Raw genomic sequence first — 72089 nt, 5'->3', positions numbered from 1 at the left:
ACGTTCAAAGTCGTTGCCATACAATTCCTGGTGCATGGAAATATGGTACGGTTGCAATTGATGTTTTTTATATGCCCGATTCTCGCGCAATTTGTTTGCTACTGATGTGCAGATTAGCCGCGACAGCAGCTAAAGCACCTACTTGGGCATCATCATTTGTTGCAGGTCGTGGTTGACGTCTCACATGTGGCTGAACACTTCCTGTTTCCTTAAATAACGTAAGCATCCGGCGAACGGTCCGGACACTTGGATGATGTCGTCCAGGATACCGAGCAGTATACATAGCACACGCCCGTTGGGCATTTTGATCACAATAACCATAGGTCAACACGATATCGACCTTTTCCGCAATTGGTATACGGCCCATTTCAACACGGGTAATGTATCAAGAAGCAAATACCGTCCACACTGGTGGAATGTTACGTACTACCACGTACTTATACGTTTGTGACTATTACAGCGCCATCTATCACAAAACGAAGAAAGTGGTCCAACTAAAACATTCATATTTCTTTATGTACTACTCGAATATGTAATAAAAAATGGGGGTTCCTACTTTTAAAAAAATGCAGTTCTATCCGCTTGACCTATGGCAGCGCTATGTAGCGGGCCAACCATAGCGCCATCTGGTCTCGCGCTTGAAGCTAGTCGAGTTTCGTTGTGCGTAGTTTTTTCGTTTGATGCTTATTTCGTGAGATATTTGGCCCGGTCACTATCAATGGACAATATATATATATATATATATATATATATATATATATATATATATATATGTGTGTGTGTGTGTGTGTGTGTGTGTGTGTATGTGTGTGTGTGTGTGTGTGTGTGTGTTTGTTTGATTTAAGATTTGAAACGAGAGGCAAATTTTTCGTATAAAATTATGCATTATTCAAAGTAATGGCAAAGTTCAATTGTGGTCAAATGAGCAAACATCTTTTTAGTCCCAGAAAAGATTAACTAGTGATAGAAGAGGGATACAGCAAAATACAATGTTTGATACAAATTGGAAGGGGCTATTTGTTTGTGGTATGGAGGACGTTCTTTGGTCCAGTGGCTGTTTCCACAAAGGAGGCAGTCTAGCGATCCATCGTCGGAATCCTTTAAAAATGGTGGGAATGACAGAAGAGAGGGATGAGAATTCTCAATTCGCATATTTCACACATCTGCGAACCGTGGCCTAGTGGTTAGCGTTGCTGCCTCTGCATCACGGGTGAGAGCCGCGACTCTGTGACTCCAGCCAACGCCCTCTTTTAGGAGGCGTTGCTCCAGCGCGACCCCCCGGAATGGCCTACCTAATGTACTGTTAGTGTTGCCAACGTCCCGTATTTCCGACATAGTTCTACATGTCCCGCCGAGACAGGCTCTGTATCGTATTTCAACCTTGTTCGATTAATATTGTGAAATCTTTCGCGCTACAGCCGGCAAGCACCTATTACGTACTCACGTTCCACACGAAGATACTAGCTAGCTATCAGTCTGACAGTGCCGAGCGGGGCCGATATTCACCGACTCCCTCCCTCTCGGGCGACGCGTCTGTTTTACATTATTCTGTTTGTTTATTATCCATCTCGCTTTCTTCCTACAATTTCGTGTTTAACATTTTAGCTTGTAAGCTAACTTGTTTAAATGCTATGTCAACGCACGTTAACAATACTGAAAGGATTTTTTACGAGGGTCACTCCAAAATAAATGCACACTATTTTTGTAAAAACACAGTTTTCATTCTGCGTGTGTGAAAGTTTTACAGTGTGTAGATACATCCTTCCCGCTTGTTTTCAAACTTAGTTCAACCTGTTCCCGTGAGTGGCGCCGTCACAGCATGTCTTCAAGATGGCTGCTACACTTGACATTCGTCAAAAGTAACGTGCTGTCATACAATTCCCGTGCTGTGGAAACGAGACAGTGGGAAACATCCACAAGAGGTTGAAACAGATGTATGGAGATGCTGCTGTCGATCGCAGTACAGTTAGTTGGTGGGCAAGCAGGTTACGTGATGAAAGCGGGCACGGCAATATTGAGGATTGTCCTCTCAGCGGCAGGCCTCGTACTGCACACACTCCAGACAATGTGCAGAGAGTTAACGAATTGGTGACTGCTGACAGACGCATCACAGTGAACGAATTGTCACGCTACGTTGGGATACGGGAAGGAAGTGTTTGCAGAATACTGAAAGCGTTGGCGTTAAAAAAGGTTTCTGCCAGGTGGGTTCCCAGGATGTTGACAGTAGCTCACAAAGAAACAAGAAAAACGGTATGCAGTGGGCTTTTGGAACAGTACGAGAAAACTCAACTGAGTCGTGTTCGACCACATCGGCAAAAGCAGGATGTTTTACTGTTGCACGACAATGCACGGCCACATGTCAGTCAAAAAACCGTGGAAGCGATCACAAAACTCAGATGTACAACACTGAAACACCTGCCTTACAGTCCTGACCTGGCTCCATTTGACTATCATCTCTTTGGGAAACTGAAAGACTCTCTTCGTGGAACAAGGTTTGTAGATGATGACTCCCTTGTGCACGCTGCCAGTGCCTCCAACAGATTGGTCCAGAATTTTACCGTTCGGGTATACAGGTGCTGGTTCCAAGATGGCGTAAGGCAGTTGAGAGGGATGGCAATTATGTGGAGAAATGAAAATATTGTTCCTGAAGGATGTATCTTCACACTTTCAAAAATGTAGAATAAAAGATGGATTTAAAAAAATAGTGTGCATTTCTTTTTGAGTGACTCTCGTAATTTCATTCTTGATTGCTATTCTAGTTTAAAGCCACGTTCATTGATTTGCAAGAACTGCTGAGTGTTTAACGTGTCACGCTTGTGAAGTATTTCTAAATCTACAGACAAAATGATTGATTTAAGTGACACTGACACAGATAATTCATCCAGAAGTGGTGGAATACCTTCTAAGAAAGCCAAAAGGCTTACGAACTTTAATCTGAGCTGGGAAAATAATTATTCCTGATTAAGACAAGTAAAAGACAATTCGTAGAAGGTGTACTGTCGCCTGTGCACTAAAGATTTATCTTGTGCTTATGGAGGCGTTGCTGATGTAAAACAACATGGATCTACTAAATCTCACAGGGCTGTAGTTAGCAAGAGTATCAAGTACCTTATCCAAATACTTCTCGAAGTGTGAACCATCTGTCTCGGAGACGAACAGGATTATTGCTGGAGAACTCGCATCTCTTTATCACACTGTAAAGCATTCTCTTAGTTACAATAGTGTGGTTTGTTCACAGAAATTATTGCCATGTATCTGCAGTGATTCAAAAATCACACTGTGGAAGAACAAAAACAGAAGCTATTGTATGAGAAGTATTGGCCAAAGAATCTGTTAAAAATATTTTAAAGTGCATCCAAGAAAAAATCTATACTTTTCTAGAGCGACAGATGCAGGTAGCAAAAAAAAAAAAAAAAAAAAAAAAAAAAAAAAACAATTTGCTTACGATTCTTTGATTATATTGCTAGGATTGTAAGCCGTCTACTGGAATTTGTAGAATGTAGCTGTGAATGTGCATATCAAGTTTCAGTTATTAATAGACACATTGGAGAAGAATGTACTAGCTTCTAGTTAAGTTTCTGCATTCGCCGCTTACAACACTAATGTAAACTTCACCAGTAACCACTCCATTCGTACACTTCTTTTAGCGGAAAAAGACAAAATTGTCAAAGCTGATTGCCTCGTCCGTACTCTCCACAATGCTACAAAATAAAGAACGGATAAACTGGAAGTTTATGTAGAAAGTTTGATAGTGAAAATATAACGTCACTTAAGTACAGCTGCGAAACGAAGAGCGAACTTGCTGCTCCTATTTGAAGCAAATGAGATGCATTGGGAAGAAATAATAAAACACATTGCCTCGAAACTTAAACAGTATCTCATGGTCCTGCTGTCGAAAAAGTGTTAAAAATATGGTGCACTAAAATCTCATATTTGAAGTTCCGCAATGAATATTCTTGTCTAGTAGAAAAGATAATTACACGTCAAAAAGATGAAGAGGAAAAAATCTTTGGCGTATTTGTCGTTTCTGCATAACTTAATGTTTTCGGTAGAAGCAACAATGAAGAAGATGAGACAAATTCTCCGTCAGTTGTTGACATGCGTGCTGAAATGCATGGGATTCGAGAAAAGATTGAGCAAAGAACAAAAGCCAAATTTTTTCGGAAGTAAGACGAAAGAAATAATGGGTGGATTAAAAACTGACGAAAAAGTATCTATTCGGAACGATTTTCTACAGTTCTGCACCTATTTTGTAGGGTATTTGTTACCATGAAATGATTTCTCAGAAAACAACATCCTTTACAAGACGCTGTTTTTAAACTTAAAATCACCAATAAATTACGATCATTTTGAAAAAAGTGCGGAACTTTTATGGATTGATCAACTGAACATGGATTCCTTACATAAATAATTTCTAATAATTAAAAAAGGCCTGGACATGACATATTCTTTTGACGACAAAAATAAGGGTGTGATTGAGAAGTGGAAGAAATGGAAGTGTTTTCCAAGACTGAAATCCCTAACATTTTGCACGTCTTATAGTTCATCTTTAGGATCCCTAGAGCCAATTGCTTCGTAGAAAGTGTTTTCCACAGGTGGCATTACAATGGATTGATGTTCGACATGAATGTAATCAGAATTTGATAAAAAGTGAATTAATGACCGTTTTCAAATATGATTATAACTGCATTAATTTTTTTAATATGTAAAATCAAACAAATTCATGTTACAATTTATACATCCTTCGTTAAAATATAATACAGACCAATAAATCACAAAAATGTTTTTTCTGTTGACCCAGGTAAAAAAAATGAAATACCGTTTTTCCTATCAACTAACCTTTTGTGCCTTACAGGGTACAAAAAATCTTGCAACATTAACCTGATTGTTTCTAGTTACCTTGCGCTCATCCCCCCCCCCCCCCCCCCCCTCCAAGGATCCCTTCGGAGACAGGAGGATGAAGATGTTCGCCAGCCCAGCACAATGGTATCACACGCCTCCCCTCTGCAGGCCCCGAAAATTGGTTCTAGCCCCCTACTATTGACAGCTTGCGGAGAGAGTAGCCACACAATAGTACGTTCCGTTAGATTGACGTCCTAACTTCTGAGGAAAGCTACAGCTCATGAGCCATATCTTTTACTCACCCTACACTGCCTTTATGACAAGTAAATTGGTAGATTTATTATTTAATATTGGGTGGGCTAACCTACCCCACAGAATTCCGTATTAACCCAACCGTAATTCTTTGCCAATCACGGAAAGGTGCAAATATCTCTAATGCAAAACCCTTAAACAGCCGGGTTCCTACTAATAGAAAGGTATGAGGTAGTTATAACTAATTTGAGCTACTCACGTATGTCCAGTAACTATCGTATGACAGCGAAACTTATTGCAAATCCGTTCATGCGGAACCAATGTATACTGGAAGAAATTAGTTCCAGTTGTGGCCACCAGGTGCAAATCTGGTGCTGTTCACGGTTTTTATGGCAGTATGACGTCCACGTTGTCGTTCGAAAAGCCATGACGTGAGTGAACAGTATGGCTATCGAGAACAGATGCTGTGTGCTGTTAGTGAAACTGTTTTATGTGAACAGCAGCAATTACAGTATTGTTTTGAAAGAGTATCGCCGACTGAAAGGTTCGAGGAGAGACCCAGTGTACTGGGTGCAGTGATCGTACAGAAGTGCTGTATATGGGGTTCTGTTAAACCACGTTTTGTACACGAAGAGCCATTTCACTCGTCGTAAGTGACTGTAGTGTTGATTAAAAAGCACCTTTACACTTGGTTCGTACTTCTTAGAGGAGAATACACCCAGAGGGACTGCCAGGAGTACTGTGAAGTCTGCTTAATATTCCGCATTGGAAGAGCGCAACTATGAGGAAACCACCGTTTTCTACATCTACATCTATACTCCGCGAGCCACCTTACGGTGTGTGGCGGAGGGTTTTCGTGGAGAATGGGAAAATACCTCACTTCGCTCGTTCAGAGAAATATTTGCGTAACGCAACATTCCAGGAACGTGTTATTCCAGTATTTTCCGGATGCATGGCCTCCGAGATCGCCTCATCTGAATACACGTTATTTTTGGCTCCGGGGATATCTAAAAGAAAACGTTTGTCAGGGACACGTTCGGTCTCTACCTGACGCGAACGACCAGTATACATGAACAAGTTGCAAAGATTCTACCGGAACTGCTGCCACCAACTGTTGATCACAACGTTTTCCGGATGCAACATATTGCGCTCATATTGAACAAGTTGTTTAAGCATTGGTTCAAAACCAATATTATGCCTTTCTCACTTCCTTGACATTTTCTGACCACGTCTTGTTCCTAATCCATTACACATGGAAACATTGCTATATATATTTCTTGCATTTACAGTGCCAGATTTGCACCCGGTGGCCTAAATTGTAAAAATTTTTTTAACCCAAATCGCTTCCACATTAATGAATTAGCCTGTCTACAAAGCCCACACTGGACCTTTGCGAGCAGCTCCACTTAAATTATAACCATCTAGTATGCAAAATTCTGCAAAATGTACTCTGGTATACTCGTGTCATAGAGGATAATATATATATATTTGTGTGTGTCGGTACTGCCATCAAACTAGGGGAGCCACACGCTTAGAACAACTAGCAGCTTTCGTTTCTTTACACTTTTTACTGTCTACATTATGAACGGCACACAAAGCTCATACTCTTGCATCATTAGTCACTTTATTAAAGTCATGTGAACAATAGACTAGAGAACTCAGGAAGATTCTTGTATTTCACAACCTTGGAGTAAGTCTCAAAATCAACGGTGTCCTGCTCTTATATGAACCGTCAAGTGCACCTCATTTCGCAGAAGGAGACCTCGATAAAGAGATATTAATTTACACAGCGTTGTACAGGGTGAGTCACTAACTATTGCCACCAAGAATTACTTCGAAAGTATGATAGGAGCTGAAAAGTTTATGGGAAAACAGCTGCATAGGACAACGGGGGCCATAATATGACGGTTTTTTGTCGCGTCAGAGATATGAAGGTCAGCTTTGCTTTTTTAAATGGGGTGCTATAGCTTGGCACTTATTTTCTGATAGCAGCTATCGCGACGAATCCAATGATGTGTAACAGTAAGGTCTTTGAAGGTCAACGAAGGTCACAAAGGTGGCATGAACGTCCATTTACAGAAGGTGTTCGAAGTGTATTGGTATCAATTTGCAGAGTAGATAGTTCAAAGAGGAGAAACAAATGGACTGAGTGATACATCCGGCTTCTTGTTGAAGGACTGCTCCAATGACAAAGTCAATGGCGTCTATAGTTACGTATAGGTACCTGAGTACTAAAAGAAATCAGCTAAATTTCGATTACGCGTAAGTCAGACAAATCTGAAGGCTGTAAATTCAGCTAAATACTTAAGGATTACAATTACATATAACCTAAATTGGAACGATCATATAGATAATGTTGTGAGTAGAGAAAACCAAAGACTGCGATTCATTGGCAGAACACTTAGAAGGTGCAACAGGTCTACTAAAGAGACTGCTTACACCACGCTTGTCCGCCCTATTCTGGAGTATTGCTGTGCGGTATGGGATACGCATCAGATGGTACTGACGGATGACATCGAGAAAGTACAAAGAAGGGCAACTCGTTTTGTATTATCGATCGGGAAATAGGGGAGATAGTGTCACAGACATGATACGTGAATTGGAGTGGCAATCATTAAAACAAAGACGTTTTTCGTTGTGACGGGATCTTCTCATGAAATTTCAATCACCAGTTTTCTCCTCCGATTGCGAAAACGTACTGTTGCTACCCACCTACATAGGGAGAAATGAACATCACCGTTAAATTAGAGAAATCTGAGCCCGCACAGAAAAATTTAAGTGCTCGTTTTTCCCGCGTGCCGTTCGAGAGTGGAATGGTAGAGAGGCAGCTTGAAGGTGGTTCATTGAACCGTCTGCCAGGCACTTTATTGTGAGTAGCAGAGTAATCACGTAGATGTAGATGTAGGTGGGCATTCGGAGAGCGGTGAGCAAGGGTACTTGCTTTTGTGAGCATATCTTTGATGTTATCAAATGCCTGTTGCTTCTCTGCGACCCACTGAAGGCGGCGTTTACTGGTGTGTTTTTGACTGATAAGGCGTCCATCAATGGTTGGGGGTCACTGCTGTGTGAGGGAGCTGACAGCGATAAAAATTTATCATTCCTAGAAATCTGAATAATTTGTGATAGTCAACAGGAGGAGATAAGAGTCTGTTGTAATCTGTTTTTTCAGGAATAGGACTGATGCCAATAGCGTCAATGTGGTGGCTAACAAAGGTCATGAGGTGTTAGCGTAATTGGCACTTAGTGTCGTTAATGATTACACAATGGCTTGCAAGCTTGTTGAAAATGATTTTGACATGCGCCTCATGTTCTGATGGTGAGGCAGAAAATATTATGACGTCGTACAACTTACGCATAATAGAACGGAGGATTGAAAAGGATGCCTCCCATGAAATTCTGCGAGGTTCGTGCTGCGTTTTTCAAACTGTACGGCATGAAAAGAAACTAAAAGAGGCCAAATGGCGTTATAATGGCTGTCTTATGTATATATTTTTCACACATGGGAATTTGAATATAGGCTTTTTTATGGCCGTTGACTCTGAAGATAGATGTGTCTTTGAGAGAACGAGTGATGTCTTGTAGATTGGCTATCGGGTAGCTGTCTATGATCATCCGTGAGTTTAGGTTCAAATGGCTCTGAGCACTATGGGACTTAACATCTGTGGTCATCAGTCCCCTAGAACTTAGAACTACATAAACATAACTAACCTAAGGACATCACACACATCCATGCCCGAGGCAGGATTCGAACCTGCGACCGCAGCAGCCGCGCGGTTCCGGACTGCGCGCCTAGAACCACTAGACCACCGCGGCCGGCCGTGAGTTTAGGGCATGATAATTCCCACACTAGCGCCAGTTGCTGTCTTTCTCTAAAACGAGTTTCACGGGGAGGCCCCAGCACTGTCTGAGGAGCAGATGATACCTGCTTGAAGAAGTTCGTCCACTGCAGCCTTTGCGGCTGATAGTTTGTGAGGAGGGAGGTGTTATAGTCGTTGTCACACATAAGAGCCTGTGGTGGTGACGATGTGACGTACTGTACTGTTGGGTATGGTGCTGTGGGAAAGGTGCATAGCATACGGAGAAACCACAGTAAAATCACTGTTGGGAGCATACACTGTATCTGGGAAAGACACTGCACTGACTTTGTATTTGTCCTTGTTCGAGGTGGGGGAGCCCCTCTGAGAGACATGCCTTGCCACAATCGTTGGACTCTCGGGTGGCGGCGGAGGAGTAGGCAGGGCTCTGTGACTTCACTGGAGCTCGGCGAGGTCGCGCCATGCTGTGTGAAGTGAATGGTGATAACTTGATGAACTTTTGGAGGGAATTGTTCTCCTCACCCACCCAAGCAATTGCAATATGAGCAATGAAGAATTCATCCATTAGGGCATGGATCTTCCTGAGGATCGCAAAACACCAAATAAGGGTTTCTAGTGAGTTGGCATCAAAGGGAAAGCAGAAGATTATATGACACTGCGATCATGTGAAAGAGGTGTGTCACCAATGAAGCCTATGATAGTGTGGCAGCAGTAGTGGAACAACAAGGACGCAGCTCCAGGCTGCATTGTTGCCAAATTTATTCAAGAGGGTGGATCCAAGATGGCGGCGAAAGATGTGGCAACGTCGCAATGACGTCATGGCCTGAAGTACAAATTTTGTTGGCAAGATAGGTCAACTGGGCTACCTCCACTAACCTAATGCCCTCCCCTCGCCCCTCCCCTTCCCTCCCCCAGAAAATGTCCGGAAGTTCAGATTCCAGTAGGACAATGCAACACATTGTATCCTACACGATACAAAATCACCCATTTTACATCACATGGTTTACATAATATTATACCATTTACGCGATACTTCTAGATATCAAACACATAGCAGTGTCCTACCGATCGCTCGAGCAACATTATTCTGAAGATATAGACTGGGAATTATTTCTCTACAAACCTGAAACCTTAGCGACATGGAGCGAGCTGTAAACCTTTCAGAAAATAGAAACTTATCCTGTCTCGAAGACCTTTATGTGAGAACTCAAAAAAAAAAAAAGAGGAAACTGATATTTCCACTCGCGAATACCGATGTCGGTGATACAACAGATTCCAAATCATCCCTATAATTTACAAAGCCAACTAAGGTGTTTCTCATGTCTACAGAACCAGCAACGTGTCTTCCACCTGTCTTTCACCTGCCTGATGCACACACCACAATCGATGCTCCTTCAACTAAATAAAGGTGTGAAATGTGCAGAAGCAGTCAACCGGACAATTTACATGGGATGCCAAAACGATCTAGTGCAAACACATGTCCATATTGCAACTTCTCAAATTTCCATGCGATCACGAAAGCTGTCCAACACATACTAAGTATTAGTTAGCTATTAGCCCGTCTAGAGGATGACACATTTAAATCAGCTACATTCCTACATCCCAACAAGCCTCTCCATTTGGGCAGCTCCTACCATTAGCCAGAAATGTGAATCATTCATGCCTCGGGTCACTGGAGCTGCACGCCAAGCTCGCATAGACAGAATCGTCCTAGGAAAAAAACCAGCCTCATATATATTTTATCCCTGCACTTACAGTTAAATATTATGACCATAGTCTCAATTGGTCGACATTTGGCAATGCGCGAAGTATAGGAAATACACCCTGCAGACGACAGTGGCTCTGGAAATAGAAATACCTGTACCATTCTTATGACTTATCGTACTTTTCCCTTTGCTATCACAGTATTCCACATCAAATCCATACTTCCTTACGACTGGACATAGTCACTTCCTTTCCACATGTCGGAATACCAGCGCATACTTTATAAGCCTGATGCTCAATGTGAACATATCACACATCCCCTGCTACTAAGTATAATACATCGTCAATAACTGATTGCTGGCGACACGAAATAATATTGACCGAAAATCAGCGATGGGTGGACGTGTCTCATAAGTTTTCTTGCGAGTAGTACCACTGTGTCTTAAAAAGAGAGGGGTGTTAAAAAACACCGCCTTATTACCATCACAATCGGTATTGATTCTATAGGTGCATACAAGTATCCATGTTGAAACCTATACTGGCTTTATAAATCTACGTAAGGCACTACCTGTGAATGAAGCAGTTTCTTCCAGACAAATCCCGTGACACTGAATAGAGGTGGCGATCGCTGGAGTGTGTAGTATCAGAACAACAGTGCAGCTACAAGTCGCCAACAGTGTAACCTCATAATAAAATTACCGAATTTAGAAAGTGATTCGGCTAAGGAGCATGGTATGAAACCGGTATTTGCAACTTCCTCACGCCGCCACCGCTAGATATTTCTCCAGTATTTGTCACACATTATGTCTCAATGCCATGTCAGAGGTTTGGTGATATATTGACTGGGTTATAGGCGATGGTTGATTGAGAAACATCACAAACAGCAGTAGATGGTGTGCTGAGTGAGGTCATAAGAAATGTACACTAGCTTTTCAGATCTCTAGCGCTACGCTTTCGGTAGAAATGCTGTCTGGGATTTGGAATCTTTTGATTCAACCAAATACCTGCGTTGGAGCGTATGGAGAAGTCGTTTAATGATTACAGCCACTGGTGAATCATATTTCTGGCACTTTCATATCTCGAATCGAGTCACCTTTCTCGAACCAGTTCTCTTGCTGGTGGACTCAACTTCGAACATGGAACACGTCTTCGGATGTAGCGTGTGGTTGGTCCACCTGCGAGCCTCATCCCAGATATGACGTGTGGTGGATCCGTTTCCGAAGATTGGTCTGGATATATAATGCGTGGCAGATCCACAGTCAAACGCTAACTCGGATGTGGTATATTGTTTATCTGCATTCCAACATCCCTCCATGCATTGTGTGTAGTGGATCCACCTCCAAACCCTATCCTGGAAGTTCCATATTGTGGATCCACATCCCAACATCGCTCTGGATATAACGCAGGGCGTATCCACACTTGAACGCTATCTCAAGTCTACTGCAGGTCATGGGAGCCATCTGCGACATATGCACATACACATACATACAGAAAACGAGGCAATCACACTGCAAATGTGGAGTATGTGGGTGGAGGTGACTGGATGCAATCGAGTACAGTGCTATACTTTGCCTCCCAGTCAGAAAGTTAGTGAATTTGCCCTAGGTGTTGGCAGCTGTACTCCATTTGCAAGCAGTTTTAGAACACGGAGCGAGAGGTTATGTCATGATCACATGGGTAGAAGTGACATGAAAAATCGATAGAATTGCGAAAAATAATGGAAAATAGGTATAAATTGAGAGGAAATACGCTGAAATGTGGGGAAACTGAGGAAGTAATTGCGTGTTCTCTATTAGGCGCAGAACAATTCTTGTACGTGAGGACAAGTATGCGACAGCAAGAGGAATCCGAGAAAACGTCGACGTGGAAGGAAAGGGAACCAGTGAAACAGATACTTTTTTCCATCGAGGCAGCATTCTACTGTTTGTCCATTGAGGTAACAATAATACATGCCATTTGACTACTGCATTTGACGCTTTTAAGGAAAGCAGAGAACCATCTGCCTCTAAACTTACATGAATCTGCGTTAAAGGACAACAGAGAATGGATGGGGTGATCGATTGAGATGGAGCTGTGACGAGGTACGATTTAATAGAAGACTGATGATGCATTCTAGAGAGGGAGGGAGATGTCGGTGCAGATCATTCGACCATTTTTTCCGCTGTTCTGTCACTATGCATCAGTCGCGTGACATAGCCTGCGTTTGACTCGTATACATCCACATGTTCTGTATTTGACTTACAGCATGTCTACTTGCAATTATTAACAGCAAGCCTCTCGCTCATCAGAGGACTTCCACCTCATGTGCGATGAAACATGACCATTCTGTTTCGACACATTCCTCTAAACGAACGAAGATTTATGCGATGTACTCCATTCCCTTGTCGGGTCTTGGGTACAAAATCGAGACTTCAGTTTCAAAACTAAGATGATTCTAAGTTAGCGACAGGTGTTTGTGAGACACTGCAATCCCCATGTATACATCTGCTTGACAGATGTCCTGTTTACGGAGTTAGTAGCGGCATCACTTGTAATTTCACATGTCAGATGCCGCTGCTACGCGTTTATCTGTTTCCTTGTAAGAGGTGTTGTCCGTTGCTAACGATCATTTTATATAGGACTGATGCGAGCGTAGTATAATTTCTGAACCATGATCGGATGTGAATAGTGGACGCTATACATCTTTGGGAAGCTACATTGTGCATGTATCAAACAGAATCGATATTTTAAGGAAGTAGTTTTTTCATTTTACAATCTATTACCACAGTTTATCGTAGAAAAACCTGCAAGAAGGATGTATGTCATGTGCTGGAAATACATATCTTACATTGGAATATTATCACTGTTGCATTCCACATGTCTGATAGGTCGTAAACTGAAACGATCTAACATTATAGCCTGTTTTAAGTGCAGAACCATATAGCCTTCACAATGACACTCGCAAAGTAGAGAAGGGGTTCAGCTATGATACTGAAATTTGTAAACATGCTGTCGTATCATTGGTTGGTGTTGAAATTACTCTAAAATTGCCTAAATTATTCGCACTATCAACTGTGATGCTTATTATTACAGTACATCGATGGTGCCTTTTCCATCTCATCCATCTACTGGTATACTGTTGGTTACCGTATAATGACTGACTGATATCGCTTGTTTGAGATGGAGAAAGAGTTTTGGTGGAGAGGCAACACCTTCTAGGGTTTGGCTAGCACTGAAACAGTAATCGCATACATGATTACAATATGAGGAATCAGTCGAAACGGAACACAGAGCCCTCAGCTATTCCATCACTGTGACAGATGAGTTTAAATGTAGAGGTCGTCAATCACCTTCAGACAGCAGTTTGTAAACGCTCCACAATGTTGCCAAATTCTTCCAATTTCCTTAAGTTGCAACTGTCTTTTATTTAAAATCATCCAGTGTGTGTGGTGTGTGTGGTAGCAGCAGTAACAAAATGACTTATACCATGGGACGTCTAGTTTTCTGCAAGAAGCAATGCATCAGAACGTGTTAATGTCAGTTTAGAACCTGATATGGACCTGGAAGTCGTGGCAGAAAAAACAAAATATATGGCAGTGTAAAAAGCGTGTTACAGCGGAAAAAGCAATGTTTCAAACAATCACACAGGGTCACAGGGAGCGTCTCTAGCGATTTATTGTATAGTTTTTGGGATACGGTCATCCTCCTACAGTAAAAGTGATGCAACTTTACACTGGTCCGTGCAATGGAACAATAGCTACATATTTAATAGGATTGTCACATGTGCTCGATACTGGCACGCAGACGGTATTTGTTTTCGATATATGGGAGAAGACAGATGTGTTAAATATCTTATTGAGTTCTGTATTGTATGAAGTTAGTGGAGCTTTTATACTTTGATGGATGGTACAGAACCACGAAGATAGCATGTTGGGGTGATAGACATGAACGGTCCCATAGAGACGCGGATCTGTAGTACTTGTATCTACTTTGGGGGCACACCATAGTGCAGCAGCAAAATCCTCATCCTTCTCCCAGTTTCCGTCTCCATCAAATGGTCAAAACACAGTCCTGTTGCACTAACACAGCTCAGCCTGTTTCTACATGGGTTGCAGAACGTGGTAGATATAGCTTTCTCCTACTTCTACTCATTTCCGACTTAACGTTGGAACGATCACATGCGCAAAGCTGCAGGGACGGTAGTGCAGAGTCTGAGGGGAGGTTGAGAGATGCATAGGGACTATCTAAAACTATGTGGGGATTTTATTATACCAGGTAGGTTCGAGGAATGTGACTTGTTTCGAAATATGAGAGTGTCAGATACATGATTCACTAGTGGCTGTAATCGTAAAGGACTTCTCCATACGATCCAACACAGGTATGTGGTTGGTTTTGAAGACTTGATTCCAAATCCCAGACAGCATTTCTACCGAAGGTGAGGCACTATAAATCTGAAAAGTTAGTGTACATTTCTTATGACCTCACTCAGCACACCATCTACTACTGTTTGTGATGTTTCTCAATCAATCAACGCCTATAACCCAGTCAATATATCACCAAACCTCTGACATGGCATTGAGACATAATGTGTGACAAATACTGGAGAAATATCTAGCGGTGGCGGCGTGAGGGAGTTGCAAATACCGGTTTCGTACCATGCTCCTTAGCCGAATCACTTTCTAAATTCGGTAATTTTATTACGAGGTTGCACTGTTGGCGACGTGTAACTGCACTGTTGGTCTGATACTACACACTCCAGCGATCACCACCTCTATTTAGTGTCATGGAATTTGTCTGGAAGAAACCACTTCATTCACAGGTAGCGCCATACGTAGATTTATAAAGCCAGTATAGGTTTTAACATGGATACTTGTATGCACCTATAGAATCAATGCCGATTGTGATGGTAATATGGTGGTGTTTTTTAACATCTGGTGGTTTGTAAGACGATTACGCCTCTCTTTCTAAGACACAGTGGTACAACTCGCAAGAAAACTTATGAGACACGTCCACCCATCGCTGATTTTCGGTCAATATTATTTCGTGTCGCCAGCAATCAGTTATTGACGATGTATTATACTTAGTAGCAGGGGATGTGTGATATGTTCACATTGAGCATCAGGCTTATAAAGTATGCGTTGGTATTCCGACATGTGGAAAGGAAGTGACTATGTCCAGTCGTAAGGAATGTATGGATTTGACGTGGAATACTGTGATAGCAAAGGGAAAAGTATGGTAAGTCATTAGAATGGTACAGATATTTCTATTTCCAGAGTCACCGCCGTCATCAAGGAGTATTTCCTATACTTTGCTCATTGTCGAATGTCATCCAATTGAGACCATGGTCATAATATTTAGTTGTAAGTACAGGGATAAAATATATATGAGGCCAGTTTTTTTCCTAGGACGATTCTGTCTATGCGAGCTTGGTGTGCAGCTCCAGTGACCTGAGGAGGGAATGATTCACATTTGCGGCTAACGGTAGGAGCCGCCTGAATGGAGAGGCCTGTTGGGGTGTAGGAATGTAGCTGATTTAACCGTGTCGTCCTCTAAAAGGCCTGATAGCGAACTAATACTTAGTATGTGTTGGACAGCCTTCATGGTCGTGTGGAAAATTGAGAAGATTCAATATGGATGTGTGTTGGCACTGGATTGTTATTACATACCATGTAAATTGTCCAGTTGACTGCTTCTGCCTTTGCCACACGGGATTAGCTGAGCGGTCCAAGATGCCGCAGTCATGGACTGTGCGGCTGGTCCCGGCGGAGGTTCGAGTCCTCTCTTGGGCATGGGAGTGTGTGTTTGCCCTTAGGATAATTTAGTTGAAGTAGTATGTAAGCTTAGGGACTGATGACCTTAGCAGTTAAGTCCCATAAGATTTCACACACACATTCACACATTCATTCACTGCTTCTGCACATTTCGCGTCTTTATCTAGTTGAGGGAACATCGATTGTGGTGTGCGCATCTAGCAGGTGAAAGACAGGTGGAAGACACGTTTGCTGGTCTTCTAGACATGAGAAACACCTTAGTTGACTTTGTAAATTATAGGGATGATTTGGAATCTGTTATATCTCCAAAATCAGTATTCACAGGTGGAAATATCAGTTTCCTCTATTTTTGTTCGAGTTCTCATGTAGAGGTCTTCGAGACGAGATAAGTTTCTAGTTACTCAATGGTTTACAGTACACTCCACCTTGCTAAAGTTTTAAGTTTTTAGAGAAATATTTTCTAGTTTATATCTTCGGAATTTGTTGCATGATCGATCGGTAGAATACTGCTATGTGCTTGATATCTAGAAGTATCGGGTAAATGGTATAATATTATGCAAACCATGTGAAAATACACATGTTCTTGTAATCCCAGTCTGGAGATGTGTCTATAAAAGCAAACAAGCAATCAGGTCGGGTGCAGAAACAGTAACACATTTGTGCCGAGGGGAGCCGACCCCGAATTTGTGGAACTGTTCCGAGAGTTACTTCAGGCCACTAAGGGCGCTCTGGTCACGTCAGTAGTGGATGACCTGTGACTGTTGGCTGCTAGAAAATATCTAGTGTTGCAAGGAGTATATGCCGTGCTGTCTGTCTTTGTGGTATATGTACGAGTGTCTGGTGGTCGATTGCTATACGAAAGATTTAAAAGGGACGATTTTGTGTGGTACAGGATACAAATTGCATGTTTACTACATCGACTTTTTATGCGGTGATATATTGCTAGGTAGGAGATTGGTTTCATGCTCTAATATTCAAGCTCCCACCCTCAGTGTCAGAGCAGTGCAGTGTTTAATTTTCGGTGTAATATGGTTATCTCTAAAAAATAGTTTTTTGCTGCTGAAAGTCTCGTGTGAGAAAAAAAAAAGGCGGGCAGTGCTTCCAGCAGTGCTTCAGTAATTTGGGGGGTAAATTCAATAAGAGCCAATCATAATGCTCCATTCATTCACAAGACATCCTTTGTGCTGGGACATATGAATCTCTATAAACTGATATGAATAAGATGGAGGCAAGGTATCTACGGAGAGTTCTGAGAAAGCAAGTGTTCAAGGACAGGTTGAAGCAGACCATCCATCTCTGGCAGGAATGCTGTCACTAAGCCACCATTGTGGCTTTAGGACATCTCCAGACCAGTAGCTGTAGGATACCGAAAATTCCCGCCATTTTTCTCTTCTGCACTTTGACAGTGCTCTCTTTCCCAGCACATCAGTGTACTGCATTAATTCGGTGATTTACGAGTAGTTTGCAGGTCTGTAGACTATTTACTGCGACCTCAAGCACGCGAGGGTGAGTGTTTTGTACCAGTGTAATAAGTAACTACGTGAATTCCGTCCCTAAATAAATTGTGTGCATCATTTCGGCAGTTTATAATTAGTGAGCGTGTCTGCACATCAGTGTACTACATTATTTCGGTAATTTACGAGTTACTTGCATGTCTGTAAGCTGTGTATTGTGACCCCCCAGCATGTCAGTGGGAGTTTTTGTATCAGTGTAATAAATATACTATATCAAATCTATCCGTAAATAAATTGCTCAAAAATAAATAAAGTACATTCCTCCCTCTCTCCAGTAGCCCAGCACAGGCTGAGCCATTTTCCCACCATTTTTCCCCTCCAGACCACTATGGGATAAAAGCGCACTCTGATGGCAGTTGTGTGTACTAGGTCAGTTGGACTCTGGAACTCGCGGTGGACAGAAAATATAGACTTATGTCCATCCTATCCAACACAGGCTGAGTCTTTTTCCTGCCAATTACTAGGAAGAATTGGCGATTGGATGATTTAGGTTAGTGGAGGTATCCCAAGTGATATTTTTCCCGCTATTTCTTGGGTTAATGCAGGTAGAGATGGTCTGTTGCATTGTCCTGCTGGAATTTCAACTTCCGGTATTTTCTGGCGGAGGGGAGGGGTGGGGGATTGGATGGGGTAGGGTTAGTGGAGGTAGCCCAATTGACCCATCTCGCCACCAAGATTTAAACTTCCTGCCATGATATCATTGCAACATTGTCACATCTATTAACGCCATCTTGGATCCGCCATCTTGGATAAATTTGGCAACTATTGAACCTGGGGCCGGGTCCTTGTTGTTTCACTGCTGGCAGCATCATGTTGGAGTAGGGTTCCATGCCCTACATCTGGTAGTAACTACCAGTGATGCAGGAAGTCCAAGCTGAGAAATGCTTTGGTGGTGTCAGCGATCAGTGCCGGCCGTAGTGGCCGAGCGATCCTAGGCGCTACAGTCTGGTGCCGCGCGACCGCTACGGTCGCAGGTTCGAATCCTGCCTCGGGCATGGATGTGTGTGAAGTCCTTAGGTTAGTTAGGTTTAAGTAGTTTTAAGTTCTAGGGGACTGATGACCACAGCAGTTAAGTCCCATAGCGCTCAGAGCCATTCAGCGATCAATAAGTTGCATGTACATCGACATGATTGGGGGATTGCACCGGTCGGAGGCATGATGCTGATGTCCATGTCTGTGCTTATGATGAAACCAGCCTGTGTCGTGAGTTCAAACACGTACAGGTGCGAGCCAAGCAACTAAAGGTGCGGCATAGGGATGTTACCCACATGTGCTGTGTGAAGGTAGGTAGGTGTACGTACTGTAAGACCTTCGGTACACACACCATCAGATTATTTGACTTGTCGCTCTAACGAAGTAGGCGAGTGTCAGCAATATGTCTCGTGGTCTTATCGTGGCGTGTTTATCTTCTGCCGTTAGGTCAGACGATAGAAATGCCACTTGCACGCTTATAGTAGCAGATTGACGGTGACCAACTTTAAACAGAACTTGATTAATTTTCACTCACATTTATTAAAATAATAAAAAGCATAGAAATAACTTAACTTGGTTCTGGATGATATTTACAATTGACAATCTGAAGTTCCTTTGGTCTTGGTACGTTAATCTTATTCTCACATATCTCTGATACTTGACAAAGTGTCTATACATTTCTCTTCATTGCTATGTACAGGAATATATATATCTTATTAGGCGCAGACTGAAAGTTGACTACAGACTAGTGCAGACTGGGCAATCGGAGGTCGGTACATTCGTTATAATACCTCGAGCGTTCAGGTATCACTGCGGGAGTGTGATCCACGAGGAGAAAAGGTTCTACGTTAGCAGCAATCTCATTGGCTGCGTTACATATTAATACGCGGATCGGCGGAAGCAGAATTTGGTCCGTCTCTAACACAGCGCCATCTCATAGTGCGGAGACGGACGAGCACTGCGCCTGCGCTGTTGTGCTTAGCGGGGCGCGCTCTATTGGGAAAGTTGTGTACGCGCTGACTACGCGGAACTATGTACACAACAGAAGGTAACTCGGGCATAGAGAGAGGCCTGGTGCGTCTACTGCAGGCTATTCGTCGAGTTTGGGGATATGCGTTGTGGTTTGCAGTTGAATGCTTCCCTGGCGAAGTGAACATGGAACTGGCAGTAGAGTGTGAGGCAAGCTTCGTCAACACACTGGAGGTTGTTGTCCAGCACGGCAGATGATTGGCAGCAACTTGGGTGGTGCTGGCTAGGTTTGGCCAGTCTTAGCGCTGTTTTAGCTGCGAGTGTGGTGAGGTGGCCGCGAATCAGCAACTTTAATATTATTGTCCGTGTAAATAATGCATCACTGACTACTAGATGCTGTGGATCCTATTGTCAAGGCGTAACTTTGAGTCCAAGGTATCATGGTCATGCCATAAAATGGCAAGTTGCACTTGGGGCTGCAGCGTGACTAGCCACTGTGTCCACAGGGAGTGACCGGGCATGAGATTTACTTGCACTTGGGTTCGAAAGCGGCGCCGCAGTCGTTGTTGCCGAGCATTTCGTCGTGTATGACTTGTTGAAGATTTTACTCGGGAATACGTAAGAGGCATTGAAGTAACGGTGATTTAGCGATGTCATACTTGTTGGAGGCAGAAGCAGAAAGAAATCAATCACTGATCAGGTTGGTTTGCTCGCTGAGGTGGCTACATAGAGACGAACTTGGCCTTATCGTCAATGATGCCGTGGCCAGCCATGATAGATTCACACAGGGCAAACCACACAGCAGGTTGATCAGAACGGAACGGTAGGAGTTTGAAACTTGGACGATAGGTAGTCGGGTAGTCCCAGAGATGTTGGTGTGGAATAGACCAGTGTGTGAGCAATGTGCAAGCAGGATCTATGGTAGACCTGGCAGCAACACCATTAGGTGAATTCTGTGCTATTGTGTGATGTGCTGAGGTGTGGATGGTGGAAAAGAGCGCACTCGTGATGGGTCGGCGCAGTAGCGACGTCATCTGTGCAAAGTTGTGTAAAGTTATACGGATGGGGGGAATGCCAGCTGACGCAGCGAGGTCGGCGCGGTAACGACGTCGTTGAAGAGCAGTTTACGAGACTGCATTTGTAGTGTGTGTCAGGCAGTAGAACTGCGACTGCACTCGACGCAAAAGACGTGGAATGAGCACTCGAAACAACACAGTCAATATGTAGGGCATTGTTTTGCGCGAAAGTAGTCGACAACATCAGAGGTGCGGCGTGGATGTCGTGCATGTCATATACAGGGTGGTCCACTGATCGTGACCGCGCCAAATATCTCACGAAATAAGCATCAAACGAAAAAACTACAAACAACGAAACTTGTCTAGCTTGAAGGGGGAAACCAGATGGCGCTATGGTTGGCCCGCTAGATGGCGTTGCCATAAGTCAGACGGATATCAAATGCGTTTTTTAAAATATGAACCCCCATTTTTATTACATACTCGTGTAGTACGTAAAGAAATATGAATGTTTTAGTTGGACCACTTTTTTCGCTTTGTGATAGATGGCGCTGTAATAGTCACAAACATATGGCTCACAAGTTTAGACTAACAGTTGGTAACAGGTAGGTTTTTTCAATTAAAATACAGAACGTAGGTACGTTTGAACATTTTATTTAGGTTCCAATGTGATACATGTACCTTTGTGAACTCATCATTTCTGAGAACGCATGCTGTTACAGCGTGATTGCCTGTAAATAGCAGAGTATTGCAATAAATGTTGAAAATGATGTCCGTCAACTTCAATGCATTTGGCAATACGTGTAACGGCATTCCTCTCAACAGCGAGTAGTTCGCCTCTCATAATGTTCGCACATGCACTTACAATGCGCTGACGCATGTTGTCAGGCGTTGTCGGTGGATCACGATAGCAAATATCCTTCAACTTTCCCCAAAGAAAGGAATCCGGGGACGTCAGATCCGGTGAACGTGCGGGCCATGGTATGGTGCTTCGATGACCAATCCACCTGTCATGAAATATGCTGTTCAATGCCGCTTCAACCGCACGCAAGCTATGTGCTGGACATCCATCATGTTGGAAGCACATCGCCATTCTGTAATGCAGTGAAACATCTTGTAGTAACATCGGTAGAACATTACGTAGGAAATCAGCATACATTGCACCATTTAGATTGCCAATGATAAAATGGGGGCCAATTATCCTTCCTCCCATAGTGCCGCACCGTACATTAACCCGCCAAGGTCGCTGATGTTCCACTCGTTGCAGCCATCGTGGATTTTCCGTTGCCCAATAGTGCATATTACGCCGATTTACGTTACTGCTGTTGGTGAATGCTCTTCGTCGCTAAATAGAACGCGTACAAAAAAATCTGTCATCGTCCTGTAATTTCTCTTGTGCCCAGTGGCAGAACTGTACACGACGTTCAAAGTCGTCGCCATTCAATTCCTGGCTGCATAGAAATATAGTACGGGTGCAATCGATGTTGATGTAGCATTCTCAACACTGACGTTTTTGAGATTCCCGATCCTCGCGCAAGTTGTCTGCTACTGATATGCGGATTAACCGCGACAGCAGCTAAAACACCTACTTGAGCATCATCATTTGTTGTAGGTCGTGGTTGACGTCTCACATGTGGCTGAACACTTCCTATTTCCTTAAATAACGTAACTATCCGGCGATCGGTCCGGAAACCTGGATGGTGTCATCCAGGATACCGAGCAGCATACAAAGCACACGCCCGTTGAACATTTTGATCACAATAGCCGTACATCAACACGATATCGACCTTTTCCGCAATTGGTAAACGGTCCATTTTAACATGGGTAATGTACCACGAAGCAAATACCGTCCGCACTGGCGGAATGTTACGTGATACCACGTACTTATAAGTTTGTGAGTATTACAATCTATCACAAAGCGAAAAAAGTGGTCCAACTAAAACATTCATATTTCCTTACGTACTACATGAATATGTAATAAAAATGGGGATACCTATTTAAAAAAAAACGGAATTTATATCCGCTTGACCTATGGCAGCGCCATCTAGCGGGCACTGTAGGCGCCTGTGAAGTCGTAGGAGCGGTATAGGGGCCGAGCAGAATAGTCCAATTGTTTGCCGAAAATCTTTGTTCGTATGTAGATAAGGGCGCTGTTCACTGTGTGCGAATAACTTCGAGAAGTAACTCATTTCGACAGTTCGTCGGCTCGTGGAGGCTGGAGCAGACTAAGACGAAAAAGTTTAGTAAACAATGGACGTACTGAAAACATGGGATGGTGTATCAGAGGGTTGCCATTGTCCGTTGTGCACGTTGGCATTGTTTCGTGTGAGATCACTCATCTGACGCGTCGTTGCTTAGGTTTAATCACTGGAGGTTGTGTAGCACACGAATATTCAGTATAATAATGTGGCAGAAAATACGACAATGCAATTTTGCCGTTATTAGTTTGGTCCAAGTGTGTAGCAGCGGACGCCGCTAATGCCTGCATTTGCAAGCACTATTACCGGCGCGGTAGCAGTACGTGAAAATACAGCGCAACATGGCAGTTGAGGGTCAGCAATGTCGTTCTACGGTAGTGGTGAGATATGTTGGAACATAAACTGCACTTGTTCCTAAGTACATAAAATACCTGACTGTTCATTAACGCACTGGTTACAAAGAACATCCAAGATGTTAACAAGCTACACACCGACTGCTGTTTACATTACTCGGTGCCGTCGAGGTCAGCGATATGAGTCTGACCTCGGGGCAGCGATATAGTTCTTTCAGTCCCCATATTTATATTGAACTAATAAGAAAGTATCAGAATCTTTTGGAAGCCGTGAAGGTAGTAAAAAAAGTTCGGTACCAGTGAGACGCGGGCCAGCATCACATCATCAGTTATGTTATTATGGTATGTCTCTACTCATTAAGCTACACTGACTATGAATATGTTGCAACCACACCTTACCATCTCCTGAAAGCTTTAATCGTAGAAGTGTCATTTACAGTCATTCAATTATAACAAATTGTACCACGATCAATGCATTTCTTATGGATCGTCAATGTGCTGTTGCCTTGCAACGGCATAGTTTCATAATACGCAACTTACAATAATTCTTTAACTATGAGTATGCCGTTTCCAGAATGCGATTTTCACTCTGCAGCGGAGTGTGCGCTGATATGAAAGTTCCTGGCAGATTGAAACTGTGTGCCGGACCGAGACTCGAACTCGGGACCTTTGCCTTTCGCGGGCAAGTGCTCTACCAACTGAGCTACTCAAGCACGACTCACGCCTCATCCTCACAGCTTTACTTCTGCCAGTACCTCGTCTCCTACGTTCCAAACTTTACAGAAGCTTTCCTTTCTTTCAGGAGTGCTAATTCTGCAAGGTTCGCAGGAGAGCTTCTGCAAAGTTCGGAAGGTGGGAGACGAGGTACTGGCAGAAGTAGAGCTGTGAGGACGGGGCGTGAGTCGTGCTTGGGCAGCTCAGTTGGTAGAGCACTTGCCCGCGAAAGGCAAAGGTCCCGAGTTCGAGTCTCGGTCCGGCACACATTTTTAATCTGCCAGGAAGTTTCATGAGTATGACGTTTCTGGTAATTTTGTTGCAACAAATCGTTAGAGACGGATTTTCGAAAGATCCTCAGTTTGCCGTGCTTAGAAATGGCATATATACATATGGGCTTCAGCTGAAAGCTAATACGGCGTCTCGTGACTCTGCACTAAACATAGTTGGCGAGATGTGACGCAGGTGGCGTTCTAACATCCCGCCGGTCTACGTTCAAACGCACATTCAGAATATTTGACATGTTAGATATTGCTCTGCACGTTTGCAGAGACTCCTCAATGTGCTTTTCCCCGTATGATTTCAGAAACTCGGCACGGTCAACGTTCGAATGCACGGTCCGTGTGCCGACGACTTTACAGTGCTGTCGTTACACAGTGTCGAATGGCGGCGGGGCGTAGCGCAGAGGGTAGCAATAACTGCGGACGACCGAGGGCCGCATACGCGCGGTACCCGTGTGTCAGCTATGTGATCAAAAGTATCCGAACACCTGGCTGAAAATGGCTAACAAGTTCGTGGCGCCCGCCGTCGGTAATGCTGGAATTCAATACTGTGTTAGCCCATGACTGCTCCCTCTCTCGTAACACGACGCCGGACACAGACGCCCCATCGCGAGGACAAAAACCTCACGGACGTGGCAGCAATAGGCTGCCCGGCGGATGAGCGGCGTGTCAGCGGGTGGGTCACACGCAGCTAGGCGGCATTATCAGCGTGGGGGGCGGCGCGAATATGACGGCCGGCAGGCTTCCTTTTAGGCGCGGTGTGGCCCCATTACACTCTCGGGCAGGCGGGCGGCGGTTAGGCGACAAGGGCGGGCAGATCTTTGAGCCACGCCCACTGAGGACAGCAAGCCTATGCAGCTGACGAGGATGCGGGAGCGGCACGAACGCGACACGTGTTTCTTGCACTCTTCATGCGTGCGGACGACTGTGAAACAGCGCCACACTATGCATGGCAACAGTTGACTGCGCACAGCACGGCGCCGCAGTGCATACAGGCAAGAAGAGAGGCCTTTCCCGTGGGGAAGAACCGGACGGCATGTGCCTTGAACCCCCACACCTTGGGTACTTACCACGCCTAGCGCAGCATCAGTCTCTTTGCTGTCTTCTCTGCGCCTGCTTGTTTGCCCATACCTCATCTCGCCTTTCTGTTCCAGAAATGTTCAAATGTGTGTGAAATCTTATGGGACTTAACTGCTAAGGTCATCAGTCCCTAAGCTTACACACTACTTAACCTAAATTATCCAAAGGACAAACACACACACCCATGCCCGAGGGAGGACTCGAACCTCCGCCGGGACCAGCCGCACAGTCCATGACTGCAGCGCCCCAGACTGCTCGGCTAATCCAGCGCGGCGCCTTTCTGTAGGGTCTGGTTTAGATAAGTTACTTTTCAAATTATGGTAACCTGTTCATTTTACAAAAGCCGACAGCGTAAGTCGGTACTAAACTTTGTTTACGTATAGACGAGACCGACAGCGTCCGACAACGCTCGACAGCACACAATTGACTCACGCCGCTCGGAACAAGGTGTCTGATTATTTTCTGGAAACTATATTAGATGATTAATTGTATAATTTTATGCTCGTAACATGCTTTCCTACCTCTTGAATTTTACTATTCTTTAATAAAAGTGGAAATGAAATTCAAATAATTTGAAAGGCCGCTAAAACGCTCCATTAGAAGAATCATGTTAGGAGCTCGCTGCTTCTACTGTTGTAGTGCTAATTGTCAATGATGTATTGTTTTGGAATTAACGTTTCGAAAAATGGGTTACAAATTGTGTGTAGTACCATACTGTACAAGTACATCTATAAAAAGTCATCCAAAGTTATTTCTGGATGCTGCAGAGAATGAGAAGATGCGTAAAATGTGATTACACTGTACCGGCAAATTGCCAGCACGTCGACGCGGAAATTCACTAACTTGCACTGTGAACTTAGAATTAACTTACCTCCGAGATATGCTCTCCCACTATTACAAAGAAGGATAGCGTCATTCAACGAAATTAAATTCGTAGTGAAAATTGTCGTTTTACCTAGCTACACCTCAATTATTCGGTAGTTCAGTTGTTAGCTCAGTTGCACGCAGTCGAAATCTATACACACATCAAAAAAAGTTTTACATCACCCCGGTTCCCAGAACTCCTGAAGATAGACGTTGACTGTGGATATTGTATCACAGACACAGTCCTTTTGACTGTTCAGAGGTATCACTAAACCCGCCCAAAGATGTTAACAACCATGCATGAGCAGCGCCTATTAGACGGAGGGTTTCCGACAGCCGATCAGTTCCAGTCATTCCACAAGAAAGGAGGTACACGGCTCGTGTTGTCTGTAGTTCAACCATGCATCGACGGTCAATACCGCTGTTCGATCGCGTTCGCATTGTTACTTTGTGCCATGAAGGGCTCTCAACAAGGGAAGTATCCAGGCGCCTCGGAGTGAATCAAAGCGATATTCTTCAAACATGGAGGATATACAGAGAGACAGGAACTGTCGACGACATGTCTCGCTCAGGCCGCCCAAGGGCTACTACTGCAGCAGATAACCGCTAGCTACGGATTATAGCTCGGAGTAACCCCTAACAGCAACGTCACCATGTTGAATAATGCTTTTCGTGCAGCCACAGGACGTCGTGTTACGACTCAAACTGTGCGCAGAAGGCTGCATGATTCGCAACTTCACGCCCGACTTTCATGGCGAGGTCCATCTTTGCAACCACGACACCATGCACCGCGGTACAGATGGGCCCAACAACATGCCGAATGGACCGCTCAGGATTGGCATAAACTTCTCTTCAGCGACGAGTGTCGCATATGCCTTCAACCAGACAATCGTCAGAGACGTCTTTGGAGGCAACCCAGTCAGGCTGAACACCTTAGACACACGGTCCAGTGAGTGCAACAAGGTGGAGGTTCCTGCTGTTTTGGGGTGGAATGATGTGAGACCGACGTACACCGCTGGTGGTCATGGAAGGTGCAGTAACGGTTGTACGATACGTGAATGCCATCCTCCGACCGATAGTGCAACGATATCGGCAGCATATTGGCGAGGCATTCATGGACAACAATTTGCGCCCCCTTCGTGTTCATCTTGTGAATGACTTCCTTCAGGATAACGACATCGCTCGACTAGTACGGTCAGCATGTTCTCCAGACATGAACATGCCTGGGATAGATTGAAAAGGGCTGTTTATGGACGACATGACCCACCAACCACTCTGAGGGATGTACGCCGAATCGCCATAGAGGAGAGGGACAATCAGGACAGACAGTGCCTTGATGAACTTGTGGATAGTGTGCCACGACGAATACAGACATTCATCAATGCAAGACAGCAGTCTGGACCACCACCTCTGAAGGTCTCGCTGTATGGTGGTACAACATGCAATATGCTGTTTTCATGAGCAATAAAAGGGACGGAAATGATGTTTCTGTTGATCTGTATTCCAATTTTCTGTACAGGTTGTGGAACTCTCGGAACCGAGGTGATGCAAAAATGGCTCTGAGCAATATGGGACTTAACTGCTGAGGTCATCAGTCCCCTAGAACTTAGAACTACTTAAGCCTAACTAACCTATGGACGTCACACACATGCATGCCCGAGGCCGGATTCGAAACTGCGACCGTAGCGGTCGCGCAGTTCGAGACTGTAGCGCCTCGCTCGGCCACCCTGGTCGGCGAGGTGATGCAAAACTTTTTTTGATGTGTTTAATATGTTGTCCATAGATCACTGGTTCGCTTAACCCGGAAGAACATTTTAACTTAATTTAAAAGAACTAGACAGTCCTCTCCTATTATAACCAAATCACAATTACAAAACTCCACCACACCAATTAGAAACAGAATATTATTGTGTTTTCCTTAATGTTTACATGCGCTTACATTTGGAATAGCTGTTCACGCATGTCCCATTGTAAAAGATATTTTCTAGTTAATGTCACCCACAATTTTTTCTTTATTAGAAACAATGTATTTACCTTCAACTATCCAGCTAGGATTCCTATTGTTTAAACTTAAAAGATGAAGTAACTCTGCTGAACTCACAAACAACGCACCCCTTACGTTTGTGTCACGTCATCGCCGTACTCCTCGTTGTACTGGGGGCGTATGGTGCTTCTAGCTTCACTGCTAGCAATGCTTTCCAAAAAAAGTGAGCTGCTTGTTCACAAAGTAAATGCATTTATCCTCTGTTGTTCATTTCTCAGACTAAGACTAATGTGAAACTATATGCACTGAAGGGCCAAAGAAACTGGTACACCTTCCTAATATCGTGTGCGGCCACCGCGAGCACGCAGAAGTGCCACAACACGACGTGGCATGGACTTGACTAATGTCTGAAGTAGTGCTGCAGGGAAATGACACCAAAATCCAGCAGGACTGCCCATAAATCCGCAAGGACACGTTGCAAGGCATGCCAGATGTGCTAAATAATGTTCATGTCTGGGGAGTTTGGTGGGCAGCGGAAACGTCTAAACTCAGAAGAGTGTTCCTAGAGCCACTCTGTAGCAATTCTGGATGTATGGGGTGTGGCATTATTCTACTGGAATTTCCCAAGTCCGTCGGAATGCACGATGGGCATGAAAGGATTCAGACACCTTGCTTACGTACTTGTCACTTGCCAGAGTCTTATCTAGACGTGTCAGGGGTTCCATATCAGTCCAACTGCACACGCCTCACACCATTACAGAGGCTCCACCAGCTTGAACAGTCCCGTGCTGACATGCAGGGTCCATGGATTCATGAAGTTGTCTCCATACTCCATACTCGTACACGTCCATCCGCTCGATGTAATTTGAAACTAGACTCGTCCGACCAGGCAACATGCTTCCAGTCATCAACAGTCCAATCTCAGTGTTAACAGGTCCAGGAGAGGTTCAAAATGGTTCAAATGGCTCTGAGCACTATGTGACTTAACATCTTAGGTCATCAGTCCCCTAGAACTTAGAACTACTTAAACCTAACCAACATAAGCACATCACACACATCCATGCCCGAGGCAGGATTCGAACCTGCGACCGTAGCAGTCACGCGGTTCCGGACTGAAGCGCCTAGAACGGCACGGCCACCGCGGCCGGCCCCAGGAGAGGCATTTAGGTTTGTGCCGTGCGGTCACCAAGGGTAGACGAGTGGGTCTTCGGCTCCGAAAGCCCATATCGATCATGTATCGTTGAAAGGTTCTTTTTCTGGCCACAGCGGTCGGAGATTTGATGTTTTATGGGATTCCTGATATTCACGGGGCATTCGTGAAATCGTCGTACGGGAAAATCCCCATTTCATCGCGACCTCGACGATGCTATACCCCGTCACTCTTGCGCCGACTTTAACACCACGTCCAAACTCACTTAAATCTTGATAACCTGCAATTGTAGCAGCAGTAACCGATCTAACAACTGCGCCAGACACTTGTTGTCTTATATAAGGGTTGCCGACCGCAACGCCTTATTCTGCCTGTTAACATATCTCTATTTGAATACTCATGCCTATACCAGTTTCTTCGGCGCCTCAGGGTATAATATATCCCATAATCGAAACAACTGCTGCAATCAGTTCTTGCTTCCACTGTTTTCGTATTTCGTGTAAAACTTTTAAAAACACACAAGACTTACTGCATTTATCTGCAGGGTGATGCGCTCATTCGTTGTGCCACCGATCGCGTACTAGGGACAGTGTGTTACACACTGGAAATCAGCACGAAGTTCTGCCGCCGGCCGGAGTGGCCGTGCGGTTCTAGGCGTTACAGTCTGGAGCCGAGTGACCGCTACGGTCGCAGGTTCGAATCCTGCCTCGGGCATGGATGTGTGTCATGTCCTTAGGTTAGTTAGGTTTAATAAGTTCTAGGCGACTGATGACCTCAGAAGTTAAGTCGCATAGTGCTCAGAGCCACCAAGTTCTGCCAAGAATAATTTTATTGTGCTTTGGGTTGTAGGTCATGACTGATAGTCGACAATTAGTTATAATATACGGACCCATTTGCAAAAGTTCTACAATTCTTCAGTTTTTAGCGAATTTAGTGACGTTGTAGGGACCAGGGAAAAGAATGTCCGTCGTTGCACATATCGCTGCTCTAAATGGATGGAGTATAAACGGATCAACTTTCGCAAGGCTTCCGCTATCAGCGTTCACAAAGTTGCTTTCAATTCTTACTTAAAGTTGTAACTGCGTTTTCCATCATTAAATAGCTAAGATGTTTCCAGAGAAAGTACGTAAAAACCTCGTAAGTTCCGCTAATGCTCCTGTAACGCGCAGAGAGCTTCCTCTTACTCCTAGCCTGTGTCGTAACCAGAGCATCAGCCAATAACAGAGTGTATTCGTTTGCTTGACCAGATACTGATATTTAATGATTTTTAAATTTTAATTACATAAAAATAACATATTTTGTGAGAATATTGACCCTAAATGCTATTTAAATCTTATAATCAATCAGTAGAGCAATGATCCGAAACATTTTTACACAGGAAAATAGCCTATTGTTCAGTCACATTATAGTCATAGTGCTTCACTACTTGTGTGTATTCTTGCGTGTATGTGTCTGCTGGAATCGAGTCATCGCGCAAATGTACATTATCGAAGATTACACTCAGATGGCAAAGTGTTGATAAATAACGTAGTTCATTCTGTCGAGAAGGAAAACAGAGAAGCTTGCTTCGTTTTAAAAAAATGTAAAAATAGAACGTGTCTGGTTGAGAGGGAGGACATTGTAGCATGGCGTGCATGCTTTCTTAGAACAATTTGAGAAAACGAGAAAGGTGCAAAGAAATCTACGACTGTGGTCTGAACCTCAAGTCCAGTTATTAGGTCGTAAAACAGCAGTTTTAATTTCGTGCGCTTCTCTGTAGAAGAATATATTAATAACAAATGTATTACACGTTAGCTTCAGTTGTTAAATAGTTTTTTTTTCATTTCTTACTTTCCCTGTAGAAGAATATATTAAAAGCAAAATACTATTGTCTCTTACACCCACAGCTACATTGGTCGACCATAAAAAAGAATTTATTTTCTTATTGTTCATTTCGATGTTTTCTGTAGAAGAATACGTTAACAGAATGCGTGTTTGTTTTATTTGCTGCACGCATACCAAGTACAGTTCAGGAAACGTGTTACATTTTGATAGAGCGCAGTTATATCGGTCGTGCGTCATTCTAAACAACCAAAGCACAACACAGTGCGCGGCAGGCTCGGCTGGGACGACAGTTGTAAAATGAACAGGTGATACATTAATGAGCGCATAAATTCAGTACTATAGGTAACGTTGTGAACAAAATAATATGGGTACTGTTTTTTTTTTTTTTTTTTTTTTTTAAATCGGGCAGTATAGGCTGTAGAAAAATACAGTGCGCATTATGACTCATAGTGTCTATTCATTTTCATTAAATTTTTCTTTAATTTGCAGCTTTCGTTAGTACCGGCAGCACTGTAAGAACAGAAACGTGAGGCATCTCCGCACTCCACTTAGCAGCCGGCAACAGCCACGCGTATGCCTCGTAGGCGCCAACCTCGTCGTGAACAATCTCCATTATACCTGTCCGCCTGCTTAGCTGAGTGCCGGCACGGTAGCTCAGCGTGTTCCGTCAGCAAGATGGCTGCTCACTGTAATAAAAAAAAAAAAACTGAGTGTAGGGATCAGCAAAGAACATCGGAGATTTTCTTTACTCGTGGACTGGGTGTTGTGTTGTCCTCATTATCATTTCATCCTCATCACCAGCACGCATATCTCCCAATGTGGCGTCGTCTTGCACTCGGCGGCCGAACTTCCCCGGATGGGGCCTGCCGGCCAACAATGCCACACGCTCATTTCATTTTTTCCAATATACCTCACGTATTTTCTCGCGAATTGAAGGAGGTATGACTCTCCTTCCACCATTAAAAGCAATTTCGATGTGGTAGCTACATTTTGTACACAGCAATGCTGAGCATAAGCACCAAACGTGAACTGGCTAGCGACTACTTTTCAATATACGAGGGTGAGTCTAATGAAAACCTTAAATTTGTAATAACAAATAGAAATTTCGCGCCATTATTCTGTAAGTTGGTAAGCGTGAAACAAACACCGTGCAGAATGACCTGTAGGTGGCAGCATATTGCAGGTGCACACATACCATCGCAGTATCAGTATAAAGATGGCCGCCCGACTTGCTACTTGCACCAGGGAAGAACAGCTTTCTGTTATTCGGTTTTTTGCGTTGTGACGGTGTGAAATCTATTGGAATTCATCGACGAATGAAGGTTCAGTACGGTGATGCATGTTTGTCACAGCAGCAAAAAAATGGCTCTGAGCACTATGGTACTTAACATCGAAGGTCATCAGTCCACTAGAACTTAGAACTACTTAAACCTAACTAACCTAAGGACATCACACACATCCATGCCCGAGGCAGGATTCGAGCCTGCGACCGTAGCGGTCGCGCGGTTCGAGACTGAAGGGCCTAGAACCACTCGGCCACAACGGCCGGCCACAGCGACAAGTCTACGAATAGAGTAGGAAGTTCGCAAACGGTGTGACTTCAGTGTTAGATGTTCCTCGTCCAGGTCAGCCACAACGAGTTGCGACTCCACAAAACATTGCAGCAGTTGAAGCCATAGTGAAGGAAAACCGCCGAGTGACACTGAATGACATTGCAGCATGTTTACAGATTAGTGATGGGTCAGCACACCACATTGTGCATGATGTGCTCCAGTTTCACAAAGTGTGTGCAAGGTGGGTGCCACGGCACCTGACTCCTGAAATGAGAGAACGACGTGTTGATGCTTGTGAAGAGCTTCTTCGGCGCTTTGAGCGAGAAGGTGATGGCTTCCTTGCAAGAATCGTTATTGGGGACGAAACCTGGGTTCACTTCCACCAACTGGAAACGAAAAGAGCGAGCAAGGAATGGCGCCATTCCTCATCACCAAAACCAAAGATGTTTCGAACAGAACAATCAGCAGGGAAGGTTATGCTGACTCTCTTTTGGGACTAAAAAGGCTTCATTTTGGAGCATTACATGCCTAGAGGGACCACTGTCACCAGTGCATCATACACAGATCTCCTAAAAAATCATCTGTGGCCTGCAATCAAATCAAAGCGACGTGGATTGCTGTCAGCAGGTGTCCTTTTGCAACATGACAATACAAGGCCCCACACTGCCCGTATAACAGTTGCAACACTCACAGACCTGCATTTTGAGTGTCTTCCTCATCCACCATACTCACCAGACCTTGCCCCAAGTGATTTCCATGTTTGGACCACTCAAAGACGCAATGGGAGGAAAGAAGTTCCGTTATGACGAAGAGGTACGCCACGCGGTGCATGAGTGGTAGCGCGGACTACAAAAAGAATTTTTTTCTAAAGAAATTTATGCACTTTGTAAGCGCTGGAGGACTTGCATTGAGCGTGGGGGAGATTATGTTGAAAAGTGATACAGCTTTGTACCACTTCTGCAAATAAATAATATTTAAAAAAATATTTAAGGTTTTCATTTGACTCACCCTCGTATGTGCGGCGTTGTACTTTGACGTGTCACAATAACTATGGACCATGATGAAAACGAAACAAGTTCATTATCAAACTGCAATGTATGGCTCTAAGATCCGGAAAAAATATTTTCCTACCGAATAGTTTCCTCAAAATCGAATCAAAAATACTGCATAGTAGAGAGCAACTCACGAAACAGTGGTTTTATTTTTTTTACGCAAAAAGTAACAGTTTTACTGAGAAATTAACTGCTGTGATGGACGTGGTTTTGCTTCATCTACATTAAGCAATTTTTTAAAGGCAAATCGGATGATTTGAAATTTCAGTCCCCGTGTATCGTGCGATACGAGATGCTTAGAGCGACATCCACCTCAGCGTTTCTGGGTACCCAATGGGATGGGGAACTTTGACACACCTCGTGAGATAGCTGCTCTAGCTGAAGTCTGAATTACAGGAGATATCAAAGACTGTGTTCTGCTCTTCAGAGCCGTCCAGCGACCACACATGTGACCCACATCCTGTACTAGTTATCTGCTAAAGCTATGGCCTGAATTCGCCAGCAAATTCAGCGGTTGCCTGAAGGCATCTCTTGTCAGCGGCTATAACTATGAGTGCATGCTGAAAAGTAATGACCCCAAATTTTTTATGCCAAAACTTTTAAAGCTTAAATGGTTATTAATGGGTCAATGGTTATCTGGTTGGTTGGTTGGTTTGGGGAAGGAGACCAGACAGCGTGATCATCGGTCTCATCGGATTAGGGAAGGAAGTCGGCCGTGCCCTTTCAGAGGAACCATCCCGACATTTGCCTGGAGTGATTTTAGGGAAATCACGGTTATCTGGAGAGTGATTCGCAAACAGAAAATGGGGGAAGATAGCCAATGTGAAACTCTGCAGTCTACTGTAAGTCTCGTGTGACACAACATTTTTTTGGGTCGCCACACAATTTAATTAAAATTGGGAAAATTTCATATAAGAACTAAATTAATCACTGAATTGGTAAGCATAACTAATGTGTTAATATTAATAAAAAGATCCAAGTCAATATGTGGAATGAGCATACGGAAGCAATTTGAGCACAACCGTTAAATCAAATAATTCGGAGCAAGCAGGAGCTTAAGCCTCAACCAAAAGAATAAGATAACCGTACAAAGTCTACAAATATAAGGCCTGTCCTTAGCACTTCAGAAACCCCAGGTGGGATGTATTGAAATAACCTAACAAAAGGGAATGGGTTTGTCTGAGAAACAGTCATCGCAGTTTAACATAGTTTATTAAAATAAAACATCATATTAAAACTTCACAAAATAATTTCAAACTACGATCTGTCGTTGCCTGTTGCTTAAATAATTACCTCACTTATATTGTTATTATATTGGGTTCAAAATGGTTCTAAGCAGTATGGGACTTAACATCTGAGGTCATCAGTCCCCTAGACTTACAACTACTTAAACCTAACTAACCTAAGGACATCACACAAATCCATGCCCGAGGCAGGATTCGAACCTGCGATCGTAGCGGCAGCGCCTAGAACCGCCCAGCCACAGCGGCCGGCTGTAAGGTAAATACTGTGATGAACATACAATGTCTCCACTCTTCGGGCTCCATCGTTCAAAATACATTGAAAATGAGCAACGTAAATGCGCTTTTGACTGATAAACAGTATTATAATAGTAACTGGCAAAGTGTGGCGAACTCCATCAGTCGTTTGACATTTGCGAACTGTCGTGGTTCATTCCTTTAGCTTGATTTCGTTGCGATCTTTTCAATTAAAATAGAGGAAGAGCAAAGACAACTGTCTTTACACATACGTTTATAGTGGGATCTGAATGTACAGCTATAGTTGCAGCAGTATATGGTTAGTGAGACATCATCGAGAATGTAAACATTCTTTAGAACTCCATGGTTACATTGAACGACGTTTACAACTAGACTAGGGATAGTTACTGTCTCGGAACCCCTGGAGGAAAGAACAACACTTCTCCAGACACTTCCATATTCTACAGTACTGCCAGATCGTGCATAGCACCTGACTTAGAATGCTGAGGGGCGATCGTCTGTATTGGCCACCATAAGTGAACGACTCGAACTTAGCCTCTGCGGCTGGCCGACGATAAATTTTTTTGTTTAAGACTGTAAGTTGGCGGCAAAAGAATCGTTCCGAAATCAGCCTCAAACGCTGGGTCTCTGAATTTTCTCATTTCTCAATAGCGTTCCTCGTGAAGAATGTCGCCTTCGCTCCAGGGATTCCCATTTGAGTTTGCGAAGCATCTCTGTTGTTCTAACCTACCGGTAACCAACTTAGCACCCCGTCTCTGTGTTGCTTAAATGTCTTCCTTTAAGGTATCTGGTGCGTATAGACTCAAGCAGTAGTCTATTCAAGACTAGGTCGCACTGGCGCCCTATATGCGGTCTCCTTTACAGATGACTCACATTTTCCTAAAATTTTCCCAGTAAACCGAAGTCAACCATTCGCCTTCCTCACAACAGTCCTCACATACTCGTTCCATTCATATCACTTGTAAGGTGTCAGGCAAATCCAACACCTTCCATGAAAACCCTGACATAATAAGCAAATCCAGTAGTATGTCACATAGCTCCGAATAAATCCTGACATTAAATTAACCAAAGTAATACGATCAACGAGTGAGCAAATGGAATACCACAGACTAACACAAGAACGCCTAAATGCATGTCATACCGTCCCACCGTGAAAGAGACGCAGTTCCGAGGGGAGAAACGAGAACAGAAGCCGAGAGCAGAACCGTGTTAAGCTAGAAGGCCCTACGATAAGGGACAGACACCCACATCACCAGCCAGGACCACCCTCCAGCCCATGTTAAATGATAGAGCCCTCCAGAAGAACAGTATAGATCTTACAACAACACTAAAAGGGCCACACCAGCTGTAAGTTTTAGCATGAGACTTTTTCACGTCTCTGTTACGTTGCAAACGTTAAAAACATTGCCCCACCACGAAAAGTACAACGTTTCTCATTGGATAGACAGAATTTTTGTAGGCGGAGCTTAAGGTTAACGTTGAGACCCTGATTGGTCAGTTCGAAACACAGCCAGATACCTTTTTTTTAAAACCAACTTCGGTAAATTGTAGTAAGCAGAAGTTAGGAGAGAGTTGCTTCTGAGAAGGCGAGGCGTGTGGAGTTGCGCCCCCTCGCCCCCTGACGCTGCCTAACCAACAACAAGGAAATGAAAGCACATGATGCCGCATGAGAGCTCATAAGCCTTGACTCAGAACTGCAGAAGTCTCATCTGTTGCATCCCCTTTTTACGTAATACTAGTGTCGATTGTGAATTAAATCTCATGGTGTTCACTTTAGCCACTTGAAGTAAAAATCTGAAACGCGATGATTTTTCTGTTATATAATTATTGAGAAGCCACATCAGCCACTGTAATTTACGACAAGTTAAATATGTAATTAAAGATAATTGAGGGTCACTGTAGACCATTTTGATAGTTTTCTCTTGTTATGAAACTTAACTTAAACCTAGATTATAGATGTGATACGGCATAGGTCATCCTTCGATCCATTGTAGAACTTGGAAACACATTCAGGGAATATTCGTTCACATTTTTGTTGAACGCAGTTGGTTTTTATCATCCTGTATTAAAACATTTCCTTTTATCAATAGCGCAATTTATAAACAATGTTTTGTGAGTAGAATAAAATTTCCAATGGTAAACTTAACTGTTTTTTAGACGTTATTTTACCAGCTAACTAAAAATAGGAAAGCCTTGAACCCCTCCACTAAATTTAGTTAGTATTAAGATTCTTTTACAGGGAGTGCAGTGGAACTGACGCTGAAATCATTAAGTATTTGATTATATCATCGCTAGTCTCACTGAACTCTTCTGAACTCTACATGTCATGTGTGGTCTGGCGTCTCCTTACCAGCAACAGGTCCCAGGCTCAAACTAGTCAATTCCCTAAAAAACACGCTCAGAGCGTCGTTGCGCGAAAGTGGTAGGGAGACACGACTTAGAACAAACAGACACCACGTAGAATGATAGACACTTTGCAACTTTACGCCGAGATACTTAAACAGCGTGATTGCATCAAGGAGGGCACAACTAATGCCAGCCGGCCGGAGTGGCCGTGCGGTTCTAGGCGCTACAGTTTGGAACGGCGAGACCGCTACGGTCGCAGGTTCGAATCCTGCCTCGGGCATGGATGTGCGTGATGTCCTTAGGTTAGTTAGGTTCAATTAGTTCTAAGTTCTAGGCGACTGATGACCTCAGAAGTTAAGTCGCATAGTGCTCAGAGCCATTTGAACCACAACTAATGCCGTATCCGAACATTACGAGTTAGTTTTTCCTACTCATCCACATTAACTTACATTTTTCTACATTTAGAGCCAGTTGCCATTCATCACACAAACTGGAAATTTTGTCGAAGTCATCATGTATCATCCTGCAGTCACTCACTCATCTTCTACATCTCCCCGTACAACACAGCAACATCAGCAAACAACAGCAGATCACTGCCTACCGTGACCATCAGGTCATTTATGTATATAGAAAACAGTAGTAGTCCTGTCGCATTTGCCTGGGGCACGATACCGTCGTTCCTGATGAACACTCGCCGTCGAAGACAACATACTGGGTTTTATTACTTAAGAAGTCCTCGAGCCACTCACATATATGGGAACCTATTCCATATGCTCATACCTTGGTTAACAGGCTACAGTGGTGTGCTGTGTCATATGCTATTCGGAAATTGTTGCTACTATTATACATACCATGATAAGGACGGGAACTCGACTAATGTTGTACCAGCCACAAAAATCATTCAGCGTGTTATCCATACAAAACCAAATAATACCTTAGGTCGTACTTCACTACGGACTATAGATAAACTAGTAATTACGAAAAAAGGTCAAATTTCGGAATATCAAATGTTATGGCATGTTTGAAGATATCAAGAGAAACGTAAATATAATCAGTGCATCAACCACCAGTGTTATGGAGATCCAGCTTTTATTTATGCAGTCTACTTTTGCCTCAGAAAGAGGTTAAATCATGCAAAGGGAATAACAGTGCCACGCGGGATTAGCCGAGCGGTCTAGTGCGCTGCAGTCATGGACTGTGAGGCTGGTCACGGCGGAGGTTCGAGTCCTCCCTCGGGCATGGGTGTATGTGTTCGTCCTTAGGATAATTTAGGTTAGGTAGTGTGTAAGCTTAGGGACAGATGACCTTAGCAGTTAAGTCCCATAAGATTTCACACTCATTTGAACATTTTGGAATAGCAGTTCACGGAATCCCTTTGGAATGTGTTCGTTCTAGTAAGTAAGAGTTTTTAGAGTACAATGTAAAAAGAAGCAAGATAGAAAAATAATGTTGAGCCAGGATAAGATTTGTTCTGATCAAAGGAACAAAAGGTTCAAAGTAAATATAAGTATGTAAAATAATTAACCAAACTGATAGAAATGGATAAAATTCGGGATGAATTTTATTGGAGTGGAGGTAAATATTATACGATAAAATTAGTAAGGGACCTTGAGAGAAAAATTTTTTCTAAGTTCGAACAGTCGGCGCAGCTCAATCACGTGGAAGTGTCGCCAGTCGTTAAGCGTAAACTTTTCAACGTCTTTACTGGGGCAGGAAGGCAGCCACCTCGACACTCAACAGAGAGTGCGAGCAGTTCAGCAGAAAATGAATAGAACAGTGCAGACCGAACCACCTTTTTCACTCCCTTAACATTACAGGAGAGACACGAGGTAGGACGCAGCAGTGTCTAGCAGTAGTTTGACTAAGCAGTAAGGCTCTGTTAAAAACTTTTAAGCAAACTAAGCGGAAATGAAGACCGCTGACGACTCAGGAAGAGCAGAATCAATTCGGTCATTACGAATGACGTCGTAGTGTAGAGCCTCTCTTCGGCGACATAAGTACTTTATCCCCATTAGCTTTTGAGACTTGATTAGTACGATCGATGGCATTCATGCTGTTCACACTCGATTCCCTGCTTATGTTCAAATGTGAGCAAATTCCTAAGGGACCAAACTGCTGAGCTCATCGGTCCCTAGACTTACGCACTACTTAAACTAACTTTAACTAACTTATGCTAAGAACAACACACGCACGCACACGCCCGAGGGAGGACTCGAACCTCCGGCGGGAGGGGCCTCGCAATCCGTGGCATGGCGTCTTTAACCGCGCGGCCACTCCGCGTGGCGCTGCTTATGGTACGGTAACATCTAGTGTGTGAGTCTTGCACTTGCTGCTCTACAAGACGATCAGCGATCCGAAGCCACAGCTGCCGGGGTCCAGAATCCACTACTGACTTCAAACAGCGGTCAGTGCTGATGGGTAGCCCGAGGACGACACCAGTCCAGGGCAGAAGCTGCCGTAAACTCTAGCATGGCTCGGGTCTGGCCAGATTCAGCATCCAGCATGACTACAGGGCATCTGACATTGGGGTCCATCTGAGGGGACGAGTGGACTGTGATCTGTTAGAGATGTGTACTCGCCGAAACGATCTGTGAATCAAAACACAGACGTCACGGTCAGCGCCATCTCCCAGCAAAGTTGCCATCGGGGCGTGACTACCTCGCCAGAGGGCGGAAAAACCGCCGCATCAGTGTGTCATCAACTTCCACCCGGCAACCGTCAGTCCGTTACTGGATTCAGTAGATTCTTCTCCAGATTATGTAGCCGCTAGTGGACTCAGAAGCAGTGGCAGATGTTGTTCTAAAATCTATCTGTCGAATGCATACCCTTAATTACACTTGCATCTGGGCGCCAAACGAGTGCTCGTTTTGAGCATCTTGTTCCGTTTTTATCAGTACCAGCAGATCCCTTTCGGTATTTCTAGTGCACCTACCACTTTACAAAGATACTAGGAACAAATGATTCGAGAGATTCCGTAATTTTGTAACTATTTCGATTCTAAAATCCGTGAGTATCTCGAAAACATATCCCTTAATGAGATTTTCACTCTGCAGCGGAGTGTGCGCTGATATGAAACTTCCTGGCAGATTAAAACTGTGTGCCCGACCGAGACTCGGCAAAGGTCCCGAGTTCGAGTCTCGGTCGGGCACACAGTTTTAATCTGCCAGGAAGTTTCATATCCCTTAAGTTTATTTGCCTTACATAAAGCTGGCGCAAAGTGCAATCTCTCGGTGAAGCACCTAGGTGCATTATTAACAAATACTGTGTACTTCGAACCAAACACCATGTATAGGCCACTTACGACACGCTCCTGCTCTTGAGCTTAAAAGAACTACAGTTTTTCATGGGAAGGGCAAACTACAAGGTTTACAGAGAATGCGACGACCACTCAATGTTCTCCATGATAAATGGACTGGATTCATTTGATGCTCGTATGCAAAAATGCAATTTGCACTTTTAAACACTTTGTTTGGTGCCCTGTTACCACTGGAGACCTTCGTTTCTAGCCACGGCTGCTTACCAGCATGGTATCGACGCCACCTTTTCACACTGGGAAAAAGATGGCTCAGAATACTCGATAACTTTTATTCCCAAAATGTTAAATAAGTACAACTTTACTATGCCCAGACTGAGGAAGAGGCTCTCATGGTATTATTTATTCAATGAGCAAATTCCACACATCCCTTTACGGTGTGAAAGTCTACATAGTGACCGATTACAAGCCTTCACTAGCTTTATTTGGATCGCGCTCATAGATTCTTGCCAAACTGCACAGTTCTTACACTGATGGGTTCTCTTTCTTGTCTGCAGATCGGTATTCTGTCCGCAGCTCGTGGTCTCGGGGTAGCGTTCTCGCTTCCCGAACACGGGGTCCCGGGTTCGATTCCCGGCGGGGTCAGGGGTTTTCACCTGCCCCGAGATGACCGTGTGCTGTTGTGTCGTCTTCATCACCCCCGTTACGGTCGGAGGAAGGCAACGCAAACCACCTCCATTAGGACCTTGCCTAGTACGGCAGTGCGGGTCTCTGTCAGGAAGCATGGGACTTCATTTCCATCGGTATTCTATCGCACAATACCCGACAGGCCAGGAAGTGGCTGCAGATGCTGTTTCCTGGCTCCTGGGCATCTCTGATGCAAAATTAAGCCAACAGGAAGTAATGTGCTTTCACATCGACTTGTATGCTCTTTCTGGTTTTAATGATTTTCCAGACATTATTCAAGATCCACCACTGCTACAGAATTTCAGAAGGGCCCCACGACGCATGAACTTGTTAAGTAATTAAAAGCCGGCCGTGTATGTGGCACGATATCCTAGTAGATGTCAACCACTCGGCACTGATTTATCAGCCTCTTCAACCTCTTACATCAAAAAGTAGTTGTCTAACATCTGGACACTGTAACAGAAGGAAAAAAGTGACGGAAGAAGAGAGGGAAATTAAAGTTCTTGCTGCTGTTGCAGTTGACCCACATATTTGTTTCCGTGCAATCGCTCGAGTAATTGGTATGGGTCAGGCGAGTTGTTCTATGCATTCTCGATAGACATAGGTTCCATTCCTATCATACCTCTCTCCATGAAGAACTGCATGGAAACGTTTGTGGGAATTGTGTTAACTTCTGTGCATGTGCATTACAACGGAATACTCCAGATGTATCATGAATCTTGTTTAATGGTGAAACCACATTTACTAACCATGGCCAGGTAAATCGCCGAAATATACACTATTGATCTGTTGACAATCCCTGTTGGCTTCGACAGGTAGAACGTCAGTGTCAATGGAGTGTAAACATGTGTGGGATAGTGAACCATCAGCTCTTAGGCTGTTTTTCGTAGATGGAACACTGAACATGCAGAAATATTGCATCGTCCTAACAGACCATCTTCCAAGATAATAGAAGACTTTCCTGTGCAGACCAGGAGCAACCTGTGGTACAACATGATGGCTGTCCAGTCCATAGAGCACGAAAAACTACAGATGTCTTCATAGATTGTTTCCAGATCATGATGTGTTACTCCAGCCTGCTCGGACATCTCCACTGGAATAATAAGACATGTGCAGCAGTCGTTACATGTCAGGCTGGAAACACGTATTGCCATTGCCTGTGATCATTCTGAACACATCCTGTGATGGTAAATTGTCTCGTTACTGATTAAAATCCACGTAACTAGTGCCTGCACTCGTGTTGTACTTTACTGTGTACTACCACATGTATTATATTGTATGCGCTAACAAACTTGACACTCGCCGCGGTGGCTGATTGGAGCGACTGTGAAGGCATTTCCCATTTACCGTCATTCCCATCATCCACCGCGCCGAATGTCAACTTTGTTTGCGCGTTCAGTACGGATGTCAGTGTGTGAACTTTCCAAAATACGATATCTCGTAAACGACTCACACTACAATCCTGCAACGAACATCACTGACATTCTAATTTACCTACTTTTAGTCTGCTAACGTCAATAGACATTGTCCATTTAAAAAAGTGTGTATTTGCACAAAAAATAACTTTATAAGTATTATTACTATCTGTTGATTGGCTAACAGTACGGGCCCATGACTACCAATCCATTCATTCAGTAACACATTTCATTTCCGAAAATATTTGCTGTGCAAGTTTTAGGTGCTTCACTCTATATATATGCACGCAACATTTCGGCAATATTTGCGTTGCAAGTTTTAGGTGACTGTGTGTGTGTGTGTGTGTGTGTGTGTGTGTGTGTGCACTACTTATCCACATTTAATCCCTTAGTGCACGTATTTTTATATGGCACGTTTCCAGACCTATGTCTCGAATACTGTGAGATGAGACTGTATTTGTAAATTACTCGTCTTCGAAAGAATTGCTAGTAGGAAGGTATCGTAGTGCAATAGATAAGCGCTGACTTAGCTGAACTGCGCCTCTCATTGTATTATTTTGTTTGTTGATGATGGGTGAAGTGTTGGCAGAAGAGCCAACACCGTGTTGCTAGAGGAGGCCGAAATGCACGCTTTTAAGCTCACGCAGGCTGGCGTGAGGTCTGGAACATTACAAGGAAATGAGAACTTGCTGTAATACTTAACTTTAATCCATAATTGTAGAACATCTCTCTTGACTGTACATGCTTCACAAGAAATATCAAATGCTATGGCGCCTTGCTAGGTCGTAGCAAATGACGTAGCTGAAGGCTATGCTAACTGTCGTCTCGGCAAATGAGAGCGTATTTGTCAGTGAAGCATCGCTAGCAAAGTCGGCTGTACAACTGGGGTCGAGTGCTAGAACGTCTCTCTAGACCTGCCGTGTGGTGGCGCTCGGTCTGCAATCACTGACAGTGGCGACACGCGGGTCCGACGTATACCAATGGACCGCGGCCGATTTAAAGGCTACCACCTAGCAAGTGTGGTGTCTGGCGGTGACACCACAATGGATATATGGGCAAATAAAGAAATGTAACTGGAGGATGTGTGTATTTGGGGATGGAGGGCCAAGGAAACAAACTCTTATGTGTTGGAATCCTAATGGTTGGGTAGAACCATTTCTAGCGATGTATCAAATGTTGGACCATCAACGTAAAAAATGTATGCAACTTTTTTTCATTCAACCTCCTTCTCTTGACAAGATTTTCTACTGCTTGAACCAGTTTTTCATTCATCTTTTTTTCTGCTTACAACAAAGAAAAGCAATTACCACAGCATTAGTTTTTTTATCGTCTAACATTCCAAATCACAGTATAATTGCACAATATCGTTGACAATATGGGGTGGCCGAGCAGTTCTAGGCGCAACAGTCTGGAACCGCGCGACCGCTACGGTCGCAGGTTCGAATCCTGCCTCGGGCATGGGTGTGTGTGATGTCATTAGGTTAGCTAGGTTTACGTAGTTCTACGTTCTAGGGGACTGATGATCTCAGAAGTTAAGTCCTATAGTGCTCAGAGCCATTTGAACCATAACTCACAAAATTATTGAGTGGACTAGAGAGAACGTCAGTAATATTGCACAATATGATTGGCCATCTAGGGGCCGTTTAACGCTCAAATGGAAAACTAGTATACTTCTCACTTTGAAAGGAGCCCACGATCCTTTTACCCAACGATAAGCACATTCTTGCCTCATACACTTGAACGTAGTCAAAGTCGATTGTCAAGTGCCACTAGCGCCAAGTGAAAGAAGTGTCAGTTAGTTGAGTCTGGGTGGAGTTCGAGATTGGGAGTCCGTTGAATCAATGGGAGACAAGGGCTACATGTCATGTCCTACCAGCTGAGTGAGTCCCCACCGATGTTGGGTTGACCCTCAGCAGAATATTACCAATTCATGACGTATGATATTCCTGACGAATGTTGTACAAAGGTTTTCAGTGTAACGTATATTCGTTCACATCGGCTGGGCTGGTCACATCTTGGACTGCAGTGAGAATTGTGTGTGGCGACCATTGTTAAGCGTGTGGTATAGCATTAAGAACTCTGACCTGTGCTGAGATTAACCATAATCAGAAGTGTGAGATGAAAGTAGTATCTGCCTCATACGAGGTCTGTTCAAAAAATTCTGGAACATTCGTAATTCCGCGCCAATGGTATGTTGGAGCGAAATGCAGTTGGCATCCCTACACACACCTGTGTAATACCGAAAGTTTCATTGTTGTATGTCTGTTAGTAACTGTTCAGTGTTATATTGAGTAGAACGTTGTGTCGCATAGTTTGCGAATTTCGAGATGGCTGAGTTAGAGGAGCAAGGCATCTGCAGCAAATTTTGCGCCAGACTCAGGCAAACCTTTACAGAGCCGGCCGATGTGGCCGTGCGGTTAAAGGCGCTTCAGTCTGGAACCGCGTGACCGCTGCGGTCGCAGGTTCGAATCCTGCCTCGGGCATGGATGTGTGTGATGTCCTTAGGTTAGTTAGGTTTAATTAGTTCTAAGTTCTAGGCGACTGATGACCTCAGAAGTTAAGTCGCATAGTGCTCAGAGCCATTTGAACCATTTGAACCTTTACAGAGATACGGCAAATGAGGCGAGAAACCTACGATGATGAGTGCTTAAGCCGTATTCGGTGTTACGAATGGTTCACACAGTTTAAAATTGGCTGGGTGGAAGTTAAGGATGAACGTCATTCAGGACGCCCTCCGATGTCTACCAACAAGGCTCATGACATGAACGTCAACGAAATTATGCTCACCAATCAAAGACTGCCTGTCCGAGAAATTGCAGAAGAAAATAACATTTCAGTTGGATCATGTCATGAAATCCTGATACTGCATCTTTGAATGCATCGTGTTGCCGCCAAGTTTCCCCCCACGGCTCGTGAGTCAAGACCAAAAAGACCGCCTCACAGTCTGTGCATATCTTTTGGATCGCATAAATGAGAACTAGATGTTCCTTAAGAGAATCGTAACTGGTGACGAGACGTGGGTCTAATGTTATGATGTTGAGACCGGGGTTCAATCTTCACAGTGGGTCGGAAAAGGTTCTCCAAGCCCAAAAAAAGCTCGTCAGGTCAGGTCAAATGTTAAAGCCATGCTGATAGTTTTATTTGACTTTGAAGGATTAGTTCATCATGAATTCGTGCCACAGGGACAGATTGTTAATCGATTGTACTTACGGAAAGTGTTGCGACGCCTGCGAAAAAATGTGAGAAGGAAACGGCCTGAAATGTGACGAGACAATTCATGGCTTTTGCGTCACGATAACGCATCCACACATTCATCTCTGTTGGTGAGCGACTATTGCACAAAAAACGAAATCACTGTGCTGCCTTATCCTCCGCCGGCCGAAGTGGCCGTGCGGTTAAAGGCGCTGCAGTCTGGAACCGCAAGACCGCTACGGTCGCAGGTTCGAATCCTGCCTCGGGCATGGATGTTTGTGATGTCCTTAGGTTTAACTAGTTCTAAGTTCTAGGGGACTAATGACCTCAGAAGTTGAGTCCCATAGTGCTCAGAGCCATTTGAGCCATTTTTGAGCCTTATCCTCCGCATTCAGCAGACCTGCCCCTGCAGACTTTATTTATTTCCAAAATTGAAAACCCCGTTGAAAGGACGAAGATTTGCAACGATAGACGAGACAAAAAGGAATTCGCAGACGGCGCTTCGCGCGATCCCGTAGGAGGCGCACCAACAACCATGCGTAGACGGTCAATACCGCGGTTCGATCGCGTCCACGTTGTTACTTTGTGCCAGGAAGGGCTCTCAACATGGGAAGTGTCCAGGCGTCTCAGAGTGAACCAAAGCGATGTTGTTCGGACATGGAGGACATACGGAGAGACAGGAATTGTCAGTGACATGACCTGCTCAGGCTGCCCAAGGGCTACTACTGCAGTGGATAACCGTTACCTTAAGATTATGGCTCGGAGGAACCGTGACAGCAAAGCCACCATGGTGAATAATGCTTTTCGTGCACCACAGGACGTCGTATTACAACTGCGCGCAGTAGGCTGTATGATGCGCAACTTTAGTCCCGACGTCCATGGCGAGGTCCATCTTTGCAACCACGACACCATGCAGCGCGATACAGATGGGCCCAACAACATGACGAATGGACCGCTCAGGATTGGCATCACGTTCTCTTCACGGGTGAGTATCGCTTATGCCTTCAACCAGACAATCGTCAGAGACGTGTTTGGAGGTAACCCGGTCAGGCTGAACGCCTTAGGGCTTAGACGAACTGTCTAGCGAGTGCAGCAAGGTGGAGGGTCCCTGCTGTTTTGGGGTGGCATTATGTGGGGGGTGACGTACGCTGCTGGTGGTCACGGAACGGCTGTGCGATATGTGAATGCCATCCTCTGACCGATAGTGCAACCATATCGGCAGAATATTGGCGAGGTATCCGTCTTCATGGACGACAATTCGCGCCCCCATCGTGTTCATCTTGTGAATGATTTCCTTCAGGATAACGACATCGCGCGACTAAAGTGGATAGCATGTTCTCCAGACATGAACCATATCGAACATGCCTAGGATGGATTGAATAGGGCTGTTTATGGACGACGTGAACCACCAACCATTCTGAGGGATCTACGCCGAATCGCCATTGAAGAGTGGGACAATCTGGACCAACAGTGCCTTGATGAACTTGTGGATAGTATGCCACGACGAATACAATCATGTATCAATGCAAGAGGACGTGCTACTGGGTATCAGAGGCACCGATGTGTGCAACAATCTGAACCACCACCTCTAAAGGTGTGTGGCGGTACAACATGCAATGTGTGATTTTCATTAGCAATAAAAAGGGCGGAAATGATGTTTATGTTGATCTCAGTTCCAATTTTCTGTACAGTCTCCGTAACTCTCGGAACCGAGGTGATGCAAAACCTTTTTTATGTGTGTAGTAAAACCTATTGGCATTGGTTTTTGCAAAATCCTTTAACATTTTGTGAACATTGTTGAGTAGCCACACTCCGATGAGAAACGACTCCTGAAACAGCTAAATCTGATTACCACTTATCTATTGGGTTATGGTCACATCAAAATTAAAGCCAAGCTGCTGTTTCGGTTAACAACAATCTTCGTCACATTAATCAGGAATGTTTCATCTCGGCTACTGTGCTTGGGATTTGTTCTTTGGACTGAACAATAATCAGTACTAAACAGTGAAAGGACGATTGCAATTTTCGGTGAAGACTAGATTACAAGATACCGAATTTTACCTAGCTGCCGAGTTTCATCATAGCGATGTGCGAAATGGCAGCTGCAAGTTCCAGATGAACAGTAATAATCCGACACAGTAATGTTTCATCTTGGCTCATCGTCAAAGGTCCGATTTTTGCTGAAGAATAGATAACAGAACGGAACATTTCGTGTATTTTCTGCATTTCATCTTGCCTTGTCCGAAATGGAAAGTATAACATACTGTAACGTAATTTGCAGAATCAAAACCCTGGAAAGGAACAATATGTTTTGACAGTGCAGTGCAATAATGTACTGTATATTATGGACAAACTTGTATTCACAATATCAAGCAGGGTTAATAGTGCGAAAGTGAAAGCGAGAAAATCTACGTGAAAAACTGTGAAATTCAAGAGCAAAAGCAAGACTCTGTGAACATTATCGCAGCCAAACAAAACAAGATTTCGTTATGAAACTTTTAGGAAAGTGTTATATTGTGATTTTAGGTCTGAAATTGGTTTTTGAACTGTCAAAATCAGTTACTTTTACATGAGCCCATTAACTGTGATGCACACGCGAGTTCCGACAAAGACGCATTTGCTGTTACGTCACACACGCTCGTGGGTCTCGGACATAGACCACACATAACATAGACTGCGCGTGTCCCTATCTCTGCTGTATGAAGTCTTGAAACCAACATCTGAGTCACGTGAGTAGGAGCGGAAAGCCGAGTTCCTGTCATTACGCATTGTATGATGTGGAACTAACAGTTACAGTTTCTCTCTTTTATAGCTGAAATCAAGCACTGATTTCGACAATTCAACGAACTGTAGTACTACTCTTTCACGTGTGGTAATGTAGTTAACTTAATTTCTCCGAAATTCCTAATAATAAAGCAGTGGTTATCGTTTATGCATGTAGTCAAGTTGAAACGCATAGACAGTTATTTTAACAAGCGACAGGATGACTGTTCTTTAGTGAATACTTGTTTTTTTCTTTTTTTGCACTGTGAATTCTTGTAGTTCATCGCTTCCACAGGAATGGAAGACAAAATAACAATTTCGAACACTGCATTAGTTTTCTAATGTGTGTAAATTATTTAGTAAGCTTTTGTAGGAAAGGAAATTCGTTTATGTGCATAATGTCAGGTATTTACACTAAGTAAACACGTATGTTTTCTGACTTTTGCTTAATCAAGTAGAGATACCGAAACGATATCAAGATAGGGAGCTTAATACATTGAAAAATGTTAATTGTACTAGTGTAGTGAGATAGATATTAACGATATGTCGTCTCAAAACCTTAGTCGTTCAGCAAGTTTTACATGGAAGGACCAAGATCCATCCTAATTATCAACTTATGGAAATACAAGGGTCATTCAATAATCAAAGAGACAAACTGGTCTGGAGAAAAAAGCGTTTATTTTTACAAAACAATGTTTGTTCTACTTTTCAACATAATACCCTTGAACATTTATGCACTTGTTCCAATGGGATACAAGCTTTTTTTATTCTGGCTGCAAAGAACTGTTTATTTTGTTGTTTGAATCAATTTCCCACAAACTTTTTCACGTCCTAGTTGTCCTGGAACCTCTTTCCATCTAATGCCTCCTTCAGTGCACCAAACAAATGTAACTCACTAGGTGCTAAATCAGGACTGTAAGGGGGACGAGACAGTACTTACCAGTCCATTTTGTCGATGGTTTCACGGATTAGTTGAACAATATAAGGGCGTACATTGTCTTGCTGGAGAATCATACCTCTCCTCTGAGATCCATGACAACTCTCTCTCATGGCTGGCTTCACCTTGTTTAAAAGCAAATCCGAGTAGTATTGGCTGTTCATTGTACGCTGCTCTTCGAGATAATCACAAAAAACTGGACCTTCAGCATTCAAAAACACCGTGAACATGACTTTTCATGCTGATGCTTGGGTTATGAATTTTTCCTTCACAGGTGAGATGGTGTGCTTCCACTCCATGCTTTGTCTTTCTGATTCTGGCTCATAATAGTGAACCCAAGTTTCATCACAAATTGAAAATTTGTTGAGGAAGTGCTTATCCTCTCTTTCATAACGTTCCTTTAGCTCTGTGCACACTCTCAACATAGTTTCCTTGTGCAGCCGCGTCAACTCCTTTGGGACCCAAGTTGTACATGTTTTGAAGTGCTTCAGCTTGTTACAGATAATGTTATGAACTGTACCAGTACTAACTTCAACCTTATCAACTATCATTTCCACAGTCACACAGCGGTCAGCATGAGTAATGTCATCAATTCGACTTTCAAACAAGGAAGTTGAAACTGCAACTGGTCGGCCAGAATGGTGTTCGTCAGACACTGAGTTGCGATCATTTTTGAATTGCTCTACCCACTTGTAAAAATTTTCACTATTTGCACAACCTTTACCACAGACTTGAGATGTTACACAGTATATATTCACTGGTTCCTCGCATTCAGCAAATAAAAAACGAATTACAGAACGATGTTCAACTAATGTGGACATTTCAAGTGGACTCGCCATCTTGAAATGTATTTTTTGAGGTTATAACAAAACGATGTTGATACATCAGCTGATCAGGGCTCATGTCAGTGATGTGAACTTAAAGCCATAAAAGTACCAAACTTGCCCTACCAACAGTTATTTCCCAGACCAATTTGTCTCTTTAATTATTGAATGACCCTCTTACCTGTGCAAGATTGTTAACGTAATTCACTTACACATTTAATATTTTCATCACTTTACTTAATCTGTAGGACACAAAACAAGGATAATCTCAGCATATGTGAAGGTCTTTACTTCTGCATTTAGTAAAAAGCACAATGTTTGATCTGTAACAAAAATGTCATACATTGTGCACTATAAATGTGTAATAACAAGCTCAGCTTCGTGCCCCGATTCGTGTGACTAATATGTTGGTTTCAGTAAAATGACGTAATGCACAGTCTATGTTATATAACGGTCCATAGCATCGAGCGCATGGAGCAGACGAGTCAAAGACTAATGTTTAGGGAGATGACTCCACACACTTTTTACAGCAAAACACGCAAGGAAATTGGACAGAGTAGAATGTCGAACTCAACATCTAGTGGCGAAGTCTCGAAAACATTCAGCAATGCAACCTGATCGCAGTCCGGCGGACGATGACGACTGCAACTGCACTAGGTGGCCAACCATCGAATTTCGACCAACAAGCCAAGTAACAGACAGTTCAGTGGGTGTTGCACATGGCTCACAGCAACCAGCTGACATCGCGACTGGCTAGTTGTAAAGAAAAACATGTGACTGCATCAAATCTCAAACATCGAGACTTTTGCTAGCGTCAATGGGTGAGTGAAGGCGATCTGCTGGCACAGTAATAAACTATATTACGCTATCTTCAGCATATAAGTGACTTTATATTAAATTTTGCATTAATACAGGTAACAGTATATTGCATTTTCAATATTTTTCGAAATATTTCTCTGAAGTATAGTGTGTCAGTATATGGATATTTACATCAATAGGACGATAGGAGCTGCACAGTTTTTAATAACTCTAAATCACAGGTTTATATCTGTTATTAATTTCTGATTTGTGCCTTATTTCAATGTGTTTTGCAAAATTGTGAGTGCTGATATAAATGTTTGATTTTGTTAGGTGTGTTCTTCTTACTGTCGTTCATGGTGAAAGTTATTTTGTCAATTTTGGGTTAAATAGTGTGGAAAAGAAAGGTTTATTTAACTGATTGCTAATTGGGAAGAGTTTTGGATTACCAATGGTCCTTTAATGGTAATTATCAGTGGATTACAATTAGTCAGGATATCGTCTGAACTAGAACAACAGGCTGAAGCTGTAGTAGCTGGGAAAAAGGAAGTGGTGCAAGGAGATAGAAATGATCCAAGAATCAGAAGTTGGGGATTGTCAGTTCAAAACCCATTAGGTCATTCTACCAGGCACCCTGAGACACCAATGAAACCATTGACAGACAACCTGACATTGATAGGGAGTAATCACAAATAGCTTTGGCAGCAATCGCAAAGTTATTATGAGAAAATATAGAGAAGAGGGCATGAGAAAGAAAAGAAAGTACAGAGAATAAATTAAAAGAAAACATAAACAGACTGCAAGAAGAAGATAAGAGGACAAGAGAAAACAAAGAAATCGTGGTGATATTATGAAAAAGTGAAAAGAAGAGAGCACAGGAAAATAAAGAAACCAAAGAGAATATAGAAAAGACACTACAAGAAAATTTGAAGGAATTCTGGGAACAAATGAAGAGAGACTTTGATGAAAAAGATAGCAAAATGCGCAGAACATGGACGAACTCCACAAAGATCTTTATAGGATCAAAATGTGGCTAACAGGAAAATCTAATGACGGTGTTATGGGAGCTAAGACTGAAATACAAGTAGAGATTCAGGAACCTGAGGAACTTGAACTGGCTATGGATTTGAGGGAAGAAATAGCAACACAAAGGCAGTGTGACGATCAGCAAATCAGGCCAGCGATTAACTATTTACAAGAAGGTATACAGCTGCAGTAGAATAAAACTAAAGAAACTGAAGGGAAGATTAACAATGAAACTTTGATAGTGAAGGAAAGTAATGTCATTGCAATAACAGATAATGATAACATGTACATTCAGTCCAATACAATGCAGGAGAATAAAGTGAAGGAGGCATTCTACCCAGTGATATGGTTAAAATAAATATTCACTATGTCCATTAAAAGCGAATACAAGATCCAGTAAAAAGTAGACAGAATGGAATGTAACATTTTCACATGGGAAGTAAAGAAGAAAGAAGAAGTTAATGATTATTGTCATGTTGAATGGGAGTTTATGAAGAAAGGCTAGTCCAAGGTTTATCAAAATATAACACAAAAGATGTACTATATCGCAAATTTTTTAACATGTATAGGGGTAACCCAGACAACAGAGTAGAATCAAAAGAGGGCATAGGGAACCAGTGACTCTTTTGTTGGTATACCCAAGGGCGACTGATAAGCTCCCAGCTGGGCGAGATTTTATTTGCTGTTTCAAGTTTGATTCCTCTTCCATTATTCTTATCCCTTGACTTAAGAGAATTGTAGGAATTATTAAGTAGATTAAGCAGCGATTGTCCAGATATTTCATTTATGAACAATTTAGTAAAACTTGTGGTACATTATCTCTTACTATTATGAAGTCAGCATTAAGGTAGTAATTGAGATATCAAAGAGTTCATAATTTGTGTATTTGATCAAAATAAGACTGTAAAAACAGTTGTGCCAGAAAGGATATGAGCAAATGGCATAACTGTAGGAACCATGTATTAAAATCTTGAGGAAGGCTAATTAGTATCAATAGAGAATTCTATGTAAACTTGTACATATGTTTCAGGAGTCATGAAAGAGTAGAGGAACAGTAATGAAATAGTTTAAGATAATAGCTGCTGATTACAACAAATAGTAAAAACATGTAAATTGACATATAGATAAGGAGCTACTTGTTTATATGAATAATGTGAAGTGCAGGAATGTTTAGTATGATGAGAATAATAATGGGTAGAGAAATCATGGAGCATGGCGGCATCTTTGTGTATTTATTGAGGTGATTAAGTAGAATTAATAGATGTTGGAGGAGTATATAAGTGAAAGGAGGATGATATTTAATTTTAGAGATGTATATGTAATGGAGATTTATGTGAATTGAGGGGTATACTGAATATGGAATATTAAATATTTTAAGACCTCATGATTGAACACTGTCATTTTTTTCAAATAATTTGTCTTATTAGTTTTTATATGTATTGTAAGCCTTGATGAGAAAAGTAAGGTAGTGACAGAAAGAGAATTACTCAAGAGAAGCAGGGGAATGATGATTTTGTGATATAATTAGCTGTTGACATTAGTAACTCACACTTTTGTATTGTGTTTCAAAAAATACAGCGTTAGCACAATTTAGTGGATAATGTGTACTGATGTTTCTATGTTTCAACTATTAGTCAACATGATAAAAAAATATGTAATATCTTATCTTCAATATTAATACCAACTGTTCAAATACAGAAACGTAATCTGTGTTCTTCTGAAACTATTTCAAGACAATCATATTAGTTATAAATTTATGTCTGAAGGATTTAATAGAAATTAAAGCGTTGTCACTTATCTGTATAATTTGTTGTACTGAAATTATGTTTTGCCAAATATGCTTCACGCTAATATTTTGTTAAAGACAAGAATAGAACATTTGATGAGGTGAAATAGTGCTAATAGTATGGACAATGAAAGTTTTGCTGAAAGGATGGCACGCCAAAAGGGTAGTTGAACTAGGTTTATTGAAATAGTGATGCTAGGATTAAAGGAAAAAACCTTGATGAAAGGATGGCACACCAAAGGGGTAGCTGAGATAGGTTACACAAGGGTATTTTTGTGCTGCGCTACAGGAAAAGTAACCAGCAATAAATATGTGTCTGATGGCTCACAAAAACTGCTGAAAAGGGTAAGTCTTTATCATTAACTACTATTTCCTAAGGCAGAATTTCTAAGTCATTTGATGTAAAACAAATTTGTGTAAAATATTTACTATTTTTCACTAATATATGTTAAATTTTTGTATTTATGTTTGTAGAGGCAGTGCACTACCGAAATCAAAAGAATTTGTCAGATTATTTGTAATGTCATTGCTTGTTCTTGAGTTTAATGTTATTTACTCGTTTTGTAATCTGTAATAACTTTACTGTTTTTTGCCTACAGCTACAAAGGTGTATTTTAAGGCAGGAATGTAAGTAGTCAAAAATTACTGATTCGTGATATATGATATTCCTGACAAATGTTGTACAAAGGTTTTCTGTTTTCCATATATTCATACATTCACTTCAGCTCCGCTGACTGCATCTTGAAAATTACAGTGAGGATTGTGTGTTGTGACCTTTGTTACAGTGTGTGATATAATACTAAAAATTCTGACCTGTGATGGGAGTAACAGTAATGTGACACAAAAGGCATGTCTAATTCATGCTATGTACAAACAGAATATATAAGTCAAACGGAAAATGTCTTGGCACAGGTTATTGCGAAACCCTTTTTCATTGTGATAAAATTGCTGAGCAGCCGCCCTCTGGTTAAAAAGTACCCTGAAATAGCGAAGTCCGATTAGCACTTATCTATTAAATTGCAGTCACATCAAAGATAAATTTTGGTTGCTGTTTCGGTTAATAAGGACTGACATCATATTAACTGGAAGCGTTCATTTTGGTGTGGGACAGTGTGAGGAGGCTAAATCGTCTCATCATCTGTTCATAATTGACTGCAACACGAATCTTCGATATTTGATTGATTCCAGAACAGACGTTTATGTACTGCCAGCGACGCTATTAGATAGCAAAAACGTTCAGAAATGGCAACTTTAAGACGTCAACGGTTCCATCACACACATGTAGTTAACATCTACCAAACCTTCATGTAGGGCTTCAAAGAAGATTTTCATGGCCTTGTCTTCTTGCAAACATTCGTCAGCCAATTACTGGTACCGATTTTTTTAGTTATTATTGTCTGTTACTTCAGGGTAAGTCAAAGAAGTTGCATGACTGACAAACTTTAATCACTAGTACATGTTCTGCAGATGTGTCCAATAAGAGATTAGTAGTTTTGATTGATCCAGAGCAGAAATATCGAGACTTTCTAAAGAGATGTCCAAACATTCTCACAGAGAAATCTAATTACGATTTTCCTGAATTTAATGTGCAACACTCACTCACAACTGTCAAACTTCAAGCCAGACCCTCGTCACTAAAAAAATTGTTACCAACAAAACTTGTATTAAGGAAGATGATCAGCCTTGGTATATGTCGTCCTTCGAAAAGTATAGTTCTAGTCTTCTTCACCTTGTTCCAAAAAAAGATGAAACTTGGTGTCCCTATGGAGATTATAAAAAGCCTTAGATCCAGTCACAGTTCCACACTGCTATCCAATATCTCATTTACATGATTTTAACTGCCAACTCTCCAAAAGAAAGATAGTCCTAAAATTGACCTAATTTGAACTTATCATTACATTCCTGTTGCGCAAGATGATGTGCATAAAACAGCTGTGATTATATCATTCGGCTTTTTAGAATTTTTAAAAGTGCCATTTGGTTTTTGCAATGCAATCAGGCATTCCAGCGATTTATTCAAAGAATTTTGAACGATTTGTCTTTGCTTATTCCTATTTATAAGATATTTTCGTTTTTTCAGCATCAGATGAACACACGAGTATAATGCATCTGCAACAACTTCTTCAATGGCTGGCTAAATATCGCCTCAACATTAATGCAGGTAAACACACTTTTTGAGAGAGAGATACCACTTCTGGTTTATCGTTTTTTATCTCAAGGAACTTCATCATTAAAAGAGAAAGCGAAAATGATCGAAGTATTTCCTCATCCAAAAACAGTAGCAGAAGTATGGTGTTCTTTAACAGTGGTGAATTTCTACAGATGCATTTTACCACAAACTGCAGAATCCGACAATCCTTATTTAACTTGTGAAGAATGCACAGAGGAAAGATAAACGTCCTGCCACAAGGACCAACAAATCATTCAAGAACTTAAAAGAAGAACTTTCTTCTGCAACTCAGCTTGCTCGTCCCTCAATAGCTCTTCCCTTGATTTAGATGGCTGATATTTTGGACTATGCTACAGTGCTTCTTTACACCAGTTGTGAGAAGGAACCCTGGAACCACTTGTGTATATCTGATGTCTGCCACTGACGAGCAACATAGCTCTAGTATCTATGTTGTGAACTGTTGGCACTATATTCAGCAGTCATACATTTTCGATATCTTCTCGAAGGCAAATAATTTGCGGTATTCGCAGACTACAAGATATTAACATTTGCCTTTAAACAGCGCCCAGGGAAAGCAACACCCAGCCAACTGTGCCAACTGCAATTTCACAGTCAGTACACCAGAGAAATATTACACCTTTCTGGAGGAGAGAATTTTCTTGCTAAGACATTCTTAAGAACGTCAGACATCATGTTACCAGCCAGCATTTCATATGAAGATATTGTTAAGGCACAATGCAATGACCCAGAACTGGCCAAAGTGAAGAATTCAGTCTTGTGTTCCGTATCATTTATAACAATATTGTTATACAATGGGTCAGAGCTACTTAGTGATAATTCCACAGGTAATCTCACCTCATATGTTCCTCCATCCTATCAATGATAAGTCTTCCATACACCACCTGACTTGGGTCATCCTGGTATCAGAGGCACAGTGCTTCATTTGGCCTTCATTGAAATGAGGTGCAAAGCTTTGGGCAAAAACATGTACTTGCTGTTAATGAGCAAAATTTTCAAAACACAATCAGTCTTGTGGAACTTTCAGTGAACTTGATAATCGCTTCTTGCATATCCATTTTGATCTAGTGGGACCATTACCTTGCTCCCAACGCTTTGCCTATCTCTTAACAATGACCAACAAGTTTACACGTTGGTCAGAGGCAGTTTCACTGCAAAACATGATGCCAGCATTCTCCTTTCATCATGGATTCAATGTTTTGCTGTCCCAACAATTGTCACCACCGACAGAGAATGGTAGTTTCATTGCCAATTGTTTACTCACATCACAAGGGCACAAGGTTTACCACATCAAAACCACTGCTTACTATCTAGCAATGAATAGCAAATTTCAACAGTGGCATTGCGACATCAAGGCAGCACTAAGAGCCCAACTTTCAGATGACTCGGTCGACAACTTACCAGCAATTTTAAATGGGTCTCCATGCTTATTTGATTCCACAATATAACACTACCACTGCAGAAATGACTTATGGCATGATGACTAGACCCCCAGCTGATTTATTTGATCCTAGAGCAGTGGAGTGTAATATTCCAAATTTCATTTTCGACTTGAAGCAGCATGTGGCGTCACTTAAACCAATAAATGTTAATCATCATGCTACAACATTCGTTTTGATTCATTCATCCTGAACTTATGATCTCTTCACATGTAATTGTAAAACATAAACCTTTCCATCCATGATGGACCATATGTAGTACATAAATTCTCTGAAAAACTTTTTGTTGTTGAAATACGTTATGGTCAAAAGACTATATCCATTCACAGACTCAAACCAGCCTTCCCGCTGAAGAATGTGGATCCCAGAACATCCACATCAACTTCAAGTAAACAAACAACTGCAGTCATCAACCATCCAGTGCCATCAGCCAATCCAGTGAGTTACACGTTCTGGTTGTACAGTGCACTTTCCAAAGAAATACCTCAAGATTGTCGCTGGGTAGGGAGTAGTAGTATGTGGCTGTAATTGATGCCACGAAATATAAACTCAGTGAGAAATAACGCTACACATTGGAGAAGATGGTCTTTGCTTCTGTTTATCATTTTCCATTGCAACATGACTGTAAAAATATATGTGCATTTACTGTAGTGTTGTCTTGTGGTGCTAAATAAATAGTTATTTTCACGAGAACCACAGTACCTATTATCTTCTTTAGGACAACTACTGAACTCTGCTCCTTCACAAAATGCCTTTTGTTTGAGACACAAAATATACTAACGGTAAAAGAATTGTAGCCAAAAAGGAGTTGTGTAACGTAACCAAAAGTTGGTAGTGGTGTTTATACATCTGAAAGATGATTTATATTCACATTTCACGTCAGTTGCGTATGAGTGGCGCTAGCAATGCCGCTATGTGGATGCAAATCTGGTTTGTTTTAAATACCCACTGTAAAGATCGTGACTGTTACTTACTTTTGGAATAGGACGTGGTAAGTTGATGTTAGGCAAGAATGCTTTTAGGGCAACAAAGACGCCATTATCAGCACCCCACAGAGTATGACTGAGGTCATGTAATAGGGCAACAAGAAGTTGGGTGTTCCTCATGCGATATTGCAGAAAGACTTGGCAGGAATATAGCCACTGTACATGTTTGTTGGGCGGCAGTTGTCACGAGAATGTGGGGTTCCAAGAAGACCGTGCTCCTAATGGCCATGTGGCATTACTGAGAGGGAAGATCGTCATGTTTGGCATATAGCTCTGGTGCATCACACTGCATCTGCATCAGCAATTTGTGCAGCAGTTGGCATCACAGCGACACAACGAACTGTTAAAAATGTATTACTTCAAGAACAGCTCCGAGCCAAATGCCCTGTAGCATTCATTCCACTGACCCCAAACCATAGTCATTTGTGACTTCAGTGGCGTCAAGCAAGAGCTCATTGGAGGGTAGGGTGGAGGTCTACTGTGTTTTCTGATGAAACTTGGTTCTGCCTCAGTGTCAGTGCTGGTCACGTGTTGATTAGAAGGAGGCCAGTTCAGAGTCTGGAGCAACCTGTCTGCAAACTAGACACACAGGCTCTACACCTAGAGTTATGCACTGGGATGCGATTTTGTATGACAGCAGGAGCACTCCCATGGTTATTGCATGCACCTTGACTGCAAATTTGCACATGAATCTGGTAATTCAACCTCTTGTGCCGCAATTCATGAACACTATGCCACGAGATGTTTTACAACAGGATAACGCTGGCCCACATACCGCTATCGTAACCCACCATGTTCTACAGAGTATCGATATCTTGCCTTGACCTGCTCGATTAAAAGATGTGTCTCCAATCGAGGTCATAAAGGACATCACTGGACGACAACTCCAGCATCATCCACCAGCGGCGTTAACTGCCCATATATTGACTGACCAAATGCAACAGGCATGGAACTACATCACGCAAACTGACATCCAGCACCAGTATAATACAATGTACCCACATCTGCATGTTTGAATTCAACATTCTGCTTGTTACAACGTTTATTAATGTACCAGCATTTTACATGTGTAATCTCTTATCTCAGACTTACATTAACTTGTGATCTTGCAATGTTGATCACTTAAATATGTTCTCTAGACAAATGTATTCCCCAATCTTCATTCAATAATTTTTAGTCCAGTGATTTTTTTCCCTGCTGACCTGCTCAGATTAATTTGATCCAACAAATTATGATGGTATACTATATTTTTATGAGTAGTATTTGACCTGTGGGATAGGAATATTACATCTATCTGGACATAGTAGACTCACCAATATTGTAGATCAAGCAAGGAGACATGAGTCTACACTTTTACCTCTAGGTCTATAGGGTGGATAAGAAGTCGCTTGCTGGTTTAAATGTCAATAAATTTTGTGATTGTTGATATTTATTAATGAACATTGTTGTGTCTTTTTACAGGATCTCTGAGAATACCTTGAACGTCCATAGCATCTTCTTACGCTGAACGACGAGATGGCAGGATTCTTGACTTTACAACAACGCACCCAGGTCGCCTTGCAGTTTGAAATATGATGATGTGTATTCCTTGTTCAACGTTGATGGCGATGTTTTCATGGGACTCATGCCACACTCAAGACTAAATCCGTTAGGAATTGTCACACCAAACTAATGACAACTGGCTCAGTGCAATAAACCACCAAGAGGACAACGTTCAGTGGCGTGATCACCAGAAAATGTAGCGGCAGTCCTGGTAAATCGACACGCTAGTCAGCTTGTACAGTGGACTCAGCAGGCGCACTGTGCGTGTTGTGTTAAAGAAGGACCTTAGCTGGAACTACTGGAAACCCCATTATGTTCAGGAGTTATCAATGGAGGATTGTGACATGTGGATGGAATATGCTGTCATGGCATAACACTTGGCTGGATTTGTTCAAGAACATTATTTGGACTGATGAGGTGGTGTTTCACGTTGGTAGATTCGTCAGTCGACAGAGCTGCCATTATTGGGCAGAAATAAATACAGAAATGGCAATTGAGAACTCAGAAAGTCTACCAAAATTGGCAATATGGTGTGTATGACAAAATCTTGTCTCATTGGTCCATTCATATTGCGAGGCGCCATCAACAGCAATCGATATCGCCAGATGCTGAATGAATATGTGCTTCCTCTGATACAGCTGTGGGATTATGTAACAGATATACTTTAAAAAAATGTTCAAATGTGTGTGAAATCTTATGGGACTTAACTGCTAAGGTCATCAGTCCCTAAGTGTATACACTACTTAACCTAAATTATCCTAAGGACAAACACACATACACCCATGCCTGAGGGAGGACTCGAACCTCCGCCGGGACCAGCCGCACAGTCCATGACTGCAGCACCTTAGTATACTTTTTCAGTAAGAAGGAGCACCACATCATCTTGCCTGCATAGCTGGACGAACACTTTGCAAGACGTTGACTGGGATGGCAAGTATCCAATGAATGGCCTCCGAGAAGTCCTGACCTCATCCCTTGCGACTTCTTCTTGTCATGTTGGGCCAAAGAAGAGATATACCAAACAAATCCAAGCATCCTGGACGAGACAGAGGAGAAGACCGCAGCTGTCCTCGGAAATGTACCTGGGACTTTCCTGCACAAGTCAATTGATGACATTCCTATATATTTATGTTGTTTGGTCAACAATGCTGGAGCATATTTGGAATTGTAGTGTAATACACATATTCTCATGGTTCTAAGTACAGACTACATCTTGTTCAGTGTGCAAATATTCATCAATAAAAAATTAATGGACATTTAAAACTTGGGAGTGACGTCTCACTCACCCTGTATCTCTACATCCTTGGGTATTCAACGAAATTTATCCAAGTCATGGCATCCTTAATTCAGCTGACTTGGTGAACAAGTTAAAAGATATGCAAATCCCCCCTAGTGCCAAGTTGGTTTCTTTTGACATAGCAACTTATTCACGAAGACACATGTTCGGAAGTACCTAAACATTCTCACAGATGTACTAGATAAATCAGGAGTTAACACTGTTGTCCCAGATGACATAAGGTTAGCATACAGGAGCCTGTCTAACACATAAATATTTCCATGCCAATGGCAGGATATGCAAACAGTTGGATGGTCTAGTTGTAAGATCGTCCCCCCCCCCCCCCCCCCAGTCCAATCATTGCTGAAATGTTCATGAACAATTTTAAAACACAGTATTTGGAAAATAATCCACTCTCTTCCAAGGTTGGATAGTGTTTTATGTATGTTGATGATGTGTTGCGCTGATGGGCAGATACTAACAGACAACTTCAAAAATTTCTCAAGCAACTAATTTCTAAACACAACAATATAACATTCACAGTGGAGTTTGGAGGTAAATGTATAATTTATTTAGATCTAATAATAGACATCAATGACTGTACTCATATTTTCAATACTTATAGAAAACCCACCAACGCAGATTTGGTAATACCAACCAGTTCTCATCACCCAGTGACCGATAAACATGCTGTCTTTCAAGCAATGATGCCTCACCTAATATCAGTCCCCTGAGTGACGACAGCTTTCAAATGGAGTTAATACAGTGAAACAACTAGCGTCAAACAATGGCTATCTGCCTACTTTATTGGACTCCATAATACACAAAAACTAGAAGCAAAAGGTTTTCGTTCTTCTTTACCCTGTCCTTAACTCACCACTTCAAGAACGCAACAAATGGTGCACTATTCCATACCTAGGAAGCGTATCACTGAATGTAGCCAAGAAGCTTAAATCCAGGAATGTAGAAACGTAATTTTGGCTGCAAAACACTATGGACCCTTTTTGACTAGTGGTAAAGACAGCTTTCCAGCTTTGGAAAAGAGTGGAATATATAAAATTACTTGTAGCTGTGTAAAATTCTATGTAGGTCAGTGTGGCAGGGCAGTGTGTTCCCACTTGAAAGAACATCACAAAATTCGAAATTTAGAAAAGGAGACTCTAATTTTGCATGCCACTTGCTTAAAGAAGACCATAGTTACAAGGTGAAACATGAAGTATTACATCACATCCATAAAGGAAGGAAAATGTACTATCTTGAAGTTTTGGAAATTAATAAACACATGTCTATTAGCCCAAGCTTAGTACTGAATAACCAGGCATAGTTCCCTTAGTCGCCACTTATAACTACAGGTACTACTCATATTCCCACCCAGTCCATGTTGTAAATTACCCCTCTTACTCACATGTCCCATTTTCCTTTACTTCAGTTACTATAATTTTTCTCATCGTGTTAAAAAATTGTGTGTTGTATAATCACAGCTGCTTCACTCACCTAATTAATATCACTATAATATCTTATTTCTCTGTAATTTAGGATCTATTAAAAGCAAGAATATTTTGTTCAGCCACATCTTTGGAAAATGTCACCAAAGTTTATTGTTCAATTATTTTCTTCTATGTGGAACTCTTACAACTTGTCTATAGTTCATTAGTTACTATGACAAATATTTCTTCTTAATTAAACAGTCTTGCATCACATTTACAATGAATTAACCCCCTTGTTTTATTCTTAATTCTAACATTAAAATTTATGTCTCTGGAAGTGGAGATACTTTAGTTTAAAATCTATGATCCAACAAAATTTCACTGCGACACATACTTACATTTGTACCTGATGGTGACATAATGGCAGAAAACCAGTTGGCGTAGCAAATAATAAATATTGTAGAATGTTACACCAGTGTTGTGTGTGTCTCATTTATAATACAAAATGCTAAAATTGCTGTTTTTGATAAATTTGGGAATGTTTCCTGTCCTAAGAATTAAGAACACGCATTTTATTGTACATAAAATTACTGATAGACATCCACACAATGTTTCTAAGGTAAATTAGTCTGATACCTGAATAACTGAGTAAAATTCCAAATTTCATGAGGGGGCAAATGCCCCCTCTAGTCCCCACTTATGGACGCATATTTCTACATCTATACTTTATGAATAAGTGTAAATTGTGCAATAGAGTATACATTTTAATATACTGTATATTCACAGATGGAGTGTGGGAAGAGTGATTACTGTATCAGTTCACATCTGTGCCAACTTTCATTAGTCTGATTTCAAGGTTTTTAGCGTTTGTGCAACCCTTGTATGTATACATCTATATCTACATCTATACCCCATGAGCCACCTTGCGGTGTGTGACAGAGGGCACTTTGTGTACCACTTTCATGTCCCCCTCTTTCCTGTTCCAGTCACGAATATATCATAAGGAGAACGACTGCCAGTAAGCCTCTGTGTGGGATCGAATCTCTGTAATTTTATCTTCATGGTTCTTTTTGCAAGAGGTAGCAATACATTTATCGACTCTTCTAGGAATGTACACTACAGGAACTTTAATGCTAAACCATACCATGATGCAGAACACCTCTCTTGCTATGTCTGCCACTGGAGTTCAAAGATCATATCTATGACACTCTTGTGCTTACTAAATGAACTTGTAACAGAGTGTGCTGCTATTCTTTGGACCTTCTCTATTTCCTCTATTAATCATGTCGCATATGGATCCCATATTGGTGAGTAATATTCAAGTATTGGTCGAATGAGGGTTTTGTATGCGGCTTCCTTTGTTGATGGACTACATTTCCAGAGGATTCCTACAGTGGATATGTCTGGGATCTGTCTTACCTGTAATTCATTTTAAGTGATCTTTCCACTTCACATCGCTCTGTATGCATACTCCAAGATATTTTATGGAGGTAACTGCTTCCAGTGATTGTTTTACAATTGTGTGATCATACAATAAGGCGTCTTTCTATATTTGTATTCGCAATACGTTACGTTCATCTATGTTGAGGATCAACTGCCACCCCCTGCACCAGGTGTCAATCCTTTGCAGGTCTTCCTGCATTTCTACACAATTTTCCATCATCATGATTTCTCTGTATCTAGTAATGTCATCTGCAAAAAGCCTCATTGAACTTGTGACGTTATCTGCTAGGTCATTTATATATATATATTGCGAAATATAATGGTGCTATAACACTCTCCTATCCATGCCCAAAGTTACTTTCCCGTCTGAAGGCTTCCCTCCATTCAAAATGAAATGCTGTATTCTGGTTTCTAGAAACTCCCAGTCAAGTAGTTGGTCTTATATTCTGTACACTAGTATTTTGTTTACAAGGCACAAGTGCGGAATTGTATCATACATACATACATACATATATACATACATTAATACTTATTCCACAGATCATGCATATGACATTTCGTAATGATGCGGAATACCTCACTTCAACATAAGTTTTCTTTACACAAAATAATTAATTTTTTTACAGTTACTACTTCATATCTAAAGATTCATCTAATGCGTACTCATAGAAGGAGTTGTCATTCAGAAATTCTTTCAAATTGTTTTTACATGTTGGTTGGTTATCTGTCAGAATTTTAATACTATTTGGCAAATGACCAAAGATTTTTGTGCTAGCATAATTCACCCCTTTCTGTCCCAAAGTCAGATTTAATCTAGCACAGTGCAGATTGTCCTTTTTTCTAGTGTTGTAGGTATGCACTTGGCTATTATTTTTGAACTGGGAAAGGTTATTAATGACTAATTTCATAATTAAATATAAGTATTGCAAAGATACTGAGAATATCCCGACTTCCTTAAATAACCATCTGCAAGCTGATCTTGGGTAGGCTCCAGCTATTATCCTGATTACAGACTTTTGTGCAATGAATACTTTCTCTCTTAATGGCGAGTTGCCCCAAAATACGATGCCAATAGAAAGTAGTGAATGAAAATCGGCATAGTAAGCTAATTTACTGATGTGTTTATCACCAAAATTCGCAATAGCCATAATAATATAAGTAGTTGAACCTAACTGTTTCAGCAGATCATCGATGTGTTTCTTTCAATTCAATTTCTCATCAGTGCACACACCCAGAAGTTTTGAATATTTTGCCTTAGGAACAGAGTTGTGCTCATAATCTATATTTATCAGTGGTGTTATGCAATTTTCTATACTGAATTATACATGCTGTGTTTTCTCAAAATTTAGGGAGAGTTCATTGGCAGATAACACTTAATAATTTTCTGAAAGGCATTATTTCCAATTTTCTCAACTCGTTCTTGTTTGATGGGTATGATTACTATTCTTGTATCATCAGCAAAAAGAATCAGCTTTGCATCTTTGTGGGTGTAGAGTGTCAAGTCACTAATACATACTAAGAACAATAAGCGACCCAAAACTGAACCTGTTGGACACCATTCTTGATACCTCCCCAGTTAGAAGACTCTGCTGATTTTTGCTATCTGTACTGTTAATTTCAGACTTCTGCATTCTTCCATTTCAATATAAATTAAATCATTGGTGCACTGTCCCACTCATACCACAATACTTAAGCTTATCTAGAAGAATTTCATGATTCACACAATCAAAAGCCTTTGAGAGATCACAAAATATCCTACTGGATGATGTTATCTGTTGGGAACAAGCTTTTAGCGCTCCGCTGGAATTGCCATCAATTCCATATGAGCTTTTACTTTTGAGTGAATTTTGTTATTTTCCTAATTTCAGTAGGAGGTGTGAGTTGAATTTCAATTTTATCAAATTACATAGGTATTGCCTCTTCCATATTCTTCCTTGCATTTTCTAATGAATAGCTGGATCCTATTTTCTCTTCAACACTTAAAATATGGCTATTAAAATGTTTTCTACTTCTGACTTCTTGTTAACAAACTTTTCATTGAGTCTGATAGAAGTACAGTCTTCCTGTGTGCTCAGTTGTCCTGTTTCCCTATTAACAATGTTCTAGATTGTTTTAATTTTATTATCTGATGTGCTGATCTCACACATAATGCACATACTTCTGGATTTTTAAATAAAATACAGTGCAGTTTCAAAATGTTTAAGAGTTTCTGGATCATTACTCCTCCCTTTTCTGTTAACAAGATATTTTTGTCCCTTTAGTAAGCCATGGCTTTTTAGATGGTTTCTTACAATTATATTTCACTGTTTTCCTAGGAAAACTGTTTTCAATTATACTCACAAAAGTGTCATCAAATACGTTAAATTTTAAATTAGCCTTAGGGTCCCTGTACACCTCATCCCAGTCTAACTGTTGCAAGCTTTCACTAAAATTTTCAATTGTTAAATCATTAATTGAATGCACTACTTTGGAGGACTATTTCGCATTATTGTATGGAGCTATGTCATATACTGAAACTAGCTGTGTATCATGATCATACACACCATTCTTAACAGGAAAAGTTTTTATTTCATTAAATTTATCTTTGTCTATAAAAACATTATCTATCAGCGTGCTGCTTTCTTGTATGACCTGAGTAGTGACATCAGTAACTGCTTCAAAGTCAAGCTTTATGTCAGGCTCTTTCAGAAAATCTACATTGAAATCCTCACAAACAATAATTTGTTTCCCTCTGTCTGACGGATAGCACAACAAATAATACAAGTTTTTCAGAAATAGCTGAAAATTTCCCAATGGGGACCTGTGCACACATACAATTGTAAAAGTACCCTTATTTGGTTTAAGCTCAGCTGCACATGATTCTATATGTTGCTCTACACAAAATGTTTTAGTTTCCAAAATTTTCGTGGTATGACAGATTTTAACATATTTGGCAACTCCTGCTCTCTTCATAATGTCTCTACTTACAGTGCTGAAAGCTTATATCCACACTACATTTACCATTCCCATACCTGTCACTATATGATGTTCAGACAGGCACAGTACATCTATTCCACCCTCAGTTTCTAAATCTTCTAAACAAACAAGAAGCTCATCTACTTTGTTTTCTAATGCCCTAATATTCTGATACAATATACTAACGTTATTTTTCACTGTACTGTTGTGAGGATCTTGTGATATACTAACCTTATTTTTCACCGTACTGTTATGAGAATCTTGTAATATTTTAACATCTCTAGTACCTGGATCTCTAAGCTTCTAACTAAGCTTAATTTCAACCAATGTTGAATTATTACACTAAATGTTAAATTATTAGACTAAAAAAGAAGTACTCCCATGAGTTTCAAACCCAACCCCTCTAAAGATGATGCTATCATTCCGTCAATTTACCCTTCCATATCCTATGAGATGCAGGTCATGTCTTATGAAGTCCCACCTACAAATACCATCAACAGGAACCAAACCTATGCCTGACAAAGTAGTCGCCTGAAGTAGCTGATCTAGCTCCATATTGACACTCCTGACAAAGCTGTTCAATTGGGCCCGATCACACTGTATGAAAGCAGTAACCAAGTCAACAATTGTATATTTCGTTGCAGGTGCTATTTTTACCAGGTCACACTCAATATTGTAGCCCTGATCCCTATCAAAACTGTTTCCCACTCCACTCACTATCACGACATGGTCCTGGTTTGTAAAACCCTTTCACAATAATCCTCTATCACTTGGATATTACGTGCTCTGGGCTTGAAAATACTTGTGACGTGGTACCTGTCACCTAATTTTTCGTGCAAGATCTGGGCCACACCTCTTCCATGACCACTATCTAACAATAGAGTTTTCCTCCTACTTTCTACTTTTTTTGATACATACTGACCCTCCTTACAGAGCTGTTCAATTGGGATCAACCACACTGTATGAAAGCAGTAACCAAATCAACAGTTGTATGTTTCGTTGCAGGTGCTATTTTTACCAGGTCACACTCAATATTGTAACCCTGATCCCTATCAACACTGTTTCCTGCTCCATTTACTATCACGAACATGATCCTGCTTTGTAAAACCCTTTCACAGTAATTGTGCATCCTCTATCACTTGGCTATGACATGCTCTGGGCTTCAAAATACTTGTGACGTGGTACCGGTCACCTAATTTTTCGTGCAAGATCTGGCCTACATCTCTTCCATGGCCACTACCTAACAATAGAATTTTCCTCCTACTTTCTACATTTTTTGATACAGTTGGTTTCCTAGTGAAAGTCTGTTAGTACTGACTACACTTACATCTACTTGATCTTCTTCATTAGTTGACTGACGCAACAAGGTAAATCTGTTGTTTGTGCCAATGATGAAAGTGTCAGAAACTGTTCTGTTTCTGTGGCCCCTGTTCCTTGGTATCACTTCCCACCTGTCTTTGCCCCCCCCCCCCCCTTAACTGCTCAATGTAATTTTCATATAAGGTATTCAAAACAATTTCACACCACTCCCTGTTCCTGCTATCTGCCCTAATCACTTGAGTCTCCCAGTCCTTTGATGGTAAGTGAAGTCTCCACCCTATTCTACAATATGCCCAGGAGATTTACGTGAAATGTTCTCCAAGTTTCCATTCAAATGTTCCACCACTGCTGCTCCTGCAGCAGGGATCTGTAAACGCATCCATGACCTTGTTTGATACACCTTTAATATTTGTCTTCACCAAAATTATTTCGCATTCGGAAGCATTACAACTGTCACAAGATGTTATCGCATTTTGTATGGCTATAAACACACCTCCGCCACCAGTGTTGAACTATCTTTGCGATGTTTCTAGTGCGCTTTTTTAACTGTACATCCTTTAGATCCCACGCACTAAAGCAAAAGGGAGCATGTATTCCTAAGTGGGCTCTTTTGTAGACAAACCGCAGTTTCACAATATTATACTTTTACATCGTAGCTTGCTACTTGCCCTCCCTATAACTGAGATTATGTGATATTCATTTTCAAATCTTAGTGTACTGGATTACATCGTCTATGTTAATAAATATTTCAGTCCTTCACAATCTAATATAAGAATTTATCTGCAATACATGTTTAATGTGTTTTGAACGTTTTCTTTTTCTACTGATTTCTAATGTGTATTCAGCGTAATGAAATATTGAATTGTATAACAATGCTAGTTATCCTTAAAATGTACAAATTCTTTAGGTCATTTTAGTTCACTGTACACTCATCTAAATTTCAACAATGACAAATATTTCTGTCGTTTATGAGTAATGAAATAACTATATCTGAATGGGTTTAGGGTGCTGACATACTGCTATGGAATAAGCTGTGGTGTCAGAGACATTAGAATCTTGATTTGTATCGTGCGACTTCAGCACAGTTTGTGTTTGATAGACTGCTGTAGAAACATGGCGGAATTTTCAAATGGGTAACGTAAAATTATGAGTTACTGATATTGTCTTGCTGTAAAGGATCTTTAAATTCCAAGTTTTGAGCACGTTAAAGTTATTTCTTCTTACCTATAACACCGAAAGTGTGTGAAAATTTCCAAATTCATTTGCTAACAATAGAAAATAATTCCCAACTCCAAACAGTCTGCGCGGTCGCGAAGCTGCCGTATTGATCAGTTTGTATAGACACATCTTCAGCAGAGGGAGGCGTTCTGTCCGTGAAATTCTTAGCAGAAATAAACATTTTATTTATAGAACACTTCTGTGGTGTTTTGATACCATTTAAAAAGTCGAGAAATAAGCGAATCTTCAAATATTTCAGTATTTTTCACGCTATATTTCGGTGTTATCGGTATGAACCGAAAATGAGAATTGTTCTTGGGTTGTCGCTATTAACGTGACACGAAAATAGGACTAGAAGATGAAAAATCCACCAATTTTTATTTTACGTTTGCTTAGTGTGTGTTCGAATTTTACAGATCACCCACAACTGTGGTTTGGAATACACCGAAGACTTTAACAAGGAGTGAACGGGTAATCTTATGACAGTTGTTTTTCCTTTTGACGCATGAAACAGGAACAGTTGTGTTGCAAATAGATGAACGTAGTTGGGTTTCTCTTTTCAGAAAATACTGAAGTGGGATCAAAATGCCACAGGTCGTGGCATCAGAAAGATAGCAGAACATGGCTTACAATGCTATCTTTCGCCAGTAGACAGAATAAGGTTCGTATCGTCGAAATTCTTGTATACTTAGTATATAAACTAAGACAATGTATGTTCTTCGCTAATTTATTGATAATGAGTAGGAAGAGAAGTGAAAGCTGAGATGTCTGAATATACATGTAGCTTGCCTATGAAAGGAAATTCGTTTGGTTTTTCTGACTCGTTTAGTGCTGCAAAGGAAGTGTGTATGCTTAAGTGTTAATGTAGGCGAAGCTGATGTAGGAAGCAACAATAATGTTTGTTGATGTTAAGTAATCTTCTTGACCTAATGATATATGAACGAAGTGAATGCATGCGTCAACATAATTTGATATGTCCAAAATCTTGCTCTATTGTGGATGAAGTATACACAAAGGTAGAAGGGATTTTTAACATAAAACAGCAGGAGAATAATGAAAAATGAACTCTTTGACCTCCACATGTTTCTCCATCTTTGTGCAGTGTGCTTTGAAATTAAAGATATGTTAAATGTAACATTCCTTCCTCTAGTATTTTGAATGTGCTGCCGGCTAACTGCGTATTTTTGATCCTAGGTAAACACTTCGACCCCTAGGGTAGTCATTCGGTAGCTGTCTCTTGGGAGACACTGTGATGTAATTCTAGAGAACTGTCGGTAAAGTGGTGTGAGCCTGTGTGAAGTACACAGAATATTTTGTGTAATTCTCAGTTCCTTTCTCGATCGTGCACCTAAGCACATGTCAACATTTTTGTGTATGACAACATTGAGGATGAAGATGTATAGTGCTACAGAAGGTTACCCATTTGTAAACTGAGTGTTTGAATAATTGTTGCAAAATATGCTTTTCAACATTAAAAGTTGCTGCTGATCACATTCAATAGACAGTTTAAACCATCTACTGAAATTGTCTTCCATGAGCATGTAGTTGTTGATTGGAAAGTCTACTGCTGCAGTTAAACTGTATCTTTTAGTTACACTGAGGAAAATATTGTAATTAGCAAACTCACATTTCACTTCACTGAAAATCCAGTGTCATTGGTGATAGAAGTAAATGGCAAAGATGGTGGTTGATTTTAGGTTTTTGACGAAAAGAAAAATAGTATTTTGCGTACCCTGTAAGAATTGTATGTGGCACAAAGTACAGCTCTGTGATCAGATGTAATCCATCGCAGCAAACAAGTGTCAACACCACAGAACAAAAGTAGACAGTTCATTTTCTTTGCTAAAGTGGTGTTGAAGATGCAGACCCTCATTTGTAAAAGGAA

The 72089-nt window shown here is 41.8% G+C and overlaps 1 protein-coding gene across 2 annotated transcripts in view; it reads left to right on the top strand.

Annotated features, from left to right (window-relative positions):
• The first annotated feature begins 70090 nt into the window (after positions 1-70090).
• The window catches only part of LOC124600024 (PAS domain-containing serine/threonine-protein kinase), a 218715-nt gene continuing 216716 nt past the window's right edge, over positions 70091-72089 (top strand). Inside the window, exons 1-3 of one of the 2 annotated variants that reach the window (XM_047136127.1) lie at positions 70091-70119; positions 70621-70675; positions 70768-70865. In XM_047136127.1, coding sequence (XP_046992083.1) covers positions 70100-70119; positions 70621-70675; positions 70768-70865 — 173 coding nt within the window. In that variant the 5' untranslated portion in view covers positions 70091-70099. Of the gene's footprint in view, positions 70120-70620; positions 70676-70749; positions 70866-72089 lie in introns of both variants that reach the window. The other variant, XM_047136126.1, reaches the window with a different exon arrangement.

Source organism: Schistocerca americana, chromosome 1, assembly GCF_021461395.2.
Source record: "Schistocerca americana isolate TAMUIC-IGC-003095 chromosome 1, iqSchAmer2.1, whole genome shotgun sequence".
Taxonomy (NCBI): Eukaryota; Metazoa; Arthropoda; class Insecta; order Orthoptera; family Acrididae; genus Schistocerca; species Schistocerca americana.
This window is presented reverse-complemented; position numbering and strand designations above follow the sequence as displayed.